This window comes from Brachyistius frenatus, unplaced genomic scaffold (genome assembly GCF_029030835.1).
Source record: "Brachyistius frenatus isolate BFR_SWC_R1_liver_20210118 unplaced genomic scaffold, ASM2903083v1 Contig_65, whole genome shotgun sequence".
In the NCBI taxonomy this organism is placed as follows: Eukaryota; Metazoa; Chordata; class Actinopteri; family Embiotocidae; genus Brachyistius; species Brachyistius frenatus.
Window position 1 is genome coordinate 1,373,136 of NW_027210664.1, and position 66,798 is coordinate 1,439,933.

Genomic DNA, 66,798 nt, shown 5'->3' on the forward strand with positions numbered 1-66,798 from the left:
TCGCCGCAGATAAAACCAAACCATCTGTTGTTGCGCCCCGCCGTTACCTCGCGGGCCTCCTCTGTGAAGAGGAACGAGACGAACACACGGGAGCCTGGCGGACGCATTCAAATTAAAAGCCCTATTTTTCTTCTTTTACCGCACCGCGGTGAGCTCTCGGTTTATATCTCCAACTTTGTGGATTCTGTTGTCGGAAGCTGCAAACAAACAGCTCGACCTTTTTTTTTTTTTTTTTTTTTTTTGTCACACCGGATGTGCAGAGATGCTGAGATGTATAGACTTGTAGGACGTCTCTTGGAAGAAGAAGAAGGAAAACAAAAATAACTGGAAACTGTTCAGGATCCGTTTTGGCCATCTGCCCTGATCGTGGCAAAAAGGTCACAGCGAGAGCGTCGTCTGGGCGAAAAGGTCCGCCGGCTGCAGCGCGTCGTGCCTCGAATGTGTTTACCGCAACGCACGAGCTGACGAAGGAGATGAAGACGCAGGAAGGGCGGGCTGATTACTGTTTCCTGTAAATTAAACTGGGTAAACGTCAGCGTGTTCGGACTCCTGGTTGGTTTTTTTTAAACGAGTAACTCAGTTACAGTCCAACGCACAAAATATGAATACGCCAGAATAACCTGGATAATAAAAGACTTAAAGGACTTCAGCTTACTTAACGAGAGAGAAAATAATCCTGAAACTAGTCATTTTTGGGACTTGACCCAAACCGGTTGCTAGGCAACAGGCAACGTGGACGGCGTCTAGAAGATACAGAGGCTAACAATTTAGCAAACTAACGTAAAGCAGGAAGTGCAAAGACACAGACAGAGAAGATGAATACCACAAGAGGACAAGAGTTCTCGTGAATTTTAAAAAGTCTCGGTGTCGTGGGTCAATATATATAAAAACATTAAAATCATCAAGACATTATGCAGGCAAAGGGCCTTAAGCTGACTAATTTATTTGCTGGCATCAAACTCAAAACATTTTCTTGGTCAGTGTTCAATCATTTCCTGAGCGTGGGAGTAATTTGTAATTCAATTTGGAAGGAAACGTCTTCATTAATTTTTCCTCTGACCATTTAAATGAACACGTAACGAAGCTCCGGTCTGATGGTGGGAGTTAAAATCAGCAGGATGAAGTGACCTCGAGGTCCGCCACTTTAAAAATGAAAAAAAAAAGATTCCATTCAAAGAGCTTCAGAGTCCAGAGCTTAACAGCCCTCCATTTGTGGATGCTTTCAAAATGCAAATGTGGGCCGTCGAACGCTGCAAAGCAAACCAGCCATCACTTACTGTGGGAGGGGGTTGAGGGGGGGGGGGGGTTGCACGTGTGCAGGTGAAACCGACCCACACATGCAAACTAATTAACCTGTCGTTATCCACACCTGCGCTCCGAAGCGACGATCGCACCAGAGACCGAATTGATTTTCTCTACTCGTCTGTGTTTTGCCGGCTAAGTGAGGCTCGTTTCTCCGAGGCTGTCATTTTTCAATTTGTTTGATCGTTCTGGGTCGGGCCGACCTACCGCCGCCTCTCCCTCGCTGCAGCGGGAACCAGAGCTCAGACGTCAACGTGCAAATTGTCAAAGATGATTTTGTCGCTGGATTAGTAATTGAGATAAAAACAGTAAAGCTAACGTGAGCTTAAAATATGAGGCTGTGCTAGGAACGATGGAGGAGGAACTGCTGGTGAATAGCGGTTTCCCGCTATAAGTGGGCGGGGCGTAGTGTCCTCTGGTTCCCAATCAGATGGAGTCAGATCCACCGCTAAGCTCCTCCCCTGCTCGTCCAAATATGGTCATTTCTGGATCTCGACGGCCAAACTGCCGAACTCGAGGCTTCACGTGGCTCCGGCTCAGCTTCACCCACAGAAACCGCCAAAAAAAAACCGCTAACAAAATCAAATTGGGCAAATACACTAATCCAAGTAAAATAAGTGAAATCAGTAAATTCAGTAAGAGATAAAAAAGGGCAAAACATTGTTGTTGGATGGCTAAAATTGGTGAAGAAATTGAATAATAAAAGATATTTATCTGTTGAATCCACGATAGATGCATTTACATTTCTTAGATGTTGACCAGTACAGTTTTAGAGTGTCTGCTGTTTATAATGATATAATACTGTATTTTACACATGAATAGTAGCTCTATAAACACTTGTTTCTCTTGTGACTGTGACTTCAGTGACTTGTGGTTCCCGCCTACTGAAAACTCCTCACTTCATCCTCGGCATGTCTTATTAAACGAGCCTCCACGCTTAAAACACAGAACTTTGTCCTCTAATCCTCTCAAATATTTAAGTTTTCAGTTGTGTGACATACCATAGGAGTGTTCTCTGAAAAATTGATATTGCTTTTATTCACTCTGTTGCACACTGTCACCCAACACTGACTACTACAAATGGGAAACATAATTTTTTTTTTTTTTAAGCCTCATCCGCTTGCCAGACTTAAACGGATGACGATGTCTCGGACTCACGCCAAGAATCCATGATACATCCTCGAGAGCGCTCGCATAATGCGGTGATACGAGAAAGTAGTTACCGGGACGAAACATTTAATGCTGCGCGCCGGAGATAAAAACAAAAATGCAAATGAGAAGCCATCCGGGTAAAGATGAGGAAATTTTAGTGAGTTACTTATGACTTTTAGCACGAGTTCAAATCTTTGAAGTTTGGTGGGCAGATAAATCAAGACATTTTCAAGGTTCAGATTTTACATCAGACTTTGGGTAAAATTTTGGGGGAATGAATTCTTCAACACACCTGCTTTCAACCAAGTGTTCCTGAGCCCATGCATTGGGTGTGTTGTCATTTTGGGGAACCCTGTTGCCATGGCGCCACAGTTCAGGCGGAATGTTTCCCCTGAGACGCCTCAGAAGGTCCCGGTGGAACTCGGTGTTGACAGTCTGACTCAGGGGGATGAATTCACGGTGACACAACCCCATCAATGTCAAAGAAAACCCATAGACGTAGACTTTCTGCAGCATTTCAAGGGTCTTTGTTGACGATTTCCAGAGTTTGACATCAAATTCTGATATTTCTCTGCTCCAGTTTCAGTTCCGTGGTGAACATCGTGACTAAATGGACCCAGTAGTAAATTTAAACCAAAATCGGGCAACACGCATCTTTAAATATTTAGCTGCAAACTGTTTTTTTTTTTTTAAATGCTGGAAAATGAATATGAAACACTTCTTTACGCGACACGAAGTCCAGACTCCAGAGTAATTGATGCCCTTGGAAATAAAGAGGCTCTGCGGTCATTAAAGTAAAGAACGCAGCAGTGATTGAGCTGCTTGTGGAGCGCGGTCATCATTCGCTGCTGCCTGAGAGGAACAGAGGTGTTTTTCTGCAGTAAAGCCGGCTGCAATTGGCCCCCGGAGAGCGTTAATTACCTCCGTGACACTATATCAATAAATATTTGAGGAGAAAAGAGGCTCCTGAGGGTAAACAAAGAGGCCATGCCTTCCACCGAGTTTACTGAACCGTGAAATATGAGCTTTCGATACATAAAGCTAGAGGGAATACGCTTTAAAAAATAAATAAATAAAATAAAATTTCATGGGGTCCGTTTCTTCTGAATAAGAAAGTAGTATTTCTCCAGAGAGGACAATTATGCTGAAATGTAGTTTTTTTTTTTTTTAAATAAAGACTGCCGGAGTCCTTGTTTCAGATTCAGAGTGTTTTGCTTTAATAGTTCACTAAAAACAGCCGCTGCTTGCGTCGTCGGACCGAACACAAGCAGGAAACTACAACAGGAACTTCACAGCATTTTACAAACACACAGGCACAGAAATGACAAACGTCCCGCTACGTTTCTGTCTTCTTTTAAGTTTCTGTAAAAAAAAAAAAAAAGATGTACAGGGCAGTTTTAGATTTGGAAAAAAAAACTATTATTACAGAGAACAGGAAGGAGATTTTCTTTCCTGGATATGAACAGCGTGGGAAAAAAAAAAAAAAAAATCACAGGAAAATGTCATGTGACTGAAAGGATAAAAAGGTAATAGGTTGACCGGAACAAGCCTTTTTGTGCATTCCATCATTTTCCAGTTTTTTTCCTTCAAATAATGAAACTCATAAAAGTTATCATATAGACAGTATATGGGTTGAAAAAAAAAACCAATTGGTGGATTTGTTTTTCCATCCCCGTTTCATCACATGAAAATTAATTCATTAATGATGATTCCCTGCCAGAGAGAAAGGAATGAACACAGCATCATTCATCATGAAGGGAGTGAAGTCAAATTTAAGTTATTCAGGTTACAATTTACTCCTACCTTTGTGTTTTATTAAGGTAAATCAGATTTATAATAATTTATCACTGCAGCTAATGTTATGATGGCTTTTGATGGTGTTAAAATATTAAAAGATTTTGACCCATGGCACGTCCAGATGTCCCCAAAACGGCTGCTTGATGGCGACCTAAAGGACTGATTTACCCAGATAATTACAAAACAGGTTTGCATTTACGTTTATGTAACCATGCAGATTTTGTTTGCTCAGGTTTTAAGTTATTACTCGTTATAAAAGCACAGTTAACAGTTTTTAAAGGGACGATTTCTTGGTAGAAATTAAATCTGTCAGTGATTTTAAAAATGAAATAAGAATATTTATTGTTGTTTTCTTTATATTTTGGGCACCAAACCCATCAACTTTGAGTCTCTTTCACTTTACACTAACAAATATTGCAGTTTATTTATGTGTAGAAGCTGGTGCATAAACAGATAAAATAATACTTGTGCAGTAAGGCAACAATGTCCAAGATCTGTTTGTTGTTTTTGGCGGCACCTGTGGCCATAAGGGGGAATTGCAGCTGTGTTTTTTGGACTTCTTTTCAGAGATCGAAATGTCTATATTTCTTCTTTGGATTTTGACTTGTTTTTTAAGTTTAATCTGTTTTTTCTGAATCCCGAGGATGCGTCCTTGGAATTTTTAAAAATCTGTTTATAACTGAATTGTAGCACTGCAAACCATTATATTTTACATTTTTAGATGTTTACATAGTGCTTATAAAGGTTTGCTGTCCATACTGCATCCGTAACAAGTTAATAAGTCATTTATTAACGCTTCATAGCTCAGTAATAAGCCATTCAGAACGTTTTTGGGTTGCCAGGTCCATTTACGGGTCTTTTAGATGCTCTAAAGAGATGAAAGTAATACGTTTTCACAATCTGGCAATCTTTAATATCGTTCTCAAAATTAATTATTGATAAGCATGAATTTATGGTTTATTAACCATTAAAAAAAACACTATTTCCAACCTGTAAATGCAAATAAATGTTCAATGTGAATAGCCTTTTGTATTTTAACTGATTTTCTTTTATCTCAGTGTCTTGCCAGAAAGAAATACTTCAGTCTCAAGTGTTGAGAAATTAGCTCGTTTTCCTGCAGCCTACAGAGCGCTGAGTACTCGCAGCTAAAAATATTCCAACTTCCAGCAAAGCTACACCGAATTTCAAAAGGGCTTTTCACTACAGTCTCATAGCAACCGTGTTGCACATGAACCAGTTCAGCTTAACCGACTCCTTCTCCCACTTCATCTGCGAAACAAATAGCTGCCCTGCTGCAAAATGAAATCTCTGTAGTTTAAAAAGTCCAAATCAAAGTAAGGTTTTGTCATTTTCAGGGGGAAAAGCTACTTTTTTTTTCCTTTTTTTTTTTGTACTCTCAGTATTTGGATCATCAATAACTTGGTTGTATTAGACAAGATTTTTTTTTTTTTTTTTTTTTAAGTGAACATGTGTATATATGTATTTATATGCAACATTTCGATGCAGTATTTTTTATATGCAAGTGCCCAAAATAACAAACGGTCTTTCCTCATGTTTTTGATGTGTCATGCCTCAAAGTGCGTTGAATAACTTTGTCATGTTTGTATCTTAAAGAGCAAACACACAAAGATCATCTCTAATCTGACTTCTAAATACCAACAAAGTAAAAACATGTCAACAAAAGGAAAAATTTATCCGAAAAATTACAATCATTCTGTACATGACGAGGCTGCTGTACAAAAAGAGTTCGCCCTGTTTGTGTGCACCGTTCAGTCGACGGCTTTACAGCAACACACCAACGACTTGCCTCAACATAGAAAAGTGAGAAGAAAAAAAACTAAAAAATAACCCCAGCAACATCCATCTCTGCGGAGAAATATTCAAAAGCGGATAAATCGATACTGCCTTCATTAACAGGAAACCCTGCGGCAGCCGCCCACTCCTGCCCCGCTACTGACCCATTACTCACACACATAAACACACACCGCTGCACAGCACAGCCGAGCCCACATACCCACCGCTTTCTGAATTAAGGAAGGTTTTAGGACGAGGAGTCGATGACGTGAGCGGTCGGCGGAGAGAGCCCGGTCCGAAGCTGCAGCGGGAGAGTAGATGAAGAAATTGTTTTACGTGGAAAGAACCTATTCGGAGGGAAACACAAACCTGACGGAGGTGAAAAACCAAAAGAAACGCTGCCATCATATAAGAAAACTTTTAAAAAAAGACTTCTGTCGAAGGTCAAATGTGGCACCTCCTTTATTTGAAGGTGAATCTTGACATTTTGGCTTATTGGGTTTTCTTGCAGAGAGTTGGATGAGAGGATCAACACCCAACTTCAGGGATGGAGCCATTAGCTTAGCTTAGCATAAAGACTGGGAGTAGAGGGGAAAAGCTAGCCAGCTCTAAAGACCTCAGATTTACCTACTGTAGCATGTCTGAACTTGATTTTTTTTTTTAATCCTTAACATAATCAGAAATGTCAAAACATCAACTTATGTTTTGGGGGGAAGTTACATGGGGAGCTAGCATGCTTGCAAAGGGAACCAGCTAGCTTAGCTCTCTTTAAAGTGCAAAAATACAACTAGCAATACGTCCCAAGCGCTCAAATGATGTTATCATGGCTTGTTTTGTTTGTTTAAGACTTAAAAAATTACAACTGCGAAAAAAAAGTAGTAGTTTTTTTTTTTTAGATGCGGGAACTTATTTAGCATGTAGCACGTAGCTTCCCGTAACACCAGCTGAAAGAAGCGTACAGCTAACGCAGCTCTCTTCACAGTGGGCAGATATCAAGGTGATATTGATCATCACTAATTCTCTGAAATAAAGCAAAAAAAACAACAACTTCTTCTTTTCCAAAATGCAAGTCGACCAATTCCAAGTATTTCTTTATCCGACAGCATGTTTTTTGGTGGTTTGCATCTCAACAGGCGGCTGGACACAGTTTCATCAAATCATTTTACCAGTTCAGGTTAAGAAAAGAAAACAGTCATAAAGAAAAAGCAACTATCACCATCTGTGGAAGCTGCTGACAGGCCAAAACACAACATAGAAAACATGTATAATTTTTATAAATGATCACAAATATGTAATTTTTCCTTGACGCATTCTTTCATACCATTGAAGCCCTAAAACGAAGCAACTTAATTCTACCGGTACTTGTAGTTTAGCTGCTGTGGCACGTATGAACGTTTACAATCCTCCTTTATACCAACGATGAACCATCACAGCAAGTTTGTTCTGAAGAAATTGTGTAAAATAAAAATAAAAAGGAAAAAAGGAAATCCGTGTTGGTTTTGAGTTCCCTCGCCTGAACAGTTAATACGAGGGAACGAAGAGCAGCCGAGTCTGGACTCTGTGTACTTGGAGACCAGCTGGAGACGCCTAAACAACACGATGATAACTGATCTACAAACCACAGACTAAACAGGAAAACCAACTTCCGGCCTAAAAAAATCAATAAAAACAGCTGGCCAAACACGTCTGAGGAGATTCCTGGAGCGTTTATTCAGGGGAAATGGAAATAATGGAGAGGGCTCGGAGAAAAGACTTGAATGTGTATTTCCGTTTGATTTCAGTTGTCCAAAGTAAGAAAACTAAGAATCAGAACGGCCGACCGGTTGGTGGATCTCCTTCCTGCCATCTCCACGTCGCTCCGTAGTTTCCTTGAAGGCCCGTGATGCGAGTTTAGTCCTCAGCTGAGTCCCGCTCCTGAGGAGAGGCGGGGCTAACGGGCGGGTGGGGGAGGAGTCCAGGGGTGAGGGGGTTGAGGGAAGGTGGGGGGCGCGGCGGTCCGAGCGGCCTCCTCCCCCCCCGCCCTCTTCAGCCGCAGGAGATGACGGTGAAGCGTTTGGAGATGCAGGACATGTTGTGCAGCACGATGCCCAGCAGGAAGAGCAGCACGCACGCCACCAGGATCACCGTGCACACGCCGGACCACGTGGAGCCCTTCCCCCCTCCGACTCCTCCTCCGCCCCCCACCGGGCCCATGACCCTCCTCTCCCCGTCGCCTCCCTCCAGCCCCATGCTGACGCCCTCCAGCCCCATGGCCAGGCCCAGAGGCCGCTGCTCGGGCATCGTCACCACCGTCACGCCCTTCTGCTGCCCGCCGGGCAGGAAGCGGCAGCCCAGCTCGCCGGGCAGGCCGAGCGCACGCTCCTTGGCGAGGGGCAGCGGCAGCATGTAGCAGCCGTTGCTGGGCAGGCGGATGAAGACGGGCGTGTGCTCGGAGGCGTGGGGGATGGCGATGACGGTGATGATGTCCGGGTCGTCCGGCAGCTGGGAGACGGACAGGCCCGGGGGCAGCTTGGTGACGCCGCGGCACCACGGGCAGCGGATCTCCTTCTGGCTGCTGCGCATTTGGGTCAAACACACCGAGCAGCAGGTGTGCCGGCAGTCCAGGAGTTTGGGCCGCCGCCGGGGGCTGTAGTAGTTAAAGCAGATCTGGCACTCCAGAATCGAATCCTGGGAAAGAGTCTCCATCTCAGGGGGGGGGTAGTAAATAAATATTCTCCTGGCTGGTGAGAGCGACGTAACACCGGGCGGATCTAGAAGAGAGGCTCTCCGGGTGAAGGGAGGGAAAGCACGGCTGGCTCCGACGCTCCGCGATCCACCGCCGACTTCACAGTGACATCACAGCCGCTCGGTGGCAGCATCGCCCTTCATCTGCAACGCCAGAGAAACACATGTTAGACAAGAAGGGAAGGCAACGGCAGCAACGTGGATTCAAGCGGGATTCTTTTCTTTCTGGATATTCGCAGGAATCCGCTGGAAAACGTCTCCGGACGTCTCAACAGTCTGCAGCATCAGCTCAGAAAGTAAAACAAATACTGAATGCTCAACTATGAGATCCAATATTTACCATTTCTCCGATGTTTCTCAAACATTTTGTAAACCATGCTGCCGTTGAGCGCTTCGTGTTTAACCTTTGAAAAAAACCGTGACTAAAAAAGGGTCGACTCGCACAAACTTTGGTTTCTTTTCACTTCGTCAACGCTTTTTTGTTGTTGTTATAAAACACTTCTTCGTGGTCACGGATTACACGAGTGTGCCAACTGATTTTATTTTTTTATTTTTTCACCCGTACAGAAGTTTCAAAATAGTTCGCTGTGATGTAAAGTCAATATTTTCTGCTGGCTGGTCATTTTTAGCAAACAGGACAAAATGAACTGAATTCTGATCAGATGTGTGAAGAACTTTTTCCAAATGATCATCAACCTAATTTTGATATAAACGTTCTTAAATGTGATTATTTTAAGGTTTGGTTTTTCGGGACACGCCAGTAACGAACCTCCGAACCCAACCAGAGGATCCAAAACCTGACTGATCTGCATTTAATACAATTTCTTCACCAACCTGTCATTACAATGCCGCATAATTTACCAGCAGTGCATGAAAGTTTTGTGAATCACCTGATCAATCTGGAGACTCTGATTCTTGCTTTTCTTGTTTACTTTGCTGAAATCGGAATTTTTCCCGTTTTGCCGTTGAGCCTTCGAGGAGCTTGACTTCACTTCAGATGATGTGATGCATCCCAAACTCCCAGTTCCCATTCCAGACTACTAATCTCCCATCCGGGCCTGAGGGAGGGCGAACCACCTCGATGCATTTACAAACTGAAGGGATATTGTTCACATCAGCCGGCAGCTGGACTGCAGCAAAGGGCCGAGTTCATCCGAGCCTCGGCCTCCGTTAAGTACCTCTAATTCTTTTAACCGTCTCCTTCAGGCCACAACAAATTCCTCCTCCTCCTCCTCCTCCTCCACCTCCCGCATAATCACGTCTACCAGTGTTAATCCATGCGGAAGCCGGGATAGTTTTGCTTTTACAGATGATTAAACTCTGTCAAAATAGCACCATGGAAACAATGAATAACCAAACAGGAACCTGCCAACTTTAAGTTTGATTTTTTTTTTTTCGCCTTCCGAACATTTTCAAGTGTGAAAAACTGTCTCCTGTCTGGACGCTGCCGTGGCGACGGAGCCGGCGTCCCTCCAGGCGTGACGGTGAGACAGACGGAGAGAGACGACGAGCGGCGACAGCAATGGAAAAAAAAAAAAAGGGGGTGACCACTGGTTTTGTCCTGCAACATCTCAGCGCTTCTATCAAAAACAAGATCGCAGGCAATTAAAGGCGCCGCTGCGCCCGGCGGGGACGCAGATGTGGCGATGACAGATAAGAGTTCACGCCGAGCACGCTCGCAGCGGTTCATTCGCTCCTTTTATAGCTTGGTTCATTTGGACGAGGAAGGATGGATGATCACATTTGACCTTGAGCGGCGGTAAATAAACCGCAACAAGACAAGGTTTAGGGTTTAATAGCGTTTTTTTAAAGAGCCCGCCCATCGAACGGGAATCATTTGGTTGATTGATCTGACGCGGTTCGCAGCAGAGTAAACACGGGAGCCCAGACGCTCTCGTCCGTAGCCACGTCGTCCTTCAGCTAGAAAATCCCTGGAAAAGCCTCGGGATGTCCTCGGGGTACGTAACAGGCCTGTCAATCAAACAGACACACCCCTCAAAAACACATCATTTTGAAGCTTATTTTCTAATTAATGAGGGTTTATTTTCAGATGGACCTCCAGAAACGACTTTAACTAACAACACGAGAAATAACTCGTGGAGAAATGTATTGACCTCTAGTGGCACCAGGTGGTATTGCAGCTTAAGGCACTTCTGAATCGGCCTCATTTTCTAGACCTGGAAGCGACGAACACTTTTATTTTGACAGGGTCATTCGGGGTCAGCTGAGCAAATCCTTGAGGGAGAAGCGACCGCTCGAGTCCGACGGGGGAAAATTACAATATTTGATTGTGAAAACAAAAAGAAATTAAAACTGCAAGCAGTGATAACAGGCCCTTGCACTCCCACGCGCCGCCTCCCCGAAGCCGTCTCCCCGACATGCAGCGCGAGAGGGACTGCATATCCCTGCTTCTCACAAAACAGGTATATAATGTATGGTCTCACCACGCCGGATGTATGTGACACGTTTTGTGAGGTTTCAAGCATCCGTTGACCTTAAACATCAACTTCCTGTGACACGGCGAGGGAGCCGTTTGGCCACGCCCACTCGCAAAACACATATCACATGTATCGTCTCACCACGCCAGATATATGTGACACATTTTGTGAGGTTTCAAGCATCCTTTGACCTTAAACATCAACTTCCTGTGTCACGGCGAGACATCCAACTTTGCCGCATCGTCACGGCGACGCCCATTGACAAAGTCGAACGAATGTCTCAGTATATCATCAACTACATGTTTAGGTTGTTGTGACCCGACTTTACGTTCATGTGGTCAACCAGCTCGCCGTAGAATGTGAAAGTATGAAAAGTGTCATTTCCAGTGTCCACCAGGGGGCGCTATGACTATGAGCGAATATTACCACACAGGGGTCTTCAGGGCGGGGCTGTTATCATACCTGTGATGTTTGGAGAAGGTCGGTTCATGTACATAAGATTTAAAGCAACTCGTAGTTTCATGGCGAGATGCTCAAAATGGCCACCAAACTACGGGCACACACATCGATGAAAACATATTATTTTGATACCTTTTAATCCCAAACATGTTTTCTATCCAGAGAACCTAAATTCAAGTCGGTCCGACAAAATCCCTCGGAGGAGTTCGACAAAGTACAACGTGTCAAAATCGCCCAAAATGGCGACTAAATTCAAAATGGTGGACTTCCTGTCGAGTTGACGTAACGGTGCGATGTAACTTTTTTGTGCGTCCAGGTGTGATACACGTGTCCACCGGATTTCGTGAATTTAGGTAAATGTGGCCGCCGGGGCATCTCTGTAGGGGGCGCTCTCGAGCCATTTGGCCACGCCCACTCGCGACTCCACGAGAATACGAAATTTTTTCGCCGGGAGACAAATGTGTTTCCACTTTCATGAGTTTTTGAATATGATAAAACCTCCAAAAAGGAAAATCACTTTACATGAGAGAAGAAGAAGAAGGACAATTCCTTCAGGAACCATGGACTCCCTCCTCCTCGCTCCGCACTCCCCAGTTGACCTACTTCCCCTCCCTCCCCCCCCCTCCCCCACACACACACCGAGTCAACGTCGTGAGGAAGGTGCAGGAAAAATCCCAGCGGTTTTACGAGGAAGAGGAGCGGAGGGAGACGGACGCCGAGGCCTTCCCTCGAGGGGGCGAGACAGCCGCGAGTATTACTGAATCCTCTCCCAGAGATAAGGATTAGCTTTGATCCGACATAAATGCTTTGTGGCTCAATATTCCCATCCGCCCAGTCGCTCTGCCTCTCGCCCTCCTCCTGACTGAAGAGCTTTTCCTCCTCTACTTTTACATCAATTCTTCATACTTTTCACCTACAGAGTGACCCCCCCTCCCCCCTTCCTCCCCCGTCGATCTATTCCTTTCTGCATATTTATGTATATAAAAAAAAAAAATAATAATCTGTGGAATCAACACAAAAGAAAAATATCGAAACAGCAATATCGGTTATTCCAGTTATCGAATCAGAGGAGGCAGTTTGGATATGTTGACCAAGGTCAGGTCGGGCAGTGTAAAATATTCCAGAAGTATGACGAAAACAACAAAAAAAAGATCGATTTTTTTTTTCCTTTGAAATTTAACTAAAAGGAATATTTCAACATCAAAGCAGCTCACAGGTCAGTGTCGTGCAGTTGTCATATCGGTGGGTTTTCAGTTACAGACGCCAGCGCAGCCTTGACGACGCGGCGGTCTCTCGGGTCGTCCGAGGTAACCGTGAAAACACGCCGTCTCGACAGAGAGACAGTCGGCAGGAAACAACACGCCTGCTGTCGAGGAGCGCTGCGAGGTCCTGAAACAACGTCGGAGGAGCTCGAGGAGCGACTTAGCAACGTGATTTATCGGTTCAACTGAGCCGTAACCAGGGCAACCTGGCTGACCCACTTTCTGTCACACCTTTATACCGTTAGTTACGACGACAGGCAGACGTCCCCCGAGAGGAAGAGAGTTGATTAAAACAAAACCCGGGGGAAACGTTTGGCGGAAAGTTTCTACGTCTGGGCTGGTGTGTGTGTGTGTGTGTGTGTGTGTGTGTGTGTGTGTGTGTGTGTGTGTGTGTGTGTGTAGAAAAGTGTGTGTTTTTTGTGGAGGAGTGTATGTTAGTAAAGATGCGGAGCGACCGAGCGGCAGCATCCAGCACACCGACGTGCCGGCGTGGAGTAACAGAAAACAGACGTCCCCACGGGGCCGAGGAGAGAGTGCACTCGCAGACAGAAGCTAAAAATAACCACACACACACACACACACACACACACACACACACACACACACACACACACACACACACACACACACACACACACACACACACAGAGCTACACCCGGCGCGACATCATACCGGAGGAGACGCCTGGTGATGTACGGCGTGACGTCACCGTTGACGTGGTGCATGCGGCTTCGTTCACATCAGCAGGTGCAAAAAAAAGATGAAGGTGATTCAGGTGATAAAAAAAATATTTTTTTTAAAAACGCAACAACCACGAGAGCCCGGATTCGTACCAGAGACCCGGACGAAGGATATTTTTTACCGTCGACCACATCTATTAGGCGCTGGGTTTAATTGTTTTATGTTTGAAGTAGTAGTTTCACAAAAATAATTGTACTTCCAGGTACAAGCTTTTTTTTTTCTACATTTTTCAGCTGCATGTCATTTTATCAGTTTCTACCAGATTCTGTTGTTTAAAAGAAAGTACAACTTAGACAAAAAAGATGATAAATAAAAATCTGGGAGGAGGTCATTAAAAAATATATATATATATATATATAAAGCATTTGTTTTGAGGGTTATAACTGAGAGGAGACGTGAAACCGCCGTCGTTCTGACACGTTGGCATGTTTTAGCCAAACTGTTTGCCGAATTTCCTTGTTTTTTGTGGTTTTTTTACATTCTGTTGAATGTGGAAATGCTCCAGCAGCGTGAACGTTACAGCGCTGACTAACACGTGTCCTCCACCGTGTGTCGTTGCCGTGGGCAACGTGCCGAGCCGACGTTTCCATAAAGCTGGAGCGTCGATTTTGCTGAGGTCAAAGGGCAAGCGGCCTACTTGTGTGTGTGTGTGTGTGTGTGTGTGTGTGTGTGTGCGCGCTGCAGAGTCGGGGATGTCTATCTCTGCGAGGACCAATCTTGAATTTTAGACATTAAACTGAGGACATTAGAGAGTCCTTCCGTCTTCAGGAGACGATGGATTACAGAATGAGTTTAATGGACCAACGGTGTGAAAATCCCAAATATCCAAGAAAGAGGTGCAAATCAAGTCACAAAAAATTACCAAAACCAGACACAAAAGATCAAAAATCAAGCACAAACCAGCCGTGTAGAGGCCAAATAGAGATGCAAAACATCTCTAAGAAGACAATAAAAGAGCAAAATGAGATGCAAATTGACCAGAAAGCGAATCAATATGATGAAAAGGATCAAAAACAACACACAAAATGGCCGAATGAGAGACGGAAAGAAGGAAACGAGATGCGAAACGACCTCATTAGAGCTCCAACAATCAGTTAATTGATCGATCAGCTGACTGACAGAAAATGAATCAGCAACTTCTTCCGATAATCCAATAAACCTTTTTTCTTTTTAAGCAAACGGCGTCAAATATTTTCAGCTTCTTACAAACTCAAATATGATCATTCGAATGTCTGACGGATCATGATGGACATCCAGAAATATGCAGATTAACTGATATATTAATATGTTTGAGTGTGTGTTTCTGTGCAGCCCCACCAAGGATGGAGCCTGTTGCATTGTGTGTGTGTGTGTGTGTGTGTGTGTGTGTGTGTGTGTGTGTGTGTGTGTGTGTGTGTGTGTGTGTGTGTGTGTGTGTGTGTGTGTGTGTGTGTGTGTGTGTGCAGCAGATGGAGCCCCTGATAGAGGCCCGAGCCGTCGACCCCTGCAGGACACATTATGGCAATTTCCAGCTTGAGGAGCCAGCGAGCGTCAGTTCTGGCAGACGCTGCTGGATGGACTCTTCCTCCGCCCCATCATCATCATCATCATCATCATCACCACGGCTCTGCCCGAGCGTGACCACCCGCCCGCTCGCCACACGGACTCCTGGGAGGCCGCCCATCCACAGAGGACTGTAACGTCTCTCCAAGTACAAACGCAGAAGACAAAATGACAACAAATACGATCCAAAAAACAAACAAACGCGAGTTTGCACAAATGCAGACGAAGAACTACAGATGTTGTTGTTCCTCAGTAAGATTTCCACATGATTCAAGTGTGGTTTTGCTGGATTTATGTGTGCGTGTCAGACATTTGACTTGTTTAATGCAGAAAAAAAACACCTTACTGAAAGCAAAATGTGTTTTTTTGTGTGACTTTTCAGCCCAAATCTTTGGTTTAAAGTGATCGTTTCCTCTTTTTTTCGCAGCACAAAGCGCCCACGAACGAACCGGAGCAGCTTGATGATATGTAATCTGCATGTCAGCGATCACCGAATTTGATTTCGTCGGCTGAATGTGACATGAAAATCAAGGCCTTTCAGGACAATCTTTTTTTTTTCCAAGTGAACTTGAATGTTGACTCTGAACAGGATTGATCAGTGAAGCACAAATGAACACAAAAGAAGTCATAACTGGAAAAATAAGACAAAAGTCAAAAATTGGTTTGCACCTTTTTTTTTTTTTATAATAATTGTCAAAGTCGAACAGAAAAGACAAATAATTCAGAGTTTCTGCTTTTTCAATGTGAAGATTTCCGCTTGTTTTCTCGTCTTCCATCGTTTCTTTAATTCATCACTTTGACATTTTGGACCATTATGATGTACTTTTTAATAAAATGTCTTTGTATTTTCTCACATTTTAACAATCAAACAAATGCTGACAATTGAATAAGTTATATTATTATTATTATCATCATGTTATTTTTGTGAATAAAACCAGTATTTGTTTGGGAAGATTTATCACGTGCTCTTTGGGCCTAAAGGAACGAATGAGGCGACGTCACGTCATCCAGTTTCCACATTTCCTTTCCTTTTAGTCCACAACACGTCACCAGTAAGTAAAATAAATAATACGTGATATTAAATCAAATCTTCATCTTCTGTATTTTTAAAAACCTTGAGAAAATTGAACCCGAAATAGCGTCAGCTTCTGTTGGAAGGACTTAACTGTGAAGAATAAACCAAATCCTGTAGCGATAAATCATAAAATCCTGACTTTTAGAGGCAAATTTATCTCCATATCTGAAAATTGAGTTCATTTATCGGTTACATTTGCTCCGACTGCACGCTGCCACACACCTGCCTGCTGGTTGCCGGCTGCTCCTGCGCTCGCCCATCAATCCTTACCGAGGTCACGCGGAGTCCAAAAAACTCTCATCAGCAAAACAAATCACTGTAAAGCCCTCCGAGCTCTCCGATGAAAGGCGTCTCCAGCGCCGAGAGATTGCGCAATTTTCAAAAGCAGATGAAAGAGGTGAACGCGGCGACTTCAGCGGCCCCGGAGGCTCGATCTCCATCTCCAGATCCAGGAAACAGATCCAGGAGGCGGAGAGATAAAAGACGGGGCGCGGCGGCTCGGCCCGAAAACTTCAAACGGCTCTGACACTTTTTAATGGCGCTAATCTGGCTGCTTTTCACAAACTATGTAAATGAGGATTCATTTTTTTTTATATATATATATATAAAGTTAACGACGGGTCAATGACGCCTCCTGAAAAGTTCCCATAATATTTCCAAAAACAAAGACGGCTCTCGTGTTTCATAAGTGAAAGTGCTTTTCGATGACTAATGACTTTAACTGTTAAACCCAAAATGGTCTTTTTTTTTTTTCCCCTTTTCATTGCAGAAATCACTCCGGTACGAGCAGGTTCTTCTGATGGAGGCCGTCTCGCTGTGCGATGAAACACTTCCACTCACTTATTAAAATAAGACTTCACCACAGAGGGGATGGGGGGTCATTAAATTTGATGACACGCTGCGAGGAGACGTTTGGGAATCACAGACTCGTACGGAGAAGAGCTTCCCTCTGCGTTTCTGACAGGAAGCGGTGAATAAGAGTCGCTACCCGAGAAGCTGCAGCGAACCCTGTTCCTCCAACTAAGTACGAGATCACTCGCACACCAGCGAGCAGCACAGCAGGGAAATGTGTGTGTGTGTGTGTGTGTGTGTGTGTGTGTGTGTGTGTGTGTGTGTGTGTGTGTGTGTGTGTGTGTGTGTGTGTGTGTGTGTGTGTGTGTGTTTATGGATGTTTTTGTGTGCCTTAGCAGCGTTTCCTCTGCAAAAGCTTAGAAAGAAGCAGCCTGAGTTTTTAAGAAGCTCAGCAGGTGAAAAAAAAAAATAAATAAAAAAACACCCGATTAGACATTCATCACACATCCCGCCTTCTGTTCACCTCGACTCGCACATCCATCGCACTCACGGCGACGCCGCGAGCGCACGCTTTCAACAGTCTGTCAGTCAATTTTTTTTTTTTTTTTCTCGGATCTCGGCACGTTGCTAGGAGACAGAAGTTGTCACGACGCCACCAAAGCTTCGCTTCCCCGAGTTTTAGTCGGGAGGAAAAAAATATAAAAATAAAAATAAAAATAAAGGACCAGAGGTGGCAGACGTGACGGCGCGGCACATTTTTAGAGCTGCCCTCCAAACGCTGCATGTCGCCTCGTCGGCGTTATAACACCTCCCGCGTCTTCGCCCGGCGCTTTGACGCGTTAATTACGGGCAAAACCCAAACAAACGCTCCCTCCTCCACAAAGTTGAGCCTCAGGAAAGAACCGATAAGCCTCCGACACAGAATATTTTTGGGGGGGATAAAAAGACTATTTTTGTGTCTTTTAATGCTTTCTGAGAACTTAATTTCACTGAAAGTCAGCAGATATTTACTTATAAGCATTTCATTTATTGTGTTAAGTATTAATCACTTAAAAATTAAAAATAAATGATGGCTAAACTGAAATATATATAAGTTTTAAGACCTTCATTTATGCAAAAAAAAAAAGTATTTAAGAAAGACAACATTTAGTGCTTCCTGGATCTCCAACGCCCCCTAGTGTGCGGACGCAGTAAGACAACTCGCTCGTTAACCAAAACTGAAGTCTGTAGGCGGCTCTCAAAATTATCAGCAACTTAATGTGTGAAATATGACGTTTATAAGTGTTGATGTTGTGTTGAAATAAAAAAAAAAAAACTATCTTCCAATCTCCCTTTGATTTTTTTGTTCAGTTTTAAAACTCTTCGCAGTTTCTTCCACCAACGAAAAAAAGTATTTACCACTAAAGCGGCACAAAAAAGTATCTGCTAATAAAATGTGTTAAAATAATTCAAAACAATGTTTATTTTTAAACGTGACTAACACGAAAGGACTTCAAGGAGGTTCGAGTAGCACAAGCGATGGAGGGCGTGACGTTGCCGTGGCAACAGGAGGCCAAACAGAAAGTCTACAATTTAAAAAAATAAAAATAATAACCGAGAGGGCTCAGAAATACGAGATGTCGGCCTCCGGTCGCGAGAAGGACGCAGGAAGTTAACAATTAGGTCCGCTTACTTTTCAATCAGACACCAAACCAACAACTGCAGATTCAAAATAAACAATAATTCTTGTCCATCAGACTTTTTTCTTTCCGTACGCCAACATTTAATGAAGTTACACGTGGAGGAAGTTGGAATACTTTCTACCGCAGGATGAAAAAGAAACGTGACGCCGCTTTGACACTTGCTCGAGGCTTTTTTCCGTTTGGCATCAACAACAACAACAACAACAACAACAACAACGACAGGTTGTTTTCCCGCCAAACTCCTCGCAGAAACATGTCGTGTGATTTTTCTCCCTTTCCTCTTTCTTTTTTGTGAATTTTCGGGATGGAGGCAACGTCCGAAGCAGCTGGAGATTCTTTTACAGTTTTGGTATGAAGAGATAAACAGTAAAACAATATTAATCCGTCTAATCCGAGTATTAGACTTTTTTTTTTTTTTGACAGCACTGGATTTAGTTTTGTTTCCTGCTATGATTTTTTTTTTATTTTTTTTTTTTAACAAAAATCTTTTCGTGGTCATTTTGTGTCTCTTTGAAGCCTTTCAGCATCAAACTATGTTCTTTCTGGAGTGATTTTGTTGCCTTTTAGCAGTTGTTTTGGTCCTCTGTTGTTGTTTTGGTTCTCTTTGTTGTTATTGTGGGTCTGTCTGCAGTCGTTTTGCATCTCTGTCGTCATGTTTCCCTTTAATGATCATCGACCTTCTTCTGAATTCAGATTATTGAGTTTTCTGCATCGATGCTGCTTTGTTCAAGAGGAAAAATCTCACTGTACCTACGAATGGATTGGTTTTTTTCTGCAACTAATTATCAATAAAGAATCAATGACTGCATCATAATTATCACTTAATAGTGCTTTTTAGCAGTAAGTGGGCTGCACACATTTAAGGGCAAAAGCCTTCTTTCCTTGTTTCTGTATGTTTGAAGATATTTTTCAGAGTTTCTCTGTTCTTTTCCGAAAAGCTTTCTTCTTCCATCCAATCCAATCCAGCTTTCAAGCAAGTTGACATACTTCTTTATGATAATCCTAAATCATTTGGGTATAAAACCAATTAACTACGTTTAATCCTTCTATTTAAAGTGCAAATTGAAATCTTTAAAACAAGGGAAACCGAGGTAACGGCAGGACGGATGGCGGAAATCGTTCAGTAACAGCTGTGGCGTCCCTGGAAGGACAAAGAGGAGCTGGTTGTGCTGCAAAATACACATTAAAACCAACATAAAGCACATTGTGCAACAATTAAGGAGCCCATTTTCCTGAAGGAGGAACTGGCTAGTTTATAAATAAAACCCTCGGTATCCTCTGAATGCCGGGACACCTGCTAATACAGTTCGGCGTTTGAGAAATGGCCGTGATGTTCTCCATTGGCTGGTTCCGTCCCCCAAGATCAGACTGTCAACACCGAGTTCCACCGGGACCTTCTGAGGCGTCTGAGGGGGAAAACATCCCACCCGAAATGTGGCGCCATGGCAACAAGGTTCTGAAAGCATGACAACAGAGCCGCTCACAGTGGAGAAGAGAAATCAGTGGAAATTAATGCTTGGGCTCAGGAACACTTGGTTGAAAGCAGGTGTGTTGAAGAAACTTTAACATGTATGAAAAGAATAAAAATGGCTCTCATGGTGTAACAATACGTTCAGGTGAGATAACAAAGAGACTGAGATGTGTTTCTTTATCCCAGTGAATCAACAGTCTGACAACAAGTGCAGATATAACAGTCAAGTTTTGCAGCAGACCGAAGACGAGGAGCTGCGGGTGCGATGATTATTCTCACCATATGCTCCTGGTTTCTGCACACGTCAACAAACACGGCCTCAAAGCCTCAAAGCCTCAACGAGTACAAACACGAGGCGGGTTCTAAAATACGATGTGACGTATGGGGACTGTGAATCAGCTTTTACAGAGAATTCTCGGTGCTTAATTCCCAGTTTAAAGGACAGCTGTTCTATAGTTTCTCCTCCAATCATCCTCCAGTAAAACGTCAAGACGTTGCCAAGTAAATAGACTTTGATTTTGTTTGTTTTTTGCCCGATTCGCCGGTTGGCACGCTGGTGGTCTTTATTGGGAGCAAAAATGGTCAATAATCCAGATTACATTTATAATGATACAAAACAGAGAAAGTTAGCAAATCCTCACATTTGAGGAGCTGCGACTAACTGTTATTTTCAGTGTCAATTAATTTGCACAAATGTTGCGGCAGCCTGAGCTGACAGAAGATTAAATAATAATAATAATAATAATAATAACTCCCCGACAGAGAAGCACGAACATGTCGGCCTCTCAGGCAGCTCCGAGTATCTGAAGTTGTTCTAATGAGTTGTTTATACGCACTTAAAAAGTAACCCAGAGCTCAAACACAACAATTAACCAGCAGATATGAAAAGACTCTTCTGATAACGGATCAATCATTATTTATCGAGGACAAATGGGAAACGTCGGCTGGTTTCAGAGTCTCACATCTGAGAGTTTGCTGCTTTTCATATAATTGTATTTAATCTTTGGGTGCTGGTTGCGTATGATTATAAACATTCATTTAATAATGCAGAAATCATATGAATCACTGAAAATAGATGCTACTTGAGAGGCATTTTTGGTAATTTTGCCTAAAACAAATTTACTTAAACTTTTAATCAGTTTGAAAAACTGTTGCCAGCTAATAATTGTAGTATTGGTTGGTTGTTTTTCTAATAATTATAATACAGAAACCCTCACGCGGGTTCATATTATTCCATCACAGAAGTACGAATGAATTCTTTTCATTATCAGCACGTCTGACATCCAGTTGTTTACTGGAACACAAGATTGACTGTTCACTGTCAAAAATACCAAGAAATATCAAACATGGCCTTCGTTCCAGGATCAATATTGGATTTACTATCAAAAAACAAGGTGAAAATATGAAGTTTTCATGTTTAAAAAAACTGAACCGTTGACTTTTGGACATTTCTGAAAAGGAAATTGGCTTCATTGATTAGTCAATTAGCAAAACTGTTGCCAAATAATATTCAGTGAAATGACTCAATCCATTAATAAACTAAATGTTTTATCGTTTCAGCTTCGGGGTCTTGGTTGTTTTTTTAGTAATTAACACAAATTAAAACCTCAGGCGACGTCGTGTTTTCCATAAAAAGAAGAACTGTGAGGGGACAACCAACTGATTATTAATATGTCTGACAGTTGTTTATTTTAACAAATGACTTTAAAATGTCAGAAAATAATGACGATGCCACTCATAACTTATAACATTTAATAGTTGTTTTTATTTTGGGAATTGGTGAATGTTTTGCTTCCAAAATGACTTCAATGATTCATCAATTACCAAAATCTTTGCCAATTAACTTAATGAGGTATTTCAGCTCCAGAGGAGTGTTTGGTTTCTGGTTGGTGTGATCTTTTTTTTGCCCCCCCTCCATCTCCCACATCCCCCCCAGCAGGTTTAGATCCTCTGCAGTGTGGTGAGTGAACAGAGCAGTGGGAGGTGGAGGGTGGAGAAAATAAATAAAAAATAAATAAAAAGGCAAAAGAACCAAATAAGAGAAGAAGCCGGGAGACTCGTCCAACCGTCTCCATGAGTCGAGTGACGCCCTTCGACCTGCCGGACATCATACAGACGCCATCAACCTGTGATCTCACTTCTCTCTCTCTCTCACACACACACACACACACACACACACACACACACACACACACACACACACACACACACACACACACACACACATTAGAAGAGTCCCTGCAGCAAAGCTTCAACAACAGACAAATGTCAAACATACAACCCACAGACTCTGAACACACACAGCTGACACGGCTGACCTTCAGCGGCGTCTCCCGAGGCCGAACATGCGAGAGGCTACCTGCGCTCACTCCTTTCAAGGCACCGCTAATGAAATTGGTTTTCGGCCCTCACGATACTCCCGACTCGGCTTCCTGATGGAAAAGCCCGAGGAAACAATCGGTTTGCACAAAAGAGCCCTCAGACCTGCAGCTGACAGCGAGATCCTCCGAGGTCAACAACACGTAGCGATCATTAAAGAAACATCTGAGCGGCAAGGAGGGAAAAAAGAAAACAGGACACGCCGTCCTTCAGCCTGCAGAGTTGTTTGGGAGATGTGCAGGTATTATGCAGAGACTCCCCCCCCCCCCCCCACACACACACTCTGTGGCAGTAATTCATTACCGCTCATTACGGACTAAGCAGACATCATCGCCATCCTCTAATCCCTCCTGGATATTCTCTGCAGGGATTCGATTTGTTTTTTTTCGTGGGTCGGCGGTCAAACTTGACAAAGTTTTTCAAATTTCAATCAGCTTTTAACATTTACATTTTTGGCCGAGAAAAGCGTAAAGTTGCCAGAGAGTACGGAGGCAGAAGACGTCGTCGCTGCCAGATGAGCTGTGAAGCAGGTGGAGAAGAGCTGGTGGGCTTTTAGAGGTCGTTGGACCTCCTGGAGGTCGACAACACAAAAGGTCAACAGAATATTCACACGGTAAAGTGACGGGTTTAGTTTTCACACGGACCGCTCCATCGGGAGGATATTGAGACTTGAGGAGGCCACTTCCTCACCGAGTTTGTGCCCGAGCTTCGAAAAGTCTTCTCAGAGACGCCTGCGGGCGACGTCACATCGATATTTATCCGCTGTGGATGTTTAAAAATGATCGAAAGAACGCCCCCGGTCACAGTCTAGAATAGAGGGCAGTTGTCGGGTTATTTATATTTATACTTGCTATCTTGCTTTAAATACTGATAAGGCTTTATTGGCTGTTTTTAATGGATTTATTTAATGTGTAAATACACCATTTACTAATGCTGCGGAGGTCAGTTCAATGCCATTAATAAGAAGAACGTTTGGGTTGCCAGATCGCTAAACGTTATCTGTGTTTGCAGCTTTTTTTAATCAGCACATTAACTTCTTATTAACATTGAAAGCTGAAGGCCCTTTATTCCTGATTTATTAGCATTTATAACTTTTGCCAAGAGTTTGTTACAAATCAAGAAAACTAAAATCCTTTAAAAACCTCTATTAGAAAGTGTGAAACCTTCAGTACTTTATTAATGGTTTCCCAACATTTATAACTATTAAATATGTCATTCAAAAGGAGCAAATTCTATATTACAAAACCAACGTTTCACTATTTCTGTGTTTTACGTTCTACATGTTTTACTAGTTTAAGTTTTACAGCCAGTTAAAGTCTCAGTAGAAGTTGTTAAATGATTAGAAGTCAAGAAATCCACTAGAAAGTTGGATGAAGGAGGATTTTCCACAACCTGGCAACCCAAACGTTAATAACTGAGCTATAAATCCTCAGTAAAAGATTCATTAACCATTAATTACAGCCCGTTAGCGACGGGTCCGTAATCTCCAACAGCTGCCCGGGAGACAACACAGACTTGACGGTGTTTACGGCTTCGCTGCATCTTTCCATCACACTTCAACGCCGCGCTGCGTTTCCCCGACAGCAGCACAGGTGTGGGCGAGCGAAATGAGCTCCACCAACACCTGCTCGGGCCTTTTTTCAAACACACAACCTAAATGTTAATGACTGGACCAGTTGGTGGGGAACATCGACAGGATAACAAGCTCTGACGAGGCCCGTCGAGTCAATCGATGGCAGCGACATCCCATGGAAACGGCTGCGGGGGAACAGACGAGCGCACAAAAGACGCAGTCGATGCAGAGCAACAACGCAAAGTCAGCAAAGAGAGAGAGAGAGCTGAGCAGCCTCCAGCAACGGAAAAAAAACTGTTTTACAGGGTCAATGTCGAATGAAATGCAGCAGATACGCCGAGCGGGATAAAAGATGGAAGCAGATGGGAGAGAGGGTTTCGCGGCGGGAGCGTCGCCGCTACGGAGGTCATAAATCAGCCGAGCGGAGTCGGTCCGGACGGCGTTTCAATCAACGGGCCGAAAGACGAGCCGACACGAAGACGACGACGAAGACGAAGACGAGCGGCTCGACTGAGATACGACACAAAAGGAGGGAGACGAGAGCTTGAAGAGAAGACAGAGGTGTCGCCACACCAACTTCTGAAAGAGGAACGAGGATCCCTGGAGTCATGAATATGGAGCGTATTTTCCTGAAGGATGATCATCACGGCAGCATTAACATGGTGTTAAACACAGTGCAGCGCAGAGGCTCATGAATATCATCAGTTACTCATTTTCAGGAGGAAAACCAGACATAAAAGAAAATCAGACTGAGACTCAAATTAGAGTAGAAGGAGAAATTAGTCAAATCTAAGAGATGCATCACAAATTATATATAGAAATATATATGTAGGCAGATATATTTTACACAGAATATCAGCAAAAGAGCAATAACTATTGAAATAACTTCTATATTCTGTAAAGATCACAGAAGACACTTATAACTTAAAATCTATAAACAAAAATTAAAGAATTTGTGTTCATGGAAGCGTCGGACTTTAAATACCCAATTTGAATAACTGAAAACTCTTTGTGCATTTTCCGGTTCCAGCATCTTAAAACTTCTAATTCAAAACATTGTTCTTTTTATTCGGTCTACAACGCGGTTTGAAATGAGCGGTCAGCGTGCCGGGAGGCCGACACCAAACCTCCATTACTGAATAAAGCCGAGTCAGCAGAAGTTTGGAAAAAAAAAAGAAGGAAATTCGTACATCTCTAATTCCTACGACGTCTGCGGGGCTGATGAAGATCAGGCCAAACAACTGGAAACGTTTCAGACAGATACGACATGTCGGTGCTTGAAGACAAGAAAAGGATGACATTTAATATTTGTGTTGCAAGTTTCTCTGGATGAAGCGTAAACTCTCTAAAACCAGTAAATCCACCTCCGTCGGTGACAGCTGGAACCTCCGGTTCGGGATTTAGTTCGATCTAATCGACATAACTGACACATGAAAAGCCTTCTCGCTCCGGCTTTAAGCGAACACACCCACAGGAGACGCTGCCACTCACTTTGAGGCCGAAGTTGTGGACATCCTTCGATGCAATCTTGTAAAATCCTGTCTTTGGGATTTCCAACACAGCAACACACTCGAGGCGGCTCGGTGCCAGAAATCAGGAAAACTCATCAATACCACTTACAGATTTCACTCCACGGTTATCCACTCGTTCCCACCTGGGATTTATTTTTTCGTGGCAACAAAGCTTAAAAATATTTATTTTCCAGAGGAAAAGCGAGGAGGTGTTTTTGTTTGAGCGTTCAGGCCACCTGTGGAGCGGACAGATTATCGCCGGGGTTTCTGGGAGGAAGCAGCGCTGCAGGATCAGTCGTCAACCCGCTGAGGGGAAGGCCTCTGGATGCAGATAAAGGTTTCCTTTTTATCAAACCCCTCGCAGAGAAAGCCGTTCCCCAAAGCCGAGCCGAGCCGACGGACTTAATGCTGCAAAATGGTTAAATTATGAGAGAAGTAACGGCAGCACCTTTGAAATATGCTTCTTTTTTTCTCCGAATAACCAAACTGCCTGGTAAGAATCAGGAAATTGCGAAGTTTTAATGAGGTTTTGAAGCAGAAACTGAGGTCATTTTTATTAATTTTGTTCAAAGCGCTGCATTTTTTTGAACTTCCCCCGCCGGCAGCTCAGGACTCCTGCGAGAGGTAAACTTTTAAGAAACATCAATACGCACAAAATCCTGCAAGGTGACATCAAGAACGAGCAGCACGCTCGTATCAGCTGTCCCGGCCAAACCGCAGGGCTTTAAACCAAAGAGGAAAACCACATACACACACACACACACACACACACACACACACACACACACACACACACACACACACACACACACACACGCTCCGATTCAGACTCGTCCCTCTCCGGCAAAGACGGATGTGTTTGGAGCTCGAGCCAGACTTTCATTTGGAGGGAATCCACCCTGTAGTAGTTAATGAATGAATGAAAACACTCCTGAATACGGCCTCATTTTAGGATTCGGGCTGAAATAGAAAACAACAGGTTTAAAAACGGAAATTAGTCCGTTTGTTACATCAGTAAATAAATCAACATGCAGCTTTGTGTATTTACATCTGGGATCATCGGGTCTGAATCTCAAAACTGAGACGGAGTCTGAATGCGACGTGCTGGACTTTGTATTCGTCACCTTTTCTTCTTCTACGGTGGCCCGGAGAGGTCAACCACGCTGCAACTTGAGAAAACGCGAGGAAGTTCAGAACGCAAAGTTGTTGCCATGACAACAGACGATGCTTCAAATACGGATGCAGCTGCAAAAAGGCAACGGTATTTCTAAAAGGTGGATGTTTCATGAACATTTTCACAGTTTCAGGAGGACGCCCAAAGATTCGTGTCGCCGATTCTGTGTCTGACCACACGTGATGTTGACCTTTGACCCTTTTGGATATAAAAAAAAAATGTCCTCGTGTAGTTTTGGCCATCAGCGCTGCATTAAAAGACGGCTAGAGACGTAGGAAATACGGCTCCTGTCTCGCTCTACCCAACTAGTCTTCACCGAGGCAGCTCAGAGTTCGTTAATCATCATATTCGGTCTTGTTCACTTCATCTGGAAATGAGCAGAAAGGTTAAAAAAAGAAAAGACGAAGTCGTGGTTTTAACACCGAGGGGCTTTTAGTCTTTACGCTGAGATAAAGTAATCACCTCCAGGCTTAAGCACCGTCCTCCATCACCGAGCGGTAATTTACCATGAGTGGATCCTGATCCGGACACCGATGACGCGTTAACGCCGGATGTAAGCGGAGCTTCGATCTCTCCGGACGTCTCCTTCCGAGATATTCGGCAGGTGAGCGTCTTTTTCCTGCCGTCGCCCGGTGCGAAGCGCTGAATATGAATGCGTCCGCCCGAGGGAGCAGCTAGCTCGACAGAGATGTCAACACGGACACCTGTGGGCCCTCCTGTTGCCATGACCACCAGCAACAGCTGCAGCAGAGTCACCGCGGTGCCGTCGGCGGCCGGCGGGGGGAATCAGCGCCTCCTAAACAAATTAGTCCGGAGAAAACTGCTGAGGCCCGAACTCTTTAATTACATCAACCTGAAACCACATTATACGCCGACTCCGTAATAACTAATGCACATCAAACAAGCTTCCTCCTCCTCTCCTCCTCCTCCTCCTCCTCCTCCATCATCAGTTTGGAGCGTTTATATCGGGGTACTCGTTCCCAGGGGAGACGGAGAGAAATGTCAGGACAGCGGAGACGTGGCTTATCCTCCCTCCATTGGCCTTTTCACTTCTCCTTCCATCGCTCCCTCCGACTCTTCCTCCTCGTTCATCCCCCGCCGCCTCGTCTCCTTCTCTTTTTTTCCCCGTCATCTACATTGTGAGGAGCGTCTGTCTCGGCCGTGTAAGCAGAGACGAGGAGGATGGAGACGCAACGATGGCTGAGGAGGTTTTCAGATGGATGGCGTTAAAAAAATAATAATAATAATTCTTCCACCGGCGGAGAACAATGAGATATCTCCAGCTTTTATAAAAAAAAAATTAAAAAAGATTTAAAATTAAATGATCATCAGACTAATAATGAAAATACGTCTTCAGTGGAGGAAGTTCCAAATCTGTGAATCCCAAAAGTGTCAAAAAAAAGAAAAGAAGTCGTGATTTGTCGGTTGTGTACGATCAAAAACTTCTCAGAAGATTGGAGCTTCTCCTCCTGAACTTAATACAAGACAGACGAGCTCCTACAACACAACGATTACAGGAAATCACTTCATCTCGTGCAGAGATACACAAATAGCTCTAAAATGCACCAATCAGCGGGCCGATGCAGTTTTCAAAAATGAAATAGGATGAAGAAAAAATATACGTGAAAAACATCCACAAGAAAAAAAAAAAAAGTGGCCGACAATGTTCTCAAGTGACAACTTGATATGTTTACGTTTTTTGCAGGACAAAATTATTGCAAATGATTGATTACTCAACAAAGTTTTCTTCAAGCAACAAATTATTCCACAATTAATGAAGGAACGCAGCCGAAGGTCGTATCTGCTCATTATGAAAACATTGCGGTCCGACTCCACGTCCTCCCGCTTCCCCGCTCCGGACAGGAAGACGACATGAAGGAAAGTCGTGTTGTTTATCTTCAAAACCGTTACAGCGCCATCCAGGCACTAAGGCAATTAATTACTGAATTAGACCACGCTGGTGCACAATGAATGCAATAGGCCCTCGGGGCTTTTTTCTCATTACCAGGTACACACTGTCCTACACAGAGCGAAGCAGGCGAGGCTTTTAATAACATTTAGTATTCAGATTAAACCGTTGTACGCGGCCAAAGCTCCGGTTTCCAGGGTTTGGGCTCTAAAGTAGGATCAATTTACAATCCAATTATTTCAAATTGTGTGGAAACATGCTCACAAGGAGGAAAACAATCGTCCGTCCCCATTAAGGCGAAGACAAACGAAGTTCTGGAGCGGAAGAAGAGGAGGAACACCTGATGCGTCCGACACGCCGGCTTTCACGATTCGGCACACCGAGCAACGACGGGGGGCTTTTAAAAAATGAAATGCTTCGTAGAAGGTTTGGTTTTTTTGTCTCTTAAAAGCTGCTGAAGAGCCGCTCGGGGTTTTGATTCTCGATTTGAAGTGCGCTTCAAACGGTGTTCAATTTGTTTGTTATAAAAAAAAAAATTAAAAAAAAAAAAAAAAGGGGATTTATTACAGCTCACCAAACATGGTGACATGGCAAGTTATGAAAAGACAAAAACCTGACATCTTCTTTCATACAACAAACAACGAAGGTTAAATGGAGTAAAAACTGCACAAAGAAGTCCTGACAAAGTAAATTCATCAGATAAGACGTTTTTCTTTCTGCAAACGATTCAAGCTCAAATCTTCTGGTATTCGTAAAGTCTTCCATCATTTTATCTGGTCGACTATCGTCACCTGGACCTTGTGATGCTGCTTGTTAATACCACGGTGATCCCGTCATCACGTTTTTGGAAACCACAGCAACACTCGGCCGCTAATCACCGACGTGACCTTCAGAGAAATTCTGGAAAATTCATTAACGAGCCTTTAATGAAGCTGTTTATTAGTCACTAACCTCAAATAAATATCAGGTCATTGTTAGAACAACACCAACATACACACATAATTAATGGTTTGTTTTTAATTTGATTTTCCCAGCGGTTTAAATTAATTAAATTGGATTTGAAAGAAACTGAAAAATACGACAAGTTGACATTCATATTATTATTATTATTGTTATTATTATTATTATTATTATTATTCAGTCATTTCCAAGATATCCAAAAAAAAAAGAGAAATGGATTAAAAAAAGAAAAGCATTACAGCGCTTTTGACCACAACTCATGGTCTTCATCAAGCTCATGCTTTCATTTGACCACCTGTTGTCACATGACTGGGGTTTCATAATTCAGGTCACATGAAGACGAGTGAGCCAACAATCCTGTTTTTTTATTTTTTATTGATAAAACCCTGGAAAACGTCGACATATCCGCAGATGTAAATGTTCACAAAAGAAATGAGAAAAAGAAAAATGAAATCCTAACTGCGATTCCACAGCGGCACTAATTTCACCTTGTGTCTTTGTGTGTGTGGTGAAAGTGTGTGCGTGGAAAGGGGAGGCGGTTCGTGCAGCGCCACATGCGACCGTCAACCTTCCCGCCGGCAAGGTGCCGGGCGAAGCCTCGCCGGCCGCCACGGAGGTCCGCAGCCACCGAGAGCGGCCCGGCTCGGTTCCTCATTCTGTTCGTGTGCCGATTCAGACTTAAAAACAGGTAGAGCAAAAAAATAAATAAATAAATGGGGTGAAGTCAGTGAAGCGTTTCCCCGCAGCAGTAAAGACACATTAGAGGCCCGGCGGAGGATTTCTGCTGGATGAAGTACAGTGAATGGGATGCTGCTGCTGCTGCTGCTGCTGCTGCTGCTGCTGACGATTCCCTGCTGGCCAGGACCGTGTAAGGACGATTTTATTTTGTACTGCTTTATCTTCAGAGGAACATCTGTGAAATTCCCAAGAGATATTCCCTTTTTGTCGTCTTTAGGTTTGGATCGCATAGAAAACAGCTTTCTCCGGAGATGTACGTGACAGACTTAGTCTATCTGCATCGAAGGCAAATCACACACGTGGCTTCGATTTTCAACTAAACCCGCCTCAGTACTGTACCCTTTCTGGATATAAAACAATACAAAAAAATACAAAAATGATTCGTCTCGACAGCCTTTCCACCTCCATCGCCGCCACCCATCACTTGTTTTATGTCCAACAATGAACGGAGTATAAATCTGGCTACGAGGACGGGCTTCACTGGCAGCGCTGAGCGGAAATAAATATCCAAAGACACTACGTCTTTATTAGGGTGTAAAATGTGAGGTGGTGGACGAAAAAGATGAAGGAGGATAAGTGAGATATAACCTGCCACAAGTCAGATTATGGAGGGATAAAAACTTCACAATCAGAGATGTCGCAAGACCAGAAATCTGGCTGTTTTGTTGTTGTTGTTGTTGTTTTTTAAAGTCAGTGCCGTTAAAAACTCACAAAGGCCAACGTTCATCTCCAACCCTTCAGGTTTCCTTCAGTCAGGAGTCTCCAACCTTTTTTTTTTTTTCCTCCGATTGCTACTTCGACCAAATGAAAGCGTCCCCGAGCTTCTAATGGAGCTCTCTGTAACATTTACTCACATAGCTGAGCTCCACCAAGGCAGCTGATGAAGCATCTTTGATGTGAACTATAACAAAATGGAGGACCCCTGGATTACGTCATCAGGGTTCGTCCTCAGGGAACCACGAACGCCACATTTCAATGCATCTAAAAGTTACTTAACTCGCGACCGAAGAGGTGGACTGACAGACTTCATGGTGTTGCCAACTTTAATCTGCCCTTCTTCTCAACTTCCCCTTTGAGCACTCGTCTTCTCTTCTTTCCTCATTGCAGCTCGTTGCCATCGAGTCCCATCCTTGTTTTTTTTTGTGCTCGTGTCCTTGTGTAACAGACGAAAGGAAAAAAAGAAAACAATCTGAGTCCCAGCAGGCGTGTTGTGACTCCTCTACCCTACAGACACAACACAGCATGCAGCCCTTTTCCAACAGAACGTCCTTCAAAACAAGCTCCGCCAGGTTCAAAAGGGGAGGTCACCCTGAACAAAACAAAAAAAACACACAATATTTTAACATAGACCTTCCCCTCCCGGGATAACGACCACATTAACAACTCTCCTCCCGGGTCCCAGCCTGCCAGAACCTGACGCAGAATAAAATACAGAACAAAATAAATAAATAAAACGCGGCCGGTCTGACTGCCACCACCGCGAGCCACTTTTTTACAAGCTGGAATAGCTTTTAAAATTCAATCTGAAAGTAAAATTAGACGCCTGAAGCGGAGAGGGAAGAGAGATGTCTGCGTACCTGCCCGGCCAAAATAAAACAAAATAAATAATAATATTAACATCGGTGAGATGAATCTTTCAGAGCCTCTGAAGTCGTTAAGTCTCCGTATGCCACTTCCTTTTTGTTTTTCCTGCTCATGATGCTTTCATGAAGAGCGTCTGCCGCAGATCGCGTCCCGTCGCCGCGATGAATAATGAAGGCGTGTGCGTGAGGCGTCGAGGCGTCGAGGCGTCGAGGCAGACGGCCCCAGACGTTGAAATAAAAGAAAAAGTGGGTCAGGTGTCTGAGCTGCTGCCGAGCACGCGACCGGAGCGTTCGGACGCTTTAGGATTCGTCGAGCTTTAATCTGAACGCTGACGGCCGTCGGTGGGGAAACTCAAGAGGTGGAGAGTTGACATCACCTGTGTTACCGTGTGAATGACTCCTGGGGAGGAGGGGGGAGGGGGGGCTGCAGGTACATCACTCACTGTGGCAGGGAGGGGGGGGGGGTGCAGCGGACCTTCACAGCAACACGACCACGTGTCACGAGCTCATCCATCTGAGACGCCTCGACATCCATCAGCCTCCGCGTTCCCGCCTCGGACGCGTCGATCGCAGCGTCGTCGTGCCAACGTAAATCGACCGTTAACGCTCCCGCTCGTCAATCATATCCGGATCGTTTGAGGAATCGTGCACCACGTCGTCGTCCAATTAGAGCTCCCTCTTCGAGCTAATAACGACAATTATCACGACGAAGAGGCCTCGAAAAACTGAATTATACATTGATTATCACCTCATTAACATCGGTCACGGTGCCAATAACACGCCCCGCAGGTAACATTCATCTTTCTTACACCCAAACAAACAAACAAACAAACACACATGTATTAAACATGTGAACTGCAGAACCCGATGTTCTGCACAGCGTCGTGTTCACAGTGAAACCAGGTCCTCCTCTTCATCCATTTCATGGATCGTGAAGGTAAAAGGTACTTTTTTTTTTTTTTTTTTTTTCCCAACAACACGTGACTCACCGTCCGTCACCGTTTCACAATCCGTGGAAAGTAACGGCATCTAACACCGGCGGAGACGCTGATGGATTCAAATTGGATCCTTTTCAGGAATCCCGGGCCGAACGGTTCCCCACAACCCCCCCCCCCCCCCGCCGCCCCCCAAAAAAGAGCATTAAACAGCGTCATTAAGGATAGATGGAGGAGTCGTACGCACGCAAGTCATTTTAGATTAGAGCGGCTGAACAAATGGAGTGTCGGGCGGCAGCAGCGAGAAACACGGCAGTATCAGCTCACGGGCCTGCTGCACACAATCACACCCCCGATATCTCCCAACTGAAGGCGATAACTGCATTAAATATGCTGATGTGTGCAATTCTCGTCTCAATTTGAGGAGATCCGACAGGGCGACTTACTTCTGTCATCTTCCTCCCTCCTGTTGCCACTTTTAACCTCATCTCTTCCTCTTCTCTTTTCCTTTTATAGCTAAATTTAATTTACCAAAGCAATACTTCTCCATCTGCCCGTTCACACTCTCCTTCGGCTGTTTGCTTTTTCTTTTTTTGTTTGTTTTCTTCATACCTGGCAGATACGGAGACCTTCTCTGGTTTCAGAAGGTCAACGCCGGCGCTCCTCCATCAGTTGTTGGGAAGCTCTCAAAAAACAAATCTAAAAAAAAATGAAAGGGCTTGAAATTGATTCATCACCAGCAGCTCTCTCCGAGTGATGCTCACGATGAATAAAAATACACAGATGCAGAGTGATGGACAGCTTGAGGTGAAACATACAGTGATATAATAGTGTTTCATAAAATGAGATTAATGTGGAGGATGAAGTCTGAAGTGTTTTTCGTTTTTTAGCAGATATTCATGTTCAAATCTGTTGTAAAATGTACTTTGTGCTCTGAATGCTGCTCATGGGCTTAATTACCTCATCTGACTATCACTTGGTTGAAACTTTTGGGTAATATTTTTGAGAGATGATATAGATATAACAGATTTACGGAGATACGGATCAAGTCTTGGGCAAAAACATCGTACGTTAGAGTTTATCTATATACACTTTGTTTATAGTGCACATTGTGGAAGTGGAGTTGTAAATGTGCACGAAAACATCTCTGCAGTGGAACAGCAGCGTAGCCGTTAGCATTAGCCAGAGAGTCTCCAGCAGATATCAGGCTGATGCGAGCGGCAGCAAATGAGCTCACACGTCTACTGAAGAACTGTGCATTAAAACTAAAACATGCAAAACACTAGATATGATCAACAAGCTGGATTTGGTTCATCGCAGCCCCCCCGAGGCCGAACACAGGCTGTTCTGTTGGTGCTGAATGTTAAAACGCTGCAGTGAATTGCCGTCTGGATGAAAGCCAGCAGTCTCACGGGCTGCTGTGGGAAATTATCTATTTGCTTAACTGCAGGTAGAACCGACGAAAAAACAAACTGTCCTTTTTATGGTTTTCGTGTCTGTCTGAACAAGCGTCTCAGTGTTTTTCTGTCACTTCCTGTTTTGGTTTGCGCGACCCAACCACTTCCTCCCTTCTCGACCGTATCTGCACACAGAGAGAAACCTCCGTGCTGCAAATACGGGTTGTGAAATTATTAACACAGCGGAAAGAGCACGTTAACCGTCTTGTTCCCCGCAGGATCGAAACAGCAGTGAAAACGTGTCGTGGAAGACGGCGATGAGCATTAAAGCAGCTGCAAAATTATTCATTCAGGAGAACAGATTACAACATTTCGTTTCCGTCTTCCCTGTGAAGACTCCTTCACCGCTGATGAACGAACAGAATAAAAACTAAAAACACAGAAAGCAGAAGTCGAAGCCATCGAAGAAAACATTTCAAAAATTCTGAAATGCTGCAACATTTTTAAAAGAAAACAAAAAGATACGAAGCTGAACTCTGGGACGGAGGAGAAAAAAACTAAATCAATATGGTAAAGCTCCCGACACAAATTACCCAAAAGGCCGTTCTCTCCCAACAGATGGGAACCAATTAGCCACCTGACTCCCAGAAAACACTTGAGCAGCCGTGTGGAGCCGAGATGCAAATGAAGCCGAGGGAAAGGTGGAAGCGGACCTGCCGACGTCCCGGGAGAGCAGAAATTAATGAAGGAGGCGAACGGAGGTGCATTTTTGGGAAATGAAAAAGAGAATAAAGTGGGAAGTGATGTATGGAGGGCACGAACAGACGGACTGAAGATCCCCTGAAAGGTTACCGAAACGAGTGGAGGGCGAAACTATCTGGTGGGTTTCTAAATCCTGCGTCAACATCGGCTCGACGTGCTCAACTTGATACCAACATGAAACCACTGATCTAGTTAATGACCTTCTTCTCTTATTCAACTGGCACAGTTAGCTGAAATGTGCAGTTTGGAAACCATTTATGAGCCTTTTAACTCATCTAAATCTATCAGGTTATTAGAGGTGAAGCCATGAAAGGGACTAAATAATGTACACATTCTGCTTTCATGGGTCTATCCTCACCAGATTCTTCACATTTGTATTTAAACTGGTTATTAAAATGAATTAATGCTCTAATTGGAGCATCTACCTGCAAACCATAACTGTATAAGATGGTCATCCACCACTTTGGTCCAGACTGAAATATGTCAACAATTATTATATAGATTGGCGTGAAATTTGGTCGAGATGTTTGATTTGCTTACTGTAACCAATAGGGGAAAAAATACATAATCATAACCACACATATAAAAAGCATTATAAATAACATCGGACCTTCAGCGATTGAGAGAAAGTGAAATTTGAGGACGTTTCTCAAACAAAGTGCCAAACATTCAAAATATTTTAGGTTCTTAAATTGTCTTATTATTCTTTTTCATCACATGGATTTGATGATACTTTGGGTTTAGGAATAAATACCTGCCAAACTAGCAATATTAATTTGTGAATTTGTGCCAAAAAAAAATGAAAACATATTTCCCAAACCCCAAAATCATTTAGCTACATCACTGAGTCGTACCTGCAGGAAAAATGAGGAAAAATGGACAAACAAGGACATCACGGTGACAAAACGTTGACCTACCAGAAACTAAAAAAAACAAGCTGCTTGATTTTATTTGACACAGAATGAATCTGCAACCTTTTCTCATGCCAACTTCACAAAATCAGATTTCAAATACCTCTCGTCCAGCCAAAGTAGGATAAAGTGGAAAAGAAAGACGTCTGACCTAAGATCCCGGGACAAGCTCGAAAGGACAATTTCAAAGCTGGGGATGTATCTGAGGCTCCGAGCCTCTGCAAAGTCAAAGACAGTGTTTACCTTCATTCCCTCTCACTGCTCACACAACGCAGGCAGCTGTTAGATAAACCCGAGTAAATATTGGTAAGTGCAGGTGATATGAGGAGACATATTTCCCCAGAGATTTAGTCACACTGGTGCTGAATTCTGTATATCTGCATAATCTGGAGTTCTTCCAAGGACTGCATGGAAATTGGACAGAGATGTGACACTATTCCTCAAAAAATGCGTGTTGGACTTAAAATCTCTTTGATTATGCCTCAGTCGGGTGTTTCAGTGTTCCCTGCTGGGTTTTCGTGCAAAAAGAAAAGTCATAATATAATTTAAAATTAGCAGGTAGATTTTATAACTGTCCAACTGGGACGAGAAAACTGGTACAATAAAGCATTTATTTTCCATTTTCCACCCTTCCATCGATTATCTACCTCTCTTAATACACTATCATCTTACACTTGATGACCTAAAGTATGTGGACACTACAACTTTGTGTCCATGTGTGACAGCTGAACATCTCCATCCAAAAGAATTGCCATCAATGTGCTGCAATAACAGCATCTACTTTCCTGGTTTCAGTGTTTCCATCAGATTTTAAAAACTGGGCTCCAGCTCATCCCAAAGGTGTTGGATGGGACTGAATTCAGGGCCCTGAAGTTCTTCTCAACCAAACGTGGTCAAACATGAAATATTGTTAATGTTGCCACAAAGCTGGGAGATCTCTACTGACCAAAACAGCATTACGCTGGATGTTATAGCATTAAGACTTCCCTTAATTAGCCCAAACTAATATAAAACCGCTCTAGGCCATCAGTAAACCCCGTCTACATACTTTCGACCATATAGCATGTCTCTTCTGATCTGTGCTGAGGGTTATGAGGGTGCTGCCACCTTTCCTGATATATGTAAAGTCAGTGGGCATCTTCAAAATGACCAAATGGCTTCAGAATTAACACTCAAAAGTGAGATTTCTATACAGATATTCATAATATTTTGACTGTAAATTCCCCACATAACAATAAAAGTGCTCCAAAAAGTTCCTTATCTTGTTCCAACAACTTGAGCAAATTAAACCAAGCGAAGCCCTTGAGATAACAATCTTTCTTTTTTTCTTTTTTTTTGGCAGCTTCAGACCTTTGTTCTCATTTTGCTTGAAACAAAGACTGCAATGTCTCTGTGAAATGCCTCAGCAGCTTTTAAATTACTGCGAGGCCAAGTGTGGGAGAGGGTTCGGTAGAGCATGTATTGTTTTTGTTTTGTTCAGGTGAGAATGCTCCCATTTGGATTTTGGAGGTCTGACGTCTTCTTAATCTAGAAAAGCTGTATAATAATCACGTTCCACTTAAAGTGGAGCACAATCAGATTTGTTTTGACTGCCTCTAATTGTCAAAAAAAACCTCTAATCTGGCAGGTTGACAGGCTACCACAACTCTGTCCAAGAAACAAGCAACTTAACGAATTCATGTGACTGTTTAGAGAAATGGCTTTTAACCAGGAATTTTAACCGTCCGATTCGATCAAAAGAATATAAACAGTCGTTTAGGAAGAGATTTCATCATCCGTTAGTAATGCGAGTTTAAATCTGAGTCTCTGGCACTCCGTTGGACATCCTGTTGCTCCTGTAACGTGCAGAGCTGTTTGCATTTGCGACTACATCGTCTCCTAATGACTCACCAGTGCTGATAACTCTTCATTTATTGCGTTAGACAAACACTATTAAAAGACATTAAGAGGTTGAAAATGACCATCGCAGAGACAGTAATAACAGGTCAGAGTGCCCAGGAGATGGATGCACCAGCTGCTCAAGTTCAAACTTCTTCTGCTTTACTTTTATTTTACCCAACAGGCCATTAAGAGCAAACTCGTATTTACTCGAGACTGCCGGGCGACTCGTAGTAATGCAGAGAAATGGGAGGTCGAAGAAAACTAAAGGAAAAGAAGATTAACAGAAGATAGAGGCCAATGACTCATTAATCAAACAGAAGTAAAACATTTGCAAGCAGCACTAAAAATATTCAGAGATAGAGATAAAAAATGATCCAGTTTTAGTGGGTGTGTTTCTTTTGTAACAGACTCCAATCAGTAGCAGCAGCAGACTGGAATAACAGGTCAGACCTTGTGCTGGATTTAAGGAGGACAACATATTGAGCTTGTTTACTGATGCAGACTGCAATAACAGACATCAACAGAGGGGGCAGAGCATCCAAGAGGAGTTTTGTAAATAAACATTAACCAGTGAATATTACGTCAAGTTTGCAGAGAGGGCCATTTGATTGAGCATTTGAGACAAATTGAATAACTCGGTGATGAATTATGTTAAGCTTCAAAAGAGGTCATCAATCAAGGGAAATAGGGTCACATGGACGATCACACTCTTGGCAGCAAACCGACTTGTTTTAACCTTTGACTGCAATATGGTGATCAGATTAGGACAATGTGCTATCTTGACATATTTCTTGTTAGGCTGATATATAAACCATAAAGTGCCTCTAGGAAGGTTCCACTCATCGTAAAGTCCAGGATGGAAAAGGATCCAGTGTCCTTCCCACCAAACCACACATCTTTAGTCCTGGCTGCATTTTGAGAAGAAGTATCCTAAAGCAATTTTAACACTGCATGAGAAAAGGGACCACTGGTATAAGAAATTGTATCATCAGCATGAACATGAAAATAGAGGCATTTAACCACGAGAAATAACATATAAATATGGAAGATCAAGGATCGAGCCCTGGGGAACGCCTGAAAACAAATGTAGGGGCTGAGAAAACAGGACGTCCAAATTTACACATTGCACCTGCATAAACTAAACCAACAAGTGACTGGAGACCCCGATGCTACTTCAAATTACCAGGCAGCAAACCTGTGACTGCAGACAGTGCAAAGAAAGTAAGAGAAACTGGGGGATAATTGGGGACCAGCAGCTTAATTTTGCCCCCGATGGCCTTCTGGCTGGTTCACCTGTCCAAGATCACAATCCTCACATTCCTTGCTTTGTCCAAACAACCCGCCCAAAAAAAGTCTTCATCTCCAGGGGACAGATTCTGACATGTTAAGCGTGCAGTAAATCATCAAGACCTTCACCGTCATCTTGAGACACAAAGAAATGACGATGCTGATTTTACAGACAAGGAGGAAACAGTGAAGCTTTACTGCCCGCAAAACAAGGAACTCAAACTGACACAAACCCATTAATCCTGCAGGCAATTACACCAGCAGGGAATTAAGTGAGAGCGAACGCATCCTAAATGTTGGATGGAGTCCGGCAACCAGGGGGGGATTACGAGGTACGAGGAAGAAGAAGAGGAGGACCTAATGAGGAATGCAGCAGCCACTGAATGAGAGTAAACTTTAAATCTGGATTACTGGTGAACAGCGTACAGTTTGCATTAAATACAAATCCCGTCTTCTTGCTGAAAATGCACAACAAGTGCTGCATCAGGCAGAGAGCACTGGTGGCACAGCTGGAGCGCTTATCAACGCCAACTCATTTAAAAAGAACACGAGCCACTTCTGTTTCATTGTCACCTTGCACTTCAGCTCCAGAGGTGGCTGGAAGTCAATTTTACTCGCACAAAAAAAATAATACATTTATTTATTGCAGGAGATTGCAGGAGGATGTTTGATAAGTGGCCAAAAAGTCGTACCAAACCTCAACAAATTCACGTTAATGAGATTTGCAGAAGTCAGGTAAAGCTATCAGACCCCAGCAGTGTAGTAATGAGAATAACAATAGTGCAGTTTTAATGAAGGTACGGCGACAACACAAAGGAGGTGAGATGGTGAAACAAAAAAAAAGGAAGTAAATGCATAAAAACAAGTTCTTTAAAACACATTTTTAAAAAGCAGCGTTTGTCAAAAGCACAGACTGCTAAAAATATAATCCAACATTAAGGTCACAATCCTGCACGTCGTGTCGCGGGAAATCACTGAACACAATGCACACACAAAAGTGTGCAGACACAAAGCAGAGCAGGAGATGCTGCTGCCACCTTCCACAAAGAAAACAAAGCCAATCCGCCCGTCGGAAATAAACTTATTTCCCTCAACGCCCTTCAAACCAGACTCCGTGCAGTAAATCATCATTTTAAGACAAGAGGGGAGAAACACTGTCACCTTTTCGTTAGTTCCCGTGTCTGGCCGGTCCGTCAGCGGCTGTCTGCGCTCCGCCGCTCCTCCGCGCCTTTAAACGGGGCAGCGAGCAGCTGCAAACGGCGGCGGTTGCGAAAATTGTTTGTGCGCGCTCCGGCTTGTTTAGTGGGCGGCGTGGCTCTTCACTGTTTTTCTTCATATGTTTCCATCCAGCGGAAGAAAAAAAGGAAAAAGAAAACCCAAACACCGACAAGCCCTCCCACTGCTCCCACTCGCGCTCTACTTTGCTCTGCCTCCTTCTGCAAGCGGATACGCCCTCTCACCGTCAAGAGGAGGGAAAGAAAGCATCTGTATATGCATGCATTTACAAGGCTGCAGGTAGGAGAATAAACCAGGCTGAGCCGGGTGGTGGTGGTGGTGGAGGGGAGATGAGAGTGTTTGCCTGCCCGAGCAGGCAGCCGGCAGTCCTGCTGCACCGCTGCGCTCCGGTGGCTCCGGTGGCTGAGACTGCACTGCAAAAAAATGTCCATCCTGACGGGGCTCTGTAGTCACTCACAGTTTCAAAGTGGGAAACAGAGGCGCACGCAAGGGGGCACAGTCTGCCCTCTGTGCCATATCCTGAAATATTTCTGGAGTCGGGACATATTGAGGCTCCGGTGTGGCCTGAAATAGGCCACTACATAAGACCCATATGCCCCTTTTCGTTGCCAAAATTCTTACTGGTTGACCCAGTTTCACCTCTGGCCGGCCATACCATCCTTCTGATTGGTCCAAGTCTTTTATTTCTTGTTTAAATGCACCCGGGTCGCTCCAAGTGCCCTTATGTCCATATTATCAGCCTGAATACCCTTCTAGTTTATTATTTATTGCCCTTCTGGTTCCTCAAAGTGCCCTTATGCCTCTATTTTCAGCCCAAATACCACTTTAGACTCTTATTTCTTGCTTAAATGCCCCTCGCGTGGCTCCAAGTGCCTTTAATGTCTCTATTTTGTGGGGCCCGAATACCCCTTTGGTCAGCATAAATGCTCTTCTAGTCACGTCTTCCTCCTGCGGTTGCGTGGTCCAGTTGTTCCTTTGGTTAGCCCCAGAGCCCGGGCACCCTAATTGCCCCTTGTGTTGCTAAAATACCCCTCTTGGTTGGTCCGGTCCTTCATTTCGATCAGTACTAAATGCCCCGTTGGTCGGCCTTAAAAGCCCTTCTGGTCACCTCTGATTGGTCCAAGTCTTCAAATATCTCTCTAGTCACCTTTTTCTTGTTGCTAAAATGCCCAGGTGGCTGTAGTCCAAGTGTTTCTGGTCTGTTCGGCCAAGAGCGCCTCCAATAAGTGTCTTTCCCCAACACAAGCCACTGTGCAAGTAAAATAAGAGGATGCCATTTCATCTGATAGACTAGAGAAGAATATCGCTGCACTCCCTCGTAGGAGATGAAAAGAAAATACCAGAAATAATGATAAAGTCAGTGTTCGGTTCCTCTGAGAGATTTACAGGAATATTATAACAACCTTCTGCTCTAAATTTGCTCCGAAAAAAGGATTTCACAGACATCAGATTGAACACTATAATTAAATGTGAAGACCAGAGTGATTAAAAGTAGTGGCAATTACATGTCTTAAGAAGACCACGTCCACGTACAGCGTGCACTGAAGGCTCACAGTTTGGGGTTAAATTATTAAAGGGAGCCCCGAGGAGGCAATGAACGAGATGCTATATTTATATTTGTGTGTGTGTGTGAAAGTGTGCACTTGAAAGCACCTGAGCTGGAAGCCTCCGTCCCCCTGGAGTTGGCTAATGGTGTCACTGCAGTGTAAGCAGCCTTCGATATATTTACTTTAATTATGGAGGATAATGACTTTAAATTTGTGATGCATAAAGGCTCCGAAATGGCAACCCGCCCCTGGAGTCCGTAAATGCCTGATAGTGCTCGGGGCTCCGGGGGAGTTTTGGGAAATCTCGTACAAGATTGACTTCATGAAAATTGATACGCCTATGAAATGCTAATGTTGACTTTTGGGCGCCTAAATGTGGATGCAGCCCCGCGAGGTTCAAACACGTGGAAGAGACTCGCACTTCTCACGGGAGAGAGCGCAGCTTAAGTTTTAGCTTACCCTCGCTGTACAATGTACAAATGCTGTACATTTGGTTCCTTATTCAATTTGCTCCGTAGAAACCCGACAAATTGTACTTCAGAGATCGATTGCAGCAAACAGAGCAAAAAAAGAAAAAACATTGACTTTCTTCTGTCAGAAAGCAGCGAAGCCGAACGCCGCCCCAATTTCTCCCCCTTTGTTTCTGAAAAAAATTAATTACCGAGTATGCTCTCCATTGAAATCCTCTGCGTCCGCCCACGTGCGGCCGAGCCGCCGGCAATTAATTACAGGAACCCCGTGCACGGCTCAGCCGGCGTGTCAGACCTGCCAGTCATCAGCGCGGCGTGACGATGATCTGACCATCGCCGGCTTAATTGGCATTCGGAGGACGCGCTCTCCTCACCGGAGGCTAAACAAACACACCGGCAGGCAGGATGCAACCTTCAGTCCTCAACGCTCTCCGTCCATAACAACGCGGGGAGCCGTTTTTCTACCCCGCCGTGTTGTCGTGGTGACCGAGCAGGTTCGGTTTTTTTAACCGAGCGACTGAAACGATCAGATTCAAACAAAATTGTTGGTAAAGTTTTTAAAGGCTTTCGTGTTTTGCCTTTTGGACTTCAGTTGTACGAGCGCAGCGCCTCGGGGGCAGCTGCGCGTCCACTTGGCGGTCTTTAGGTGGGCGGAGCCTGTAGGCTCCGAGATATCGCGCGAATACCATCGTTTGGTTCGAGGACTGAAGTTGGACGGGGAGCCGGGCCGTCTGAAGGGAACCAGACGTGAGGTCGGAGGAGCGTCTCCTGAAAACGATTTAACGTTAGGTCACATCTTTGGCGTTTTTTTGTCCTGCCCCTCCTTCGCTGTGATTGGACGGCTGGGTAAAAAGTGCCGAGTGCGGCGTTTTACCCAAAGTTGAATATAACATCACGGTAACATCTGCTGCGGGACTGCTCTGTTCTCCCTCTGGTTGACGATGGTGGTTTCAGGTCTCTGGATGGATGTTCTGGTCTCTTTGGTGTAAATGCGACCCGACAACGACACCCGTGTCGGCGTGCGTCCCCGTTGGTCGGCCGTCGTCTTTTCGCTGCCTCGTGTGAACGTGCGATAAGAAGAAAACAGAAGCACTCCGGCGTTCCTGGAAAATGAGGTCATCCGGCGGAAAACTCCAAATGGGACGGCGGCGGTGAAAGTTTGTGTGCCGGCTTTCATCTCAGCCGTCGACTTTTACATCACAAAGCATCAAACACCTGGTACCACTTCAGGCTGAAACAGAGAGCAATGGGGGGGAGACGGGGAGGGGGGAGGGGGAGGGTTACTTATTTTTCTTCTTCTTCTTCTTCTTCTGCACAATTTGAGTTATCAGAGCAGAGTGTGTGACTCTTGTGTAATCATGTTTCTGAGCACCGACGGCACAAACACAAACCCCCTCAAGCTTCCACGTGTGGTTTTTTTCCCGATGAGTAAATAAAGGTGATTCTCCCTCTGCTGGGATGCCCCCCCCCCCCTCCCCCTCCTCCACCCCCCTCTGCAGGCCGTGTCTTCTCCGCTTCCATGGGAGCTTCTAATTGCCTATTGTGCTTGCAGCTCGGCTGCCTCGGTGATGTGCAATGACAGGCCGCAGCCGCAAAAAAAAAAAAATACAATATAAGTAAGCGACGTGCACTCCTGAGCTTTATGTCTCGCACATTATCTTCCCCTCCCTCCCTCCCTCCCCCCACACACACACACACACACACACACACACACACACACACACACACACACACACACACACACACACACACACACACACACACACACACACACACACACACACACACATCTCCCAACCCCACAGCCGTGTCTCTCGTAATGTAAAGTCCGGTGTTGAGTGGAATGCATTACGTTCCCACGACAACCGCATCGGAAAAGAGAAAAAGTTGAGCAATTTGTAAGTTCGTTCTCCGATTTATTCCCTGAACCTGAGACACAGAGATGATTTCATCTCGTCTTCGGTCTGAACTGAGCTTCAGGCGCCGCAGCGAGCCGCCGATTCCCCTCTTAGGGACCAACTCTGAAGCCGAACATCAGACGCTGCCTCTCCAAGACGCCCGTTAAACTTTAAAGATGCGAAAGTGAAAAAAAAAATTTATTTTTTTTTTTTTTGCGATTTAAAGCTTCAAAATCAGGAACTCTGAACAGAACCGGCTCCAAACAGAGTAAATGGACGGAGTCTGTTCGAGCTTCTTCTTCTGTTCCCGTCTTATCGAGGCAAAGGACGGACGCACGACTGCCTCGAGCGTGTTGCGGTGGATTGGTGGAGCTGCTGGAGAAGGTTCGGTTTGAGTCCTTCGAAGTGCGACGGGCCTCGTCAACCTTCATATTCGGTCTGGAAACAAAACTCTCTTTTATTTAGCGGGTCGAGCCGTTCAAAGTGGCAGGCGAGCTGGTTCCACATGAAAGGAGTGGTGCCGACCTTTTTCCTCCGGTGATCACGGCTGCTGTTGCCAAGAAATGATTCCCAATCTATGTGAACATTTTGTTTTTAATCTCGCGTTAAGGTGAAATACTTTTTACCATTTCAAACACCCTGATGACAATATTGGATAATATGATTGTTTTGTTTGTTTTTAAGGCTCTTATTGGACTAAACATATTTTTTTTAAATGGAAAAATAAGACGCATGTTTTGGTGTTTTTGCAAATGAATCTCCTCCAGGATTAAATCTCTGTAGACGGTGTGTGTCTGGAGCAAACATTTCCAAAAAATAACCACCGGGACAATTATTAGAGAATCCGAATTTAGCAACTGAGATCGCGTTGGCTTGAAAGAAATTCTCTGGAGAGTCCATTTTTTTCCCGGAGGATAATTCCAGCTCGAATATTGACGTTGCAAACTTCCTGCAGCTTTTTTCCAACAAACGTGATTTTAGCCAGATCTCCGCACACGGCGTCAGATCGAATCATCCGGCTCATCCATCCGCCGGGTTGTTTTACACGACGCTGTAGCTGCAGCGCTCCATTTAGCGTGTACCACTTCGCTGGGTTTGAAGTCTACAAGCTTGAAATGTCCGGGCACGCCGAGCAGCTGGAGGCCGCATTAGCTGCTATTAGCATAACTGAACTGTTGGAGGTTGATTTGCATTGTTTTTGACAAGGATGAAGCGAGGCTGCACCGGGGCAGACAGCATATCTCTGCCTCAATGAAATGTTTCCATTCCGATTTGATCGTAATCGATTTGTGCAAAAAGCTAAATCGGTGTGGTCGTCTTTTGAGTCAGGACTCGGGGGGTTTCTGAAACCCTTTCTACGACCCCCGATGTCAAATGTTGAAAACATGCGTCGGCGTCGTGTAGAGATTATGAAGAGCTGCAGACAAAGAAAAAAAAACAAAGGAAGCATCCACAAATCCAGCAGACTGAAATGAAGCTCATCCGTTAAATTAAGTGGAATCAGTGAACCTCCCCGGGCGGCTCGTCGGAGGGAAGCGCTCCGTGGCCAATCTGCTCCCCGCCGACTCCACCACAGCGGGCCGATGGGACCCGGCGGACCGATAGGACCCGGTGGACCAATCACCACCCTCAGCCACCGTGATGAGGACATTTACATTTTAAGCATTTTGCCTGACGTGATGTGATTTACAGTCAGCAGGAAGGTGGGGGGGAGGGAGGGGGGGACGGGGGGGAGGGATGGGGGGAGGAGGGGAGGGGAGGGAGGGGGGGGGGGGGGGACAAGAGGCTGACCTTGTGTGAATCACTGGTCCTCTTTGTTTTATGATCTCAGCTGCGGCCCGCCGTGTCTGTGTGTGTGTGTGTGTGTGTGTGTGTGTGTGTGTGTGTGTGTGTGTGTGTGTGTGTGTGTGTGTGTGTGTGTGTGTGTGTGTGTGTGTGTGTGTGTGTGTGTGTGTGTGTGTGTGTGTGTGTGTGTGTGTGTGTGTGTGTGTGTGAGTGAGTGAGTGAGTGTGTGTGTGTGTGTGTGTGTGTGTGTGTGTGTGTGTGTGTGTGTGTGTGTGTGAGTGTGTGTGTGAGTGTGTGTGTGTGTGTGTGTGTGTGTGTGTGTGTGTGTGTGTGTGTGTGTGTGTGTGTGTGTGTGTGTGTGTGTGTGTGTTTGGCAGTTGAAGGTTAGTTTAAGTGCTTTTTTTTTTTTTGTAATTTCAGCTCAAAGCAGCAGTTTTATTAACATTTTATTGCTCGTGAATAAAACGTTTCCTGAACTCATTTTTGCAGCATCAATGTTTTACGAAACCCTTCATGCTGCCTGTACGAGTTTAAAAAGCCAGAAATGACCTTTAACCTTTCCTATGTTATCAAAACTTATAAGCAGAATATTTCCATCGCTGCAGGTAGTTTCTGCCCTCCAACTTTCCACATCTTCGATCACCTTCAGCCGAAGATCACAGGAGGATAAAGTGGATAAAAGAGCGTCTTACTAAATCATCGACTCTTTGAGAACCTGCTGCAGCGTCGCATTAAAACACCCGTCAACACACCGGGTCAGGTGTTACGCAGTTTTATCGCCAGGTCGTCAATTTGTTTATTTAATCCGGTACGAGTGGATACATGAATCCACCTGGAAAACTTTATGTGCACGGTTTTACTTTTCTTCTTTTTTTTTGCATTTATACACACACACACACACACACACACACACACACACACACACATACACACACACACACAGTCTCACACACACACAAACACATACACACATACACACACACACACAAACGCACATACACACATACACACACACACACAAACACACAAACGCACAGACACACATACACACACACACACACAGACACACTCACTCACTCACACATATACACACACACACACACACACAAACACACAAACGCACAGACACACACACACACACACACAGACACACACACACACACACACAGACACACACACACACACACAGCGGTACAGAAAACTAGTGATAAGACATCTGCTGACTCAGCTGACCACCTGACCGGCCGCCTTTTTGCTTCACACTCCAGCTGGCATTCCCCCCCCCCACCCCACCCCACCCCAACCCCCACCTCCCCTCCGCCCGAGTATTTCTTTCCAAAACAGATAGACAGGGATGCTGATGAAAATTTCGCTGATATTCCCTCCCCTCCCCCCCTCCCCACTACCTCCACCACCTCCTGCCTCGACTGCTATCATCCAATCAAATCCCCTCCTTTCAATCTCCGCTCAATGAGGACGAGATAGGAGTTAAGGTGACCTCGTTCTGAATGAGCCTCGGCTGAGGATATATAATTGGATACACTCTGACGTGAGATCGAGTTTATCTCAGGTAAAAAAAAAAAATTAAAAATAAAATAGAGGCCCCGACTGACCTGCTTTTCCTGGAGTCTCTGCTCCAAGACGGATGTTTGTGAATGACAGTAATCACGTTACAGAGGCGGCTGCTCCTCGCTCCTCTCAAACAACAATCGGATTAAACTTCAGCTGCCGAGGTTAACTCGCCGAGAGGTGAACGCACGGCGAGACGGGCGGCTTCTGTGAATGATGATGACGTGTTTATAAGGTGCGGCTATCTCATCAATTATTGGATGGACGACCGTGAAGTTTCCTTTGTTCCCCCGGGAGGAAGGATCCGACTGACTTTGAGCACATTTTAGTCCAAACACGGACTTGGACTCAAACTGGTGAAGATTCTGGTGTTAAAAGGTCGAAAGGTCAACAACACCGGGACCTCACATCCATCATCATCCATCATCCATCAATCATCATCCATCATCCATCAATCATCATCCATCATCCATCAATCATCATCCATCATCCATCAATCATCATCCATCATCCATCAATCATCATCCATCATCCATCCATCAATCATCATCCATCCATCCATCCATCAATCATCATCCATCCATCCATCAATCATCATCCATCATCCATCCATCCATCCATCCATCCATCCATCCATCCATCATCCATCCATCCATCATCCATCATCCATCATCCATCCATCCATCCATCATCCATCCATCATACATCCATCCATCATTCATCCATCCATCCATCCATCCATCCATCCATCATACATCCATCCATCTATCATCCATCCGTCCATCCGTCCATCCATCCATCATCCATCATCCATCATCCATCCATCATCCATTCATGGTAATTACAAGTTGTTCTCGCATTAACTTGTTTTCTTTGTCTTTTTAATGATCTTATCACGGTATTTTCTTCCGTTTTCCTGTCCGTCTTCTCTTTATTTTATTTTCCTCCCTTCAGTAAACCACTCTGTGTAGATAAAACTTGACTTACTTGAGTTGGAAGTGGAGGAACGGGTATTAATTGGATGCCCCTGAATTTCTTTGATTACAGGGAATCGCAGATAAAAAACACCGGTCCTTGTTTGATTATTCTTGAGCATTTTAAAAATCATCCCTTTAATTGTGTCCTGATAGATACAGTATGCCCTCTGATGTAGTTTAAATCAGGAGATGTGGCCTGCAGCATCTTTGTTTTTGAAGCCAAGCTGAGATGAATTCAGGGAATATGTTGCAGTAGAGGTCAGATCAAAAAAACACCTCGGCAAATCTACTGAGGTGCAAATTAGTACTGAATCTCTTTAAAGCTGGAATATGTAGCTTCTTCCACATTAAAATAAAAGATGAATAAAAGATATCTCATGCATTATCAATCAGCGTGTCTGTGGTGTTTGTTTGATGTTTTGAAACTTGGTTGAATCTATAAAAAAAAAAAAAAAAAAAACGGAGAAATAACATTTGGATTTAGTTAGTTAGCAAAAAAATGTAAACAAAGCTGAATCTTTTTTTTTTTTTTTTTTTTGAGGTGTGAGATTCTTTAAAGTCGCCTCATTTTTGCTCCGATGACACATTTGCGAAACTCGCCGACGGTCTCGAAGGAGTTCCCGCTCCCCTGAAGGGCTGATGTTATTTCAGTCCAACTCGTCCCGAATGGTCTGAGCTGGGTTCGGCTCGGCGACGGTGGAGATCAGGTCACGTGACGCGGCTCACAGAGTCCGGATCATCGTCCTGCTGGAACAAAAAACACGACGACGGTCCCGCCGAGCTCAGAGCGGGTCGGATGGTTCTGTCTCTGCAGGATGTAGACGTCGCCCTGCTGGTTTAGTTGTTGTTTCGCGGTGGGAAACGGCAGCTGGAACCAAACACACCACAGCTGGATTCGTCAGATTAAAGTCCACGTTTCCTCTGGTCCGATGCGTTTTCTCGGTTCCCGGCAGGTCGCTGCTTCTTCTCGGCCTCCCGTCGCTCGTGGCTTCTTCTGCAGCTGTTCCAGCATGAAGTGCCCGATTCACACAGCAGCTGATGTGGAGATGCTGCGTGAACTCTTAAGGAAGCATCGATGTGGTTTCTAATCTGAGCTGCTGTTCACTGTTGATTTCTCCGACGAGCTGTCGGTCTTCCTTTCTTCCTCATTAAACAATTTCATCACAGTTTTAACGACTGACTGATCTTCGTGTCTTAAAGTGACGATGGACTGTTGTTTTTCTCTTTAATTGAATGTCTCCTGCTGTAATATGGATTTCTACAGTAGATAAACAGGACTGTTAGTTTGTACACCAACACGACTGATGGTCTCATTAAGAAATTTCACGAGGTAACTTTTGACCTGTTTCAGCTGTTAACTGGAAACTATTCCAGGCGACTATTCCCTCTCTCTATCTACACATATTTTGTCTTCTACACTGTAAAAAATGGTAAAAAAAAATAAAAAAAATAATAATAATAATAATAATTAAATAAATGAGTAGGTGTCTCCAAATTTTCAGCTAGGTATAAGTTTTAATCGGGTGTGATTTCTTTTTGGAGTACGTGTGAGCATATGCCGTGTAAAACCATCAAAGTATTGGTTTCCAAATAGGCCTCCGTGTTGGCGTCTATCAGACTGGCAGAAAACATTTTTGGACAAATATCACACTGAGCTGGTGAAATGCAGAAGAAGAGGAGGGCAGAAGAGATTCATGAATGGATTTAAATTACTGGAAAAAAAACAGGGTGTTACCTGCATATGTGGGTAAATATTAAAATCAGTGGTCTCCAACCTTGTTGGGGGGAGGGAGGGGGGAGGGAGGGGGGAGGGAGGGGGCGGCTCAGCTTGACGGACAAGAACAGGAGTCGCACCACGAGGAGTCTGACTGTGGGCGTAAAGCTGTAAATCCACCCAGTTTGTCTGTCGGCGGCCGGCTGCGTCTCTGCAGACACTATTTTTTCACTCACTTTGTCTCGCCGCTCTCTCTCACCCTTCTCGTCGTCTCCTCTCTCACCCCCCACCCCTCACCCCCCTTCCTTCCTTTCATCGTCTGATCTCCGTCTAATTAATTCTCTCGTCTTCCTCAGGCTGCGGGTGATCAATGATGTCTCACTAATTTAGTTGGCAGCGCGCGCGGTGCAAGTCGGTCGCTATCTGGGAGAGTCGGCGGTGCTTTGCGTTGTCGGCGCGCTGCCACGTGTGTGAGGCGTGAAAAAAGAAAAAAACGAAAGCGTCCTCCGAATATATCGACGGCCGTATTAGCATCTCTGAAAATGAAGCAGAAATTGAATTTTTGAGGCCGACCGCGTCTTATTTCAGAGTTGACCCTCAATTCTAATAGTAAGTGGAGATGGATGAATATATTATGCAGTCAGTGTGTGTGTGTGTGTGTGTGTGTGTGTGTGTGTGTGTGTGTGTGTGTGTGTGTGTGCAGAAACAGCCCACCAAAACTGCAGAGGCGGGTTTTTTTTAAAATTTCTGCACAGCCTCCCGCTGCGTCCAGAGGTCTAATGACCTCGTTACGAGACCGTCTCCGGGGAGGAAATTTCATGCATTTTTTGAGATGAACCAAACCATGACAGCAAATGTGTGCACTTTCACACCTGGTTGGCCATCGGCTCCATCTCCTCCCAGCCTCTGATTCCAATTCAGCTCGACTAATCCATGATAGAGGCGCAGCAGGGTCTCCAGAAATCAGCGGCTGGGTCAGATATTTCCTATCCATGAGGGATTATCTCGGCACCGCCTCGGGAAAGTGAGAGAAAAAAAGAACTCCATATCTTGTGTTAACAGGCCCCGAAAAGCAGGCAGGGGATCAAGTTTTTTTTTCCTCGCTCTTGAGGTTTATTCATCACAGTTAAAGGGATAAGATAATTTTATGGGAGAAGCATTAAATTTAGCGAGGTTACCTTTCACTTTTAAGCTTCGCATCAGACCATCAGCTGAGAGAAGCATCTGTGAGATAAATGTTTCGGGGGTTTTCGAGTATCACAGATTTAATTAGGTTGTGAAGAAGCGAGTGTGTTGCTGCAGACGATTGTCGGGCCCAGCGGGGGCTCCTTCAGGATGGGACCGCCGCGTACAGTAGAAGTTTCTCTGTTCTGTTCTCTTCGCGGACCACATGGTCGACGCTTTCGTGCCATCTGCGCTTCAGTTTCATCGTCTTTAGTGAAAATGTAGCGCGGCTTATCACAGGAGGCGTACAAAGACAGCTCAGCTGAAAGAGGACATTATGCTGTCGGACAGGATGAGGGCTGCGTGTCTCCGGCTGTGGAGCTCGCGGGCTGATTTGCAAGTCTGAATGGCAGTTTTGTAAAGACAGGCTTGGTTCAGCTTATCTTTACAGCAACCGCCATATGTCATTTTGGGGATCTGGATATTGAATTATGGGACCAAAAAAAACACCCTTATAGCTGGTGGTAATGTACGTAAGATATAAAGATAAGTCCATTGTTACATTTCAGGTTGTATTTTAATATCTGAACAGGCTGATTGTCCCTGTTGTGGTCAAAACACTGACGCATGGTAGGGAATCCTTGTTCCGTTGGGATCCACCTGCATTTACAACCGCAGATGTATCTGCAGAAGGATTAGTGAACACACCTACCAGGCACAGGCTCAGCTGTGGTCTACAGTTACAGAAAAGTCAATCGTGTGACTATTAAAAGAGGCAAAACAGTCTCAAAATGATTCAGAACAACTACAAGGACACTCAAAATGACAACAAACAGACACGAAATGACCACGAAATGACTACAAAGTCACTCAAAGTGACTGAAGAGCTGCAAAATGTCTTCAGAAGGATTAAAAATGTCAACAAAATGATGCGAAACAACTATAAAGAGATGCAAAATAAAAAAAATAAAAAGATGGAAACCAGTTGCAAAATGAGTCAAACAACTACAAAGATACGTAAAATAGTGACAAAGAGATGCAACATGAGAGGAATCCTGATGTATGCAAAGAGTTAAAACGATCTGAAAGAGAAGGACACCAACAACAACAAAATGCTAAATGAACAAAAATAGAAACAGGATTTCTGCAACGAGGCACAAAATAGCGTCTATAGAAAAAATGGCACACACAACTCACGGATCAGGAAACGAGACGTGTCCACGGTCACAACGAAGAATACCAGCACGCACAGAGCGACGTGACAAAACAACCTCAACCACATGTTGACTTAAACTGACCTAAAAAATGAAAGAAAAACAAACCCACAAAAGAAACAGAGACTCAAAACCAACGCGAACAGAAAGACAACAACAGCAAAGAGACACAAAACACATCACAAACTCTGTTTCAGAAATCCACCCTCACATTTTTTTTTTTTATATCTCCATCTTTATTTACATAAAGAGTGAAGATGCAGAAAGCAGCAAGTTTGTGTTTCTCTGGTGTCGCCGTGTCATCAGCTCTTAAACCTGCAGAGGAGACGGTGGAGGAAGCAGCTGCAGGTATACGTGTGTGTGTGTGTGTGTGTGTGTGTGTGTGTGTGTGTGTGTGTGTGTGTGTGTGTGTGTGTGTGTGTGTGTGTGTGTGTGTGTGTGTGTGTGTGTGTGTGTGTGTGTGTGTGTGTGTGTTTCTTCTCTGTGGTTACATAACCAGGATTAGCTCATTCCTCCATCCAGCGTGTTATTGTTTGTTAACCTTCCTTTCCTGTAATCCTTTTTGCTTTTCTTTTTTTTTGCCTGATAGCCACATCTGGTGCGTGTTTCTGGCAATTAGGCCTGCAGAGGAACACGTCGTCCTCCTCCGAGCTCTCCGAGGGCCGCCCCCGCCCTCCCGCTCCCCGTCCTACACATGTTTACAATCTCCCTCTTCCTGAGTTTTGGTCGTCATTGGCACCCCCCCCCCCATCCCTCCCCCTCCCTCCTGCTGTTTGTGTTTGGGTAAAACGCCCTGTGCACAGGCCTCTGCAGAGGTTTGGCCTGGAAAAAAAAAAAAGCCCCCAAACGCCGTGCTGATTACCTCTGTGGGGAGTTAGGGGGAGAGGGCGGGGGGGGTACACTGCCAAGAACTCAACCCAGAAAAACAACTCCCTGCTCGGCTGTTCACGGCGTGCGAGGTCGGAGCTGATGTGTCCAACAAGTAAATATTGTGACGGTTAACGATGTGCGTGATTAATCCTGCAGCAGCGACGGGCCGACGAACACCTTTTCCAGCAGCTCAACACACCTCCTCATCCGGGAGCAGATCATTTACTCACCGCTGGGTATTCACTTCATGTCTGGAAGCGGGTATCATCATCACCGCAGTATCAAGCTGCTGCATGAGATCGACGTCCTGTTTGGTTTCAGTGTGTGGAAACCCATTTCATCATCATCTCCTTCCCCATAAAATATGACTTCGTAGGTCATATTCATGAGGTAGCGTTTCATGATTTTGACTTACGTGCTAGTTCCGCTCGCTATGAGGGGAAAAAAATAAAACGTAATAATCACAATAATTAACTATCTCCACAATTCTTCAAAAATTCCTGCCATTTTAACGCAAAAAAAAAATGTAATCAACAGAAGCTCTGCTGAAAGTATTACAGCATAAAATCACATTCTCACTGGTCTGCAGGTGGCAGTAGAGAGGCAGGAAATACAGCAACGAAGGCATTAAAGCAGACCGCAGGATTGTAACGATGCAGGATTTTTAAACTACTTGGAAAACGACGTTTTTAAATGTTTACAAGTAATTTTGCAGCTTCGATTATTGTTATTTTTGCTCGCTAAACGACGAGTCTACAAGAACTGAAACACGAGAAGCTCATACCGAGTCTGACGTCGGGTTTGCGATCGTCACAGTTGAGGTTTCACAAACATCTTGCCTGGATACTTCTGCTTTGAAAGGTCGCCTGCGAAACACCGCTAGAGGGAAAAAAAAAACACATTTGTTGGACCTCATTGTTACACAATTAACAGCGACTTTGTACAAATGACAGAAACTTTCTTCCCGGTCCTCCGAGGGCAAGGAGAAACTTTCAATTTGACATGTTTGAGAAGTCCCTTAAAGTGCTCAGAAAAATGGAAATACGCACAATTAACCGTGACAACGGAACAAACTCTCCGTGTTCTCTGAACGTGGAGCGTTTTTGTTGAGAGCTGTCAGCTACTCTTCTGTCTCAAATGATATTTAATGAAGGTGCATCTTCTGCTGGAAACTTGTTTTTTCAGGAAGATAAAGTTTTTCCTCACATTTGAACAATAAATGAAAGATTGCTACACTTTTGAAGGCACTCTTTTTTCTTTTTTTTTCTCCTCCCATCGCTGAGAACTTTCCTTTCATGTTGAAGTAACACAGGAAGCATCAAAGAGAGCTCTTTATGTTTTTTGAATGGGGATGAAAACTACTTTCAGACATCCATCTCCGATATAAAACTGCTGCAGGGGGAACAAAAATTACTCAATGTTTCAAAGTAAAAGTCGACATCCTGCAGTGAAAATCTCCCTGCAGCTGATCTGTTTTTTTCTTTGCGGGGAGGTTTGGTTGTTTGGTCGTTGGCCAGATTACAGAAAAACTACCAACCTCATTTGCATGAAACTTGAATTTAAAAGTTGGTAACCATCTGAAACTCACACCTTAGTTTTCCTTTTTGTATTATTTGTAGTTCATTTGTCAGAGTCAAGTTTAGGTTTTCCTGCTCACAAGATTCAAATGAATGTGGGTTTATTTCAGTTGTCGTACTTACATTTATTTATCACTTTTGACGGCATATTCACTTTCTATCGTCAACATGTTTATCTCTGGTTAGATTTTCTTAAGTTTTCATTTTTATCTTTTGAGTTCCTGCTGCTGAAGGACATCTTACAAGGCCTGAGTTAAAAAAAATTTTTTTTTAAAAAAAAGTCCTCCAGGAAGTGGAGCTGTTAAATACAGGAAGTGGCTGATCTGACTCTACCAAATGCCTGCCGTGTCACGGGGGGATTGTACTTCTTAGTTTACATATTTAGCTTGTTTCTTCACAATGTTTTTGGTAGATTTTGATTTAGATAATACTTAAATAAGTTAACCAATCTAGGATAAGTTCTGTTTTTGTTAGTTGTATTTCAGGTGATGTTTGTGTGTTCACGACCTTTTATCTTTCCAAATGGTCTGATCATCCTGTTTATATCTTCTCTAATGTGTCTCCAGCAGCATATACAGGTACAGGGTAAAGCAATAAAAATGACAGTGGCAGTAAAAAATATTAAACATAAAAAATTTTAAAATGCACATTATATACAAATAAAAATAGAATAATATCAAACTAAAATAAACAGTCAAATATACCAGGCTGAAACAAATCACATAGACCAAACCCAGCAGGTGATGTAATCATGCCCTGCATACATTTGCATATTCATGTTTTTTAAGTCTTAGAAATGCCGGCAATAGTCTGTTGCACTCTGACCATCAACGTGGTGCCGCTCCATTAAACGCCTCGGCCGAGCGTGATGGACCTGTTTCTCCTCGCAGCGAACAAATGGGACGCGCTGAACTTTGCAGCTTCGGCTTCCCCTTCGGGCTCGGCCGTTACCGGACACGACGCCCCGGAGACCCTCACGCCGTATTCCTCTCCACAGCACGCCGACTCAATATCCGGCGAGGCCGAGCCGCTCCACGGTTTGTGCTGCAGAGACGGTGATTTCTGTTATTCTGACGCTCTCTGCGGCGTCTGAGAGGAGCTCCTGGTTCGAGCTGAGAAAGGCACGACGATGTGGATCATCGTGAGGAGAAAACGAAACAACAACCCAAGAACCCTTTGACATTTACACGAGCAGCCGAGCATCGAGCCGACCTTCTCGGTAAACACTTGCTGTGGAAATCATAATCATCTGAAACGAGGCTTTTGGTTACTTCATAATCCTTCTGATTTCAAACTGTGAAGGTGGCGACCTCATCCAGAGAGAAAAGGCATCAGATGCTAAAGGTGCAGGAAAAAAAAAACACATCCAATAAAGGTTTTCTCGTTGTTGTCGAAGCACAACTTGAAGTACTTGGAAGTGATGAAAATGAGCCAATCAGAGCCGTCAGTCTGAAGTGTCCTTCTGTTTGATGTCGCAGCTGGAAAACTCGGCGGCAATTTGTTATGTTGGTCACTCAAAGCAGATTTAGACTGAGAAACTGGAAATATGACAAAATAAATAAACAAAACTTTAAAATTTTTTTATTAAAAACTGTAAGTACAGAGAAATTGCTTTGACTACGTTCCAGCTACAGAAACAAAGATTTAAATAAAATGCAGATTTGCTGGAAGAAAAATATCTCAGGATAGTTTATTTACGTACGCCGGTTTGTTTTACATTTGTGAGGCAGACTTTTAGGAAAGAACATTTGATTTCACCACAGACCTGAAACATCAGATTTTGGGGTCAAACTCTGGAAACGGTCAACAAACCTTGAAAAGCTTCAGAAAGTCTCCGGCGATAAAGCGACGAGCCGGGCGAGCTTGTTTCTGAGCGATATTCACGTTTCAAGAAGGGGGCGGAGCTTCGCCGTCCAAGACGGCACGCCAGGCCAGGAGACACCAGGTGGGTTTTCTTTGTGTCACCGTGAATTCGTCCCCCAGAGTCAGACTGTCAGCACTGAGTTCCACCGGGAACCTTCTGAGGCATCAGAGGGGAAAACATTCGCCGTGAACCGCCTGAACTGTGGGAACGCGACTTCCACTTTCTGATCGGCCCTCCGAAGGTGTCCACATACTTTTGTCCGTCCGCTGTCGTGCTCTCACGTTCGAACGCAGCTCGAGACATGATGAAACAAAGGAGAAAGCGGGAACGGCAGGAAGTCAAATTCATTCTGGTGAAGGTAAATAACTTCGGGAGAATAAACTGCCACCGGTCGGCGTCGTGGACAACAAGAGAACGACTCCTCAGCGTTAAAAGAGCAGCTAATCGGGCTTCGCTTTCGAGCTGCGTAAACACACTCGGCGTTGTGTAAAAGCAACGACGCGGTCAAGGTCACGTTTCGCTGCAGCTGCTGGTTGATCTACATTTCCTCCAGCTGCAGCTCGCTGCTGCTGCCAATAACCGCCGCACAGCGTGACCTTGACTGTTATTGCTTCATTGAGCACATACCTGAGAGCGGGACCCCCCCCCCCCATCCCCCACCCTCCACCCCCCACTGAGCCACACAGGACTGCCGCTGAAAAATGACCCCGCCTGTGTTTCGCAGCAGGTGTAACACATTTATTTTCAGTTATCAGATCTCAAACCATGCAGGGAAATATCCCACTGTCTGAACTGCAGCATCTACCGAGCTGCTTTTTTGTTGTTGTTGTTGTTGTTGTTGCTGTGTCAGCTGACCGATTGGACCGAACTGCCAGAAGTCGGCGTGGTCCGCTGAGTGACTGATGCCGCCCTCCTACCTCTCAGTCCGGAGTGGCCAGCCGTAGCCGGAGCCCTAATTGAGGCGTCTGGATGACAGAAGGGATCCTTCAAAGAAGCATCCATCATGTCCTTCAGGAGCCGCGGAGACCAGACGGAGACGTCAGGACGCCGGCCGAGTGTTTGTCTCAGAGACGACCTGACGATGTGCAGGTTTCTATACGGAGACACTGAAAGGAAAAAAGCGACTGGTTCGATCACAAATACTTACAGAGGTTACAGTTATGGGAGCTTTACTGCTGATTTGTGTATTATAGCATGACGTAAGAAGAGTAAAATGCAAACGACCGATAGCGTGAGACACAATGAGGCCAGGCGAGAAGAAAGAGATCCGTTATTCATCTCAGCAGGCAGAACACCAGGCGCCTGCACTATTTCAGGGAAACAGAAAATACAGCAGCAACATATATATATATATATATATATATATATATATATAAAATAATACAACAAAATAAGAATTGCTCAAGAAAGGCAACCTAACATCAAACTACTTTGGGATGTACCACTCTGAGAGGGGTGGAATAGTCCAAGTGTCTGGCTACATCCAGACTCCCCCTCTCAACTTCTCTTATGAAGGTCAATAAAAAAAAATTAAAAAAAATTTCCACGAGTCATTATGGTGTAATTTTTATTAGTTTTCTGGCGGTCCATCTGAAAATAATCCCGTCATTCATGAATATACGGCCTCCAAAAATCGGGTTTGATTGACACGCTTGGTTCAGATGGAACTCAGTAAACGCGTCATAACTCGGGAACTCAGGACACATTTTGAGTTACGATGTCGTGGATGTGAAACTCCATTTAAACACAGAAAGATTCAGCTCTCGGTTTTTTTATTTTTTTTTTACAAATAGCTGCTAACAAGCTAATTGCTAACGTTTTTCTCTGTCTTTTGGTGTCGAGGCCGATGTCGTATTTAGAACCGATAATTCATTCTCACTCAAAAGGTACCTCATCTTACGTTTGACTCAATATTTATAATACTAAAAATGTTCATCAACTTCTTGGCTTCAGAAATAATAGTGATTAAATGAGGAAAAACATCAATTCTTCAGGCTATTCTCCAATTTACCGCTGTAATCATCTCTGACTGTGTTTCTACCCGCAGCGCTCTGGTTTTGATCATTTCTCTGTGAAAGGAGTCGGGAGCACTCGAGGAAACTCTCCTCAAAGTAATCTGCTGTTCTGATACCACTTAGTCATCCCCGAGACTCCGGTGGATGATGAGCATTTCAAAAACACTTGAACCGCGTGACACGCGCTCCGTCGTTCTCCAGGAAAAACCGACTTGACAGCTTGACAGATTCACTCCAAACAGTTAAAGGAGGCAGGATGGATGCTCTTAACCTCCCACATCTTTTAGAGGCAACTCAAGCCGCCGCCGCCACACACACACTGACATTGAAACAAACTGCTCCGACGTTGTCGAGGGGTTTCTATGCACGCACGATATATACAGACATGAAGGGAAAAGGTTTGGTTATAAATTCAGACACACAACGGTACGTTGACATCCCACTTTTTAGGCAGCACTAAACAAATGTTTGACCCTTTCGTCTTTTTCTTTTAGAGCCTAAAATGTTTGCACGGTGCCGTATACGGCACACGAACCCAAACGATCGACAGACAAACGATTCTAATCATTTTTAAACCAAAAATAGTGACTCGATATTAAATATTCTTTGACTCCAGACCCTCGAACGAGAGGATTTGATGCTTTTTCTTTGCTCTTTCTTTGAGTATTTTGCATGTGAAGCCATCTTTCGCTATGAAAAATTGACCATTTTTTTTTATGTCATAGACTAAATGATTAAGATAATTAAAAAAAGTCTACGTTATCCTCTGCATTTAACCTTAGCTACAAAATATTTAGACCCTTAAAGGAAAAGTTCAACATTTTGATTCTCATGTTTGTGCATTTGGTACGAAGCCGGAGTCACAACACGGTTAGAGGAGCTCAGCTTAACTTAATCTAAACTTAAATCAACAATTTAAAGATGAGAAGGGAAGATTTCGTGATGAAATGTGATTCTTTAAAAGCAGCTTCCTTTTGGTTTTGTGTTGTCATCGTCCAACCCTGCAGGGAGCTGCTGCTGCTTGAAGGTCATTACGAAACCTTTTCAAAACTCATCTAGGAGCTAAACAACAAACTCATTAAGGCAAGAAATGAATGATATTAAACATAACTCGCGTACATTTTCTCTAACTAAAGCGCAACAAAGAGAATATGCAAAAATCTTCATACATTTGAATATAACAGTAGAAGCAGTAAATATTTAAATTAAAGCAACAAAAACCTTTTAAAAACTAAACAGCAACCATTTAAACTGAACTACTTTCTGCTGGTGAAATGGTCCAATCAGATAAATGCTAAAATCTATCTTTTTAACAACATCTGTCATTTTTGGTTTTCTTTTACAATAATAATAATAATAATAATACAAGCGAGCGTTTCTTTGCAGCGACAGAAAGTGAGAAGCTGTGATATGTCCGTGCGTGGCAGGTTTTCTTCATCTTTAAAAAAAAAAAAATTTACGTCGCTCTGCATGAAAATATGTTTATATCCCCCCCCTCCCGCTCGGGAACCAATCACAGTGAAGCCTTTTGCATTTACCCATAATGCAGGCGTCACGAAGATGGAGCGGCGGCGTGAAGCAAGGAGTCCGCGAGACATGAGCTCCGAGACCGCCCGAACCGTCCGTCCCGCCGCGCCCCGGAAAACAAAAGCAACGACGAATCTGAGGGGAAATCATGTGTTGCGCTTCACTGCCGCAACTTTCCTCGTCCCATCTGGGCTCCCTCAAAGAGCCGCCAGCTCCCCGTCAGCCAGAAATCACTTAAGATGGGGGTCGTTTCAAAAATTGCGGAAAAGCTTTCGACTGTCTCGGTTTCGAAACGATGCACAGAGCGGGCCTTTCTCTTGCCTTTTGAAGACGGCACACTGTGTGGGCTGTTTCTGTGCACGTCTCTCCGCGGAGGACGGCGAGAAGAAAGCAAAGCAATCGGAGGGAAAGTAAAGCGATCGTTGGCCCGTTGAAAGACCCTGAAAAATCACACCTCGACTCCCGCGGTTTCTTTTTTACACAAAAGCAACTGACAGAAACATGCGAGTCTACACCCGAGGATGGACCTCCCCTGCAGCCGGGAATGTGATTATTGTTGCACATACCATTACCTGCTTTATTTAGTGCCATGTCGGTGGTTTCATTACATGGTTTTCAAAGGCCTGCTGAACACTGCATAAACTCTAATAGTCCTGTCCAACACGAGCCATTTTTTATTCAATACATTCGTTTTTGTTTTTCCCCCTTTGGGGAGCGACTCTGTGCATTAACAGTCAATAACAGGGTTCACGTTACAAAACACATCGGGTCCAAGTCAGCATAACATTAAAACACCCCCCCTCCCTCCCCCGACCCTCATGTACAAAACTAGTCACCCATTTCAGTCCTGTTTATGTCAGCAAAACCATGAAAACACGCTAAGAGCCCTGCAGCCCGGCGAGCTGCTGACAGGCTGCGCCGCTTTCCAGCTAAATGCTAATATCTGCAGCTCTTTTTAAAGTAATTCAAAGGGTTGCTGCCGACTTTGCAACCCATTAGGGAGTTGATCAAAAGCTCAAAAGTTTCCAGTTAGAATTGCAAAAAAAATATATATTTTTTTTTTCATGAATCAATTTAAAAGTTTGTTTTTTAATTTGACTGAAAGTAAAGACAGAAATTAGTCGCCTGGAGGTAAGTGCATATAGCCACATTAAAAACACAAACCAGAGCAATCCTTTTCATAAACTCCACCTTGGTTTATTGGGTTAGCATGCTCATGGTTGCTATCAGCGCAGAAACACAGTGCAGCTGAAGCGGATGGGAACGGGAGGGATTTTGTTAGCCGAGCCAGTTTTTAAGTGTGATCACAGTCTGGAAACTCTGCAAAATCATTTTACTCACACCGACATGTCAGCCTGCTGGTGGCGCTACAGAAATAGTCAATAACCCAACAAAAATACAGCCGCTTTGAAATTGAATTTTCACCAGAGAATAAATCACTACTTCTCGAGTTGAAGGCGTGTTCGTATCATTTCCATTTTGGCCCTGTTTTGTTGTTTTTTTTCCTTATTCTGTTACTGACATTAAAAAGGAATCAACTTTAATTGGTGAAGTTGTCGACTACGAGCTGCTCCTTTATCAAAAAGGTCACAGGTTTGATCCCCTGAAGACCAAAGTGACGCATGTCAACACTAAATATCCACATTCACCTCAAGTCATTCCAGGTCAAATGTGAATGTGGCATGTTGTTAAATTATGAACAAACCAGAGATGAAAACTGGAAAAAGAAAAATGCAGTTTAGTTCAATTGAGGAAATTAGATTTAATCATTTATGTTTACGCTGACATTTTCTAGTGTTTAAATATATTTGTGGATCCTCGTGTAAAACAATAAAGCCAACATGTTATCACCTGATGGTGGACGGTTTGTGTACTTGCATGTATAGAAATAGTTCCATCTAGCGGAAATGTGTAATAACTACAACTTAAACCACATTTTACCTCTAAATATAAAAAGAGCAGCTGCAAAAACAAGACTACTACAAAAAACTATCATAAATAAGTGTTTTATTTGAACATCAATAAATAGTGAACATTGTGATTTAACTATACAATTTAATAAAGTGGAAAACAGTGAAACTAAGTGTGCATAATTTTTAAAAAAGTGCTTTTTCTTTTTTCACTTGTTGAATTGTGCTTGTGCAAAATCAGCATCGTGTGTCTTTTCTACGAGTTCCTGCAAGAAAAAGACAAACTGTTTCGGTTTTGCTTATCACCACAGTTAAGGACAAATATTCCAACTTGCAACCTCATCTTTAACACAATATGGTCCAAATATGACACATTAGATGTCTTTTCTATGCACTATCAATTTCAAAAATTAACTTTCCAGCTGTAAAATTCCTCTTTAAATTTAAGCTGATTTTGGAGAGAATAAAAATGTCAAAAAGCAAACCTTGTGATTGTGGTTGTGATTTCTCGTATTTATTCAAGTGTTGTGATCTGGCTTCATTTTTGGAGCCGTCGTCGGTGCCGGGCTTCGTGGCCTTCCACGACTTCGCTGTTGGAAGGAAGGAAAGTTTTCAAATAAAGACGCTTGTACAGGAAGGTAGAAATTAAGTTTAAAAAAAACATTTGCTTACCAGTTTGCCAGCGGTGTGTCGGGTAAACACGGTCTCTGCTCCTCCACTTGTCCTGGAGGGACGCGGGTGCGGCGCAGTTCTCGTCCATTTCTTGGATGGCGTTGCCGTGGGGACAGTGGCGCAACCTCTCCCATGCGACGGGCCGCAGCTCGTTGCACACGCAGTTCCTCTCCCTGAGCTTCGGGTACACGGCGGCGGGACATTTCTCCAGGTTGTGCTCGGATGTGTGCGGCCGCCGGAGGTCCAGGATGTTCCTGTGATCCTCGGCGGTCCTCCACTTCGGACGCGTACGACACGAGCTGTTCTCGGAGGATTCTCCGTCGCTGTCGTGATCGTGTCGCGGACCGCGGACGTCGGGGTTGGAACCTTTTCTCGCCAGGCGCCTCGTGGTGTGAGATTTACACGCTGCGCAGGTCGTTAGGACGGCGTTGTTCTGCTGTTGGAAGGGAACGGCTTTTCTTTTCAAGCTGCGACCTTCCTGTCCCGGACCGGCAGATATGCAGCCCCCACGTACCGCCAGGCATCTGGAGCAAAGCCGATCCCTCTTGGACACGTAAGGGCTGAACGTGTTCTCGTTGAAATTTCTGTTGATGCAGCATTCGTGGTCGGAGAGGCTCCGTCGATCCACCTTGTCTTTGTACCTCTCTTTCGGCTTGCGAAAGGCAAGTTGTTCTTTGCACTCCTGGTCAAGCTTCCTTCTTATGGTTGGTATATCTAAACCAGCGATGCTCAGAGGTCTGTTCCTTTTCTTGGGAGCTGGAGCCGCCTTGCTGCCGCAGTAGAAGACGTTATCAAAGTCAGCCAGCCAGCTGGTTGAGGGCAGGTAGGCAGGCAGCGAGTCGAAGGAGGTGTCCTGGTGAAGCTGGATGTTTGTTTCGCATCTGTGTTTGTTTCTATCCGCCTGGAGAGGTGAATTATCCAGCGGCTGCGAATTAGGTGCGCGAGCGACCTCCGCTGTGGGTGTCAGCTCAGTCATACGAGCTTCTTCAGAGACATCCATCACAGGGTACAGATCAGCCTCTGACAACACCTCCTCACCTAGACCATCATCGGTGACGACCATGTCTTCCACTTCATCTTCTGCCGGAGAAGGACTCTCCGTCACAGCGATGACCTCGTCGGCGGGAGGCTCTTCTCTCAGCAGAAACATTTCTGCCGACGTCGCTTCATTTACAGAAGTCTGTGTTTTGCTGTGAGACTCTGCGAGGCCGTTGTGGATCAGCGAGTCAGGGGAGCGAATCAAAGTTTCCTCCATTGACCAAACCGTGGACTCCATCTTCCTCAGTTCATCCAGATACTTGGAATCGAATGGCGGGTGAACAACTTGGAAGTGAAAATTCTTCGGAGTCGTACTCGAGTCTTTCTGACTTCCCGTCTCCTCGGCTTCGCCACAAGCTGCTTCTGGACATCCCGCAGTCAGAGGGACCGTCCGGCTCTCGAACTCCTCCAGAGCAGGGATCTGCTCGTCGGCGCTGGGCGTCCCGGCTAACAGGACGTCGGGACAAACCTCGAGCGCCAGCTCCGGCGGGTCCGCCGGGCGGCGCAGCTCCTCGTCCTGCAGGACCTGATTCTGGAGAGTCGAGCTGCACTGGACCACGTCTTGGGAGAAGCTGCGGGGAATTTCTGCGGTCTCGTGAGCGTGCAGCAGCTGAAGTCCCACCGGCGCGGTGCAGCATTCGATCCTCAGCTCCTCCGTTTGGATCACGAAGCTGCCGTTCGGCGGCGTCCTGGTGGTGGAAGAGGGTACCGTGTCATCGAGCTCTGTAGAGTCATCCCTCTTCTGCACAGCCGAGTCCGGTGAGAGCAGCTGACCGGTGTGGGCACCGAGGGGGTTGTCGCTGCTGCGAGCCGAGAGGACACTAGAGGACTGGATGTCATCGGAAGTCGGGGCGCTGGTCCTCTGGGTCGCTGCGAGCGGCTCAGTTTGCACCTCAGAGCTGGTCATCTCTTTGGCCGGGGAGTTGTGTTGGTAGCGGAACCTGCGGGCGTGGTAGGCCATGGTCTGGTAATACTGAGGGTTGAGCATTCGTCGGTAGTCCATCAGATGGAGGTGGGTATGGGGGACGACAAAACCGGGCGTCTCCATGTATGGGTTTGGCTGATAGTTGGGCATCATTGGCATGCTATAACCTTTGACAATAAAAAAAAAAAAAAAAGGAAAGTTTTGGAAATTAAAATGGCCGTCAAGGTTTGTAAAAAAAAAATATTTTAAGTATATCTCTCAAAACATACCAGGCCTTCCCAACAAAATATCAGTTTAACTGTTGCATAAAGTTTCAAGTTGTTTGTTTTTCCTCCTTGTATAGCTAGATATTAAAAGCTTCCTCCAAGTTTATCTCCAACTGAATAGTTATCTGTTCGTGTGTTTGATGTGCAAGTCAACGTAACGTCTCATTGCATTAGCATGGTGAGCTAACGGTTAGTAATGGAGGAACATGTAACGTGATTGAATTACTAAACATAGCGTTCTTTCAAATAATGGAAACCAGCTTTATGTATTATTTGCAAATCCAGACAGAAGTTCTGAGAAATTGGTAGAATTTAGAGGAAGAAGACTTTACTTCTACAAACATTTAGCATGAAGGGGCCTTAAAGTGCCAGAAAACATGCAGCATATTATTAAGTATTTTCAGGAAAAAAAAAATCTTTAAATTGCACCAAAAAGCTACAAGGAGAATTAGGATTTTTGTTTTGTTTTTGTCTCTTACCTAAACTGGGGTATCCGTAGTATGGGTTGTAGGACACAGGCACGGCCATGGGCACAGGCCACTGCATGGGCAGGTATGGCTGCGAGGGCTGTATGTAGAAGAAAGGTTTGTGATGCTGCTCCTCAGGACGCGGAGCTCCTGAAGGCCCCGGAGCCGGATGATGAGGTCCCTGGGACTGCGGCGCTCCACGCGGCGCGTTTGGCCCTCGAGGGCCCAGACCGTAAGCTGGCGGTAAAGTGGAAGTGGCTGCCTCCATATCTGAACAAAGAGAGGTGAGTTCAAACAACGGCTTGACACCAGAGGGTTTTCTTGTGTTATTGGACAATAAAAACAAACAAAAATGTTTTACCGACACGCAAAAAGGAAGATTACCAGTGATAAAGCAAAACACAGCTTTCCTTTACGTTTTAGATTTGAAATGTGTGGCAACAAGCGAGCCTATCAAATGCTGCACTGATTGGCTGGGTTTTTAGCTCCAGGTGACATTTGTCCAATTAGAGTTGAGTGACTTGCATTTAAAGCCAATGAAGAAAATGTTTGTTTCCTGCAGATTCCCTCCCGCTGCGCCATCAGCTCACCTGAGGACAGCCAGACAATAGATCAGAGATGTGGCAAAAGAAAGACTGATGACTTCAACGGCTTTGCTGTTACCTGGAATGATTGACAGGAGTGGTGGGAGGCTGATTGGCACTAATGATACAGACCTGCAGCTCTTTGACATCGTTGGCTCGACGAGAGAAGCATCGACACAAAACTCAAAGTGGCACATCATCTTGTTATTTTTGCATCTTTATTAAGCTCCTTTTTTTTCTAGCTTTCCTCATTTGCAGCTGAGCAGTTTTAATATTC

The 66,798-nt window shown here is 44.4% G+C and overlaps 1 protein-coding gene across 1 annotated transcript; it reads right to left on the bottom strand.

Annotated features, from left to right (window-relative positions):
- Window positions 1–3,856: 3,856 nt before the first annotated feature.
- On the bottom strand, window positions 3,857–40,788 carry rnf152 (ring finger protein 152). The gene is made up of 2 exons (XM_069706804.1): window positions 40,394–40,788; window positions 3,857–8,913 (listed from the first exon to the last, which is right to left on the bottom strand). Exon 2 carries the CDS (start codon window positions 8,728–8,730, stop codon window positions 8,071–8,073), a length of 660 nt encoding a protein of 219 aa, XP_069562905.1. The 5' UTR covers window positions 8,731–8,913; window positions 40,394–40,788; the 3' UTR covers window positions 3,857–8,070.
- Window positions 40,789–66,798: the final 26,010 nt, after the last annotated feature.

Excerpts from the sequence above, each read along its gene's own strand:
- rnf152 (XM_069706804.1), bottom strand. The coding sequence starts at position 8,730 with ATGGAGACTCTTTCCCAGGATTCGATTCTGGAGTGCCAGATCTGCTTT.